The 64195-nt window shown below is 34.5% G+C and overlaps 8 protein-coding genes and 4 pseudogenes across 8 annotated transcripts in view; 1 reads left to right on the top strand and 11 right to left on the bottom strand.

Moving 5' to 3' along the window:
- Window positions 1-7521: 7521 nt before the first annotated feature.
- Window positions 7522-8110, bottom strand: LOC139882664 (cold shock protein 2-like). Its single transcript, XM_071866942.1, is given in 2 exon segments — window positions 7522-7560; window positions 7562-8110. Coding segments are annotated over 2 exon segments (588 nt in total).
- A 1549-nt stretch (window positions 8111-9659) lies between these two features.
- LOC139882652 (uncharacterized) lies at window positions 9660-11586 on the bottom strand (annotated as a pseudogene).
- A 2058-nt stretch (window positions 11587-13644) lies between these two features.
- On the top strand, window positions 13645-15858 carry LOC139882663 (uncharacterized; annotated as a pseudogene).
- Window positions 15859-17355: 1497 nt separating this feature from the next.
- On the bottom strand, window positions 17356-18313 carry LOC139882653 (uncharacterized; annotated as a pseudogene).
- A 10076-nt stretch (window positions 18314-28389) lies between these two features.
- On the bottom strand, window positions 28390-28854 carry LOC139882662 (probable amidase At4g34880). Its single transcript, XM_071866941.1, has 2 exons — window positions 28705-28854; window positions 28390-28623 (listed from the first exon to the last, which is right to left on the bottom strand). The coding sequence occupies exons 1-2, from the start codon at window positions 28852-28854 to the stop codon at window positions 28390-28392; spliced, it is 384 nt and encodes a 127-aa protein (XP_071723042.1).
- A 424-nt stretch (window positions 28855-29278) lies between these two features.
- On the bottom strand, window positions 29279-29628 carry LOC139882655 (protein ELF4-LIKE 3-like). The gene is given in 2 exon segments (XM_071866934.1): window positions 29279-29298; window positions 29301-29628. Coding segments are annotated over 2 exon segments (348 nt in total).
- Window positions 29629-38947: 9319 nt separating this feature from the next.
- Window positions 38948-41193, bottom strand: LOC139882661 (probable amidase At4g34880). Its single transcript, XM_071866940.1, has 5 exons — window positions 40642-41193; window positions 40149-40363; window positions 39708-39941; window positions 39419-39617; window positions 38948-39337 (listed from the first exon to the last, which is right to left on the bottom strand). The coding sequence occupies exons 1-5, from the start codon at window positions 41191-41193 to the stop codon at window positions 38948-38950; spliced, it is 1590 nt and encodes a 529-aa protein (XP_071723041.1).
- Window positions 41194-41512: 319 nt separating this feature from the next.
- LOC139882660 (probable amidase At4g34880) lies at window positions 41513-44872 on the bottom strand. Its single transcript, XM_071866939.1, has 5 exons — window positions 44817-44872; window positions 42836-43355; window positions 42489-42703; window positions 41968-42394; window positions 41513-41887 (listed from the first exon to the last, which is right to left on the bottom strand). The coding sequence occupies exons 1-5, from the start codon at window positions 44870-44872 to the stop codon at window positions 41513-41515; spliced, it is 1593 nt and encodes a 530-aa protein (XP_071723040.1).
- A 1606-nt stretch (window positions 44873-46478) lies between these two features.
- Window positions 46479-48255, bottom strand: LOC139882656 (uncharacterized). The gene is made up of 3 exons (XM_071866935.1): window positions 48105-48255; window positions 47455-47947; window positions 46479-46833 (listed from the first exon to the last, which is right to left on the bottom strand). Exons 1-3 carry the CDS (start codon window positions 48253-48255, stop codon window positions 46479-46481), a joined length of 999 nt encoding a protein of 332 aa, XP_071723036.1.
- Window positions 48256-50339: 2084 nt separating this feature from the next.
- On the bottom strand, window positions 50340-53628 carry LOC139882659 (uncharacterized; annotated as a pseudogene).
- A 994-nt stretch (window positions 53629-54622) lies between these two features.
- Window positions 54623-57364, bottom strand: LOC139882658 (eukaryotic translation initiation factor 4B3-like). The gene is made up of 4 exons (XM_071866938.1): window positions 56244-57364; window positions 55589-55829; window positions 55460-55513; window positions 54623-54721 (listed from the first exon to the last, which is right to left on the bottom strand). Exons 1-4 carry the CDS (start codon window positions 57362-57364, stop codon window positions 54623-54625), a joined length of 1515 nt encoding a protein of 504 aa, XP_071723039.1.
- Window positions 57365-58835: 1471 nt separating this feature from the next.
- Window positions 58836-64195, bottom strand: part of LOC139882657 (uncharacterized) — a 12102-nt gene continuing 6742 nt past the window's right edge. The window contains exons 23-32 of the mRNA XM_071866936.1: window positions 64037-64147; window positions 63761-63868; window positions 63554-63664; window positions 63209-63387; window positions 62609-63068; window positions 62210-62317; window positions 62015-62073; window positions 59655-61641; window positions 59244-59451; window positions 58836-58867 (exon numbers count right to left, since the gene is read on the bottom strand). Of these exons, the coding sequence (XP_071723037.1) occupies window positions 58836-58867; window positions 59244-59451; window positions 59655-61641; window positions 62015-62073; window positions 62210-62317; window positions 62609-63068; window positions 63209-63387; window positions 63554-63664; window positions 63761-63868; window positions 64037-64147 (3363 nt within the window). The remainder of the gene's footprint in view (window positions 58868-59243; window positions 59452-59654; window positions 61642-62014; window positions 62074-62209; window positions 62318-62608; window positions 63069-63208; window positions 63388-63553; window positions 63665-63760; window positions 63869-64036; window positions 64148-64195) is intronic.

The following is a 64195-nucleotide window of genomic DNA, read 5'->3' as shown; positions in this document are numbered from 1 at the left end:
ATTCCTAATGCTTTGCAGGAAGAAGCATCACATACAATCAATGCCATGGATACACAAGGAGCAGAAATACAAGAGCAGAAATTACTATAGAACAAGTCAACAAAGATTTCCCAATAGGATCTGCAATTTCAAGCACCATTTCTTGACAATTTACCTTACCAGGCTAGTAAGACTAGTTTTCGGCTATTGGGAAATCTTTGTTGTCAATAATACCTGAAACGACCCATCTATCATCTGAATAAACTAACTTCCAAAAAGAATCTTGTCAAATAATATATTGTTTATGAATATAACAATACTTTCTGTTCATGGTTCGTATTCACCTATAAATTCCAACTTACATAGACTAAGGAGCACGTATGTGGTTTTGCATATGCAATTTAGTTAGTGTGACATTATTCTTCGGCTAGTAGAAGGAAGTAGTAGAGCAAAAATTATGCTGCAAACAAGTAAGCCAGTTTGTCTTATTGACACGTACGCTCTAAGGAAAGTGAATCGATATTTTTGCAGCTGGTTTAAAGTTGCATTAGATCACATAGACCCCTTTATGTTACTAATAAGTATGTATATTCTGTCGATAGTTGTTGGAATCTTGTTATGACGGCACGCCAAAAAACTAGAATCCTAAATCACACTTTGTTCAATCACCAGTATCCAAGTTAACAGAAAGATTCCATTGTGAAACATTCTAAAGGGATCTGGTTTGGACTTTCTGATGTTCTCCTCTTCCTTAAGAATCTCTTTCTTAAGTACTTTTAACTGAAGGTAATTATTCTAGACTTTCAACAGAACTGTCTCTTTGATTTACGAGTCGTTTGTTTTCTGTGTTTCAAACTTCCCTCGCATTGCCGCAAAACAACTTCCAACATAATCCTAAAGCAGACAGCCATTGAAATAGAAGAGAGATCTCAAAGATCTCTTCTTGAATTTAAGAAATGTAAGATAGATGAAGAGCTCAGTCTTAGATAATATATGAATGAAGCATTACTCATTCTTATTTTCCAATACAGTGTGATGCATTCTACTCTTTTACCTTCTCTTGACAACTCAAGGCTCATTTTTAAGCATTATGAAAGAAAGATTAATTAATAAATCACAAAATAACTTGAAAACACAACAGTTCTCAATGATACAATTATTTTACAAAAAAAATAATAACATTAGACTCCGAAATTTTACAGGTTGTTTACTCTACTTCAATTGGTCTCTCTTATTTCAATTCTAGTATCCGAATCTTTCTCTAGAGAATCGTTTTCTTCTCCTTTCAGTGTATGGATATGGACATCGTCGCCACCATTGGTCTTCACTCATTACAAGCCCAGCAGCACAGCTCCTCCAAAATCACTAATATTACCAAAAATCAATCCAATTATTCCCACTGCTGAAATCCAAAATGAAACCCGAAACAAGCACCAACATTTCCAGGAATTGCCGCTGCTACGGAAAATCCTAGGCAAGCTCCGGCTGCTCTTATCCATGAGAACCAAGCGCTGAATGCTCCTTCTCTTCCTGGAGGAGTCGAGTCTAACAATAAAACCCCTCATAAGCATACAACATTCCACTCGATGTCCCCTGAATCGCCGCAAACACCAATACGTGTGACCTGTCCCCAGTTTTCTTGCTTGAAATAGAATCCTAGACCTGACGTCAGCAGCGACAAGAGAAATCCTAGGATTTTCATCTTCACCGCACTTGCCCTGATAAAGTGCTGGAAAGGTTGTAGGAGTGGCAGGGAGAAAATAGGAAAGATAAAGTAAATTAACCAGAAATAAAGTAGGAAAAGCCGGTTTAAGGCAAAGATGGCCAATTAGAAAAAGGAGAGCTCCGGTGAAAATACACATTGTCGTGAATGACGAAAGGAAAGTTGCAATCAGGCTTCCGATTGCGTGAGGATACCGTAAAATGGATAGGAAATGTTGTAATTTGGATGGAGGGAGATCCGTCGACTGTCCAGATCTTATGGTTTGTGCTTGTAACAATCCAACTAACCAAATAAGTCCACTGTAAATGGCAACAATCCATAGACTGTCATAGACGTCTCCGTGTCGAAGCATACGGTAAGTGAAAGCTGAGATTATGGCAGATCCTAAGTACCCAGAAGCGGATCCATACAATGAGAAGAAACCGGAAACGTCTCTTCTGACCATAAACTGGTCTTTTCGAGTACTTGTTATCATGCCACGTATCATCTGGCCTAAATGGCGTGTGTGGGAAGCAATGGCGACGGATTCAGCTATTACAATGGCGGCGATGTACGGAGGGAACATCTTGGTGGTTTCAAAGAATCCTATTGGTAAACAGAATAGGCCTCCGACAGCTGTTGCTATGGCGGCGATTGTCAGCTGGTTATGGCCATAATCGAGGTGTCTAGAAATGAAGACTAGTAAAGGGAAAGATATAATCAAGCCTACAGCCCAGGAAATGGAAGTCCACTTCAATGGAGATATTGTTGAACCGCCAATGTTGATAGCACCATGAACCAGCCTTTCATACCTGCAAATGCAATGTATTTGTACATATATTTAGTCACAAATATAATATTTTTAAAAACCTTGAATAGAAAAAAGACGGAGAGCTTGACTTACTTGCAGTTCCTTATCGTATCTTACATGTCTTTCCGTGCTTAGTCAAAAATACAACCATTTAAAGCACGAAATGACAAGCACGGAATGACACATAAGATACGTAAGGAACTGCGCGCAACTAAGTTTTTTTCTGAAAAGATGAGATGATGTAATTAAAACTTACTGTTCCATTTCATTGTGGTTACAAGTTGTGTTTCTATAGCTATTAGTCCATCCATGAGGAGGCTCTTGGGGGATTTTGACAATTTGTGCTATGACTAGAGGGAAAACAACTGGGATTAAAGCTGTATTAACTAAATACGAACATAATCCGTACAAATACCATAACCATACTTCCCCTCTTTCTGGCCTTTCCTCATCCATTACATACTGCTCGTCGTAATAATCCTCCTCTTTATCCTTTCCAATCTTCTTCTCTGCATTATTTTTCTCGTCGGGAAATAAGTTCGACATTGATCGATCATTAGTGGTTTCAGTTTCTTCTGTGATCAATTCTGCCATTAGGAGTAGTCTCTTCCAAAGTTGAAAGATGTTTCAAAGGACGGAAGAAATGATTATAAGGATGAATGAATGGCGAACATTGCAATAAGCTTAGGAAAACAATTAACAGCTGTTCTGTTTCGTATATATCGAGGGTGCGATCAACTTAGAAATGTTGAAGTTGTTACTTGAAGGAATCATATTGAATGATTCTTTTTCTTGGTATCTACATTTTCTTGGTCTCACCTTATTCATCTTGATTTTTTTTCTCTTTTTTATAATTAATTTATTTTGATTCAAATATTCAATAAATTATATCATATACTTTTTAATGTCATATCACACAATTTACAAATAAATTATTGGTAGTATAATATATATTTTTATTATATATTTAACCATATATTCATCTATTTATCTAACTAAAAAGAATCATCTATTTATCTTACTACATTTATAATTTTTTAATATTATTATAATATATATTTCACTACACCTAGCTCATCCAATCATCAATTAAACTTACATTCAAAAATACATTTAAATGCAATCGAGATGAGGGACCCTTATCAAACCAAATCAGTAAAAAATTTATAAAAACTGGTAAAATTAGAGCATTCCTTAATCTCCCATAAATTTAGGTTTATTATTTAATTAGGATTTTTTCATTTTTATTTAATAATAATATAATTATTGAATAAACAATTTTATTTTCTAAGAAAATACGCCCCCTCGTTTGGGAAACGGTGCCTCCGTTTCAAACCGTTGTGATCTGTTGAAATTATGGTGAGGAAGGTAATAGGAAGAAAGGAGACGAAGCTAAGAAAGAAGAATGATGAAGGAGTACAGCGTAAAGGAGTCTTGGACAAAGGTGCTTTTTCAATTGTAACACCTGTTTACTCCTTTCCGGTGACATATTCCGAGAAGAAAGACAGAGTACTGCTTCAGCCTGGGCTCTAGTTTCACTGGTCCAAACGAAAGCCTTCAGCACAAATGGGCTGGGACACAACTCTCGGCCCATTCGTCTATGACAAACCCAAACCGAAACTCACTCAACTGAATCAGTTGTTGCAGCTGTTGTTGCTTGTGCTAGAAGGCAATGTCTTCCATCACAATTCAAAGTCTTCCATCACAATCCTACAACACTTCCTTTCATTCTAAAGCATGGTGAGACCATGCTAAAACATGTCTTTGATTGTAATCCAAAGTATGGGTGTAGATTAGACTTTAGTACTCGTTTTTCTTTTAATAATCTTCCATTCACATTGTAAATTGTAGTATATATATGACACACAATGTAATGTACAATTTAATTGAATTGAAATCAATGATAAGAAAATAGTTTTTTTCAATTTTGTGTCTTCCATCTCTAAATTTCAACATGATCTTTCATATATACACTGTATATATAGATGATCAAATCAGGGTTCTTTTTGGTCAAAAAATCAGTGTTCTCTTAAAAAATTCGTGCTGTATATAGTATTGCTTATTTTTTGTTGGAACATTATAATTTTTTTTTGGAATAACATGAATTCAGTTAATCACTTTGTTAAGGCGATTACGTTGAATGTTTTAATAATCAAAATCTTATTGCGTAAGTCTTCAAAAAAAAATTGACTGGAGGAGACATTGACTATAAAGCAACTGGATGGAGAGAAAAGATTATGATAATTAATCTATTCATTCATTTTTCATTCCGGTATTTTGCTATTTTAAATCAAAATCATCGTCTTATAATGACCAATTTAAGAGATATAATTTTGTAATACTATTCTCGTATTGTATAAAGTTTGTATTTTTTTAAAAAGCCAGATAATTAGATAAATTAATTTTGAGAGACACTTTTAGGCTCCATTGAATCAAAAATTCCCATATTCGAGCATCGTTTTTATCCGATTCACTGCATATTCTACATTAATTACATTCGTAATTGTCTACCCCGAATTAATTAGAACTATTGGACAATCTTGATTTCTATTGAATTTTTTACGAACTCGAAATTAAAATTTTCCATTCTACACCAATAAATTAAGAGTATAATATTGTCGAATATACCATACTTTCTTCTCATCTCCTATTTACATTTTTCCTAAATATATTATTTGTTTATTGAATAGTTTTTCTATGTGATTTTATTTTTGTATTATAATTTTTCAATATATTGTATAAAAATATTGGGACGGTAACTAGCCTAGCAGACATGTTGAAATTAGTAGTCATGATTTATATTATTAAAACGATGATAATAATAAGATTGATTTGAAATTGCTTACATCACTTCCACATTCACTAACGTATGGAATTCTTCTTATAAAAAGCTCAAAATTGATGTATTTTATTAAATGAAAGGTATAATTTGCTTTTAATAAAATAAAGTGAGAGTTAGATTTTTAAACTCGAGCCAACGTCCGGATACTACACTAATTAGAGGCTTAAATCGTATTATCACAAAAAATATCTCTACTATAACTTCTTTTTTTTTAAAAAAAAAAAGAAACCTACTATTACTTGGTTGTCTTAGTAAAACTTATTTAATTAAAATTATATTGTCTAATAATTATCGAGAACAATTATCCTAAAAGTCATGAGTTCAACTAATAAATATCGGGAGAGACCACGATCGTGCTAGGTCCATTACAGAAGCAAATACTGTAACTTGAGAATCTTGATATCAACATATCATTTTGATTGACGCTTGTCATGTGTATTTTTCATACCATTCTGTTCTCATCTCTCGTAAGTGGTAAAAGTAGGTCAGACACCGAACCATAATTGACAGAGGTGATCGATCGATTAACCATATGGACAATTTACGCCAATAATTCATCGGAGAGAACCCTAAATTGATATGTTCAACTTGAATCGTGAGAATTTAAATGCGTTTTTAATTACTTATCGCTTTTTCTTATTATAGTGCTAAGTGTAGGACACACGAGATACGGTATAAGGTAGAATATCTAAACCAAATTCCGAGACAGGGAGTCAAACCAAATCAGTTGCATTTTCACGCGACTTTTATGGACCAATGGAAGGTTTTCAGCTTTTCCAAAAAGTGTGAAAGGCACAGAAAATATAACCATATTTTACTAGATACAGTTTATGATAATCGTCAAAGGTACATTCTTTTTATACCTTAAATAGGAGTATTTGTTTTAATTCATTTAAAATTTGATGAATATTGTTAGATACATTAATGTATTTAGACAATCCTCCTTTCATTCACAAGTAAACGATTCGTTTATTTTTTTTTATTCATTGATATGAATTGTCAGATACATTAATGTATTAGACAATACTCCACAAACGACACGTTTATCTTTTGTTCGTCGATATGAGTCATTTAGACGGAGAGAGTAACATTTAGACAATAATTCTAAATTAATATCGTTTTAATTTATTAGATTCAATATTTAATGTACTTAAATAATAATAATGATTAAATAAATTTATTTTTAATGTATTTAAAAAAACGATTTGAAGACAGAAGTAAAATATTTTATTTTAAAACATAGAGAATAATATTCCATGAATGCATTTTAGGGTAGGCAATAACAAAAATTAGATACGATTCATTTTAAATAAATATAAAAAGTAAAAAAAAAAATCAGAGGTAGTAACTTAAAGCTGCATTTCTACACTAGTACAAAAAGTTTTGCTTACTTTGCTTACAGAGAACGCGAATTTTATCTAAAAAATCTAAATAGGATAATATTGAGAGGCCATGTATTTTCAGACATATCCAATTCACTAGGAAAGATTCGTACAATGGAGGAAGGATGACCAAAATGAGAAAATCAATTGCTCAGAATCACATTCGATTTCAATATTAACCCACAATTGATAATTGTCCCAGCTTTGAATCAGTCTCAGTAATCTTAACAAATGCAAACGATTTTTACTCTAGGATTTAGATATCGGACAGATCAAGACGAAAAGGGAATTGTTCTATAATAACTTGAAATAAATAGATTTTCAAATTTATAAACCTCCTGGATCAGAGCACGATATCTGGGTTTATATTATAAATCTTAATTAAGGGGTTCATAATTACAACTAGTAACATTTAATGAACGATATAATGATTTTCAAGCTTATAGTAGCAATCAAAGATCGGAATCAATTCAACCATCATCGGAAAATTAAAACAGTGAGAGGCACTTCTTCTATTCAACAAATTGTTCAGAGACAATATTTTTGATTATCGATTTCATCATCATACTTCTTCTTCTCTCTACTGTAAAATCCTAAGAAAACCCAGAAAGACCAGACCCATCACCGATGATGCATCAACAAAAGGTGATCACAACTTGAACCCAGAAAATTTAAAATGAAAACGACAGACAGACACTACTATAGAGACCATAATCGAAAGACCCAGATCCATAAAAACCCTAATTGAAAAGAGAAACCAGCCAAACAGACGATAGTAAAACGAACAAGCAAACCCTAGAGACAATTAAGCCCTGCTCTGAGAGCAATCCCTTGCAAAATGCCCCAGCACCACCACAGTTATAGCAGCTTCCACCGCCGCCACCTCCTCCGTACCTTCCACCACCACCACCTCCATGTCCACCGCCTCCTCCACCATATCCACCACCGCCTCCTCCATAGCCGCCACCACCACCTTGTGAGCAATCCCTCGCCATATGTCCTTCCTCACCACACTTGAAACATCCAGAACCGCCGCCGCCGCCTCCTCCATATCCACCACCACCACTACCTCCGTAGCCTCCACCTCCATACCCTCCTCCACCATAACCACCACCACCCCTTCCTCTTCCACGGCCTCCGCCGCCTCCTCCACCACTGGAACGGCCTTGAATGGATTCGCCGTTAGGTCCAGAAACATCAACAGCCTTAGCACGGCCGCCATCAGTTCCAACGACGTACTCGACCTCTTCGTTCTCAGAAAGGCAACGGAATCCGTCGGATCGGATAGCACTCTGGTGGACGAAGATGTCCTCACCGCCATCTTTGGGGGTAATGAAACCAAACCCCTTTTGGTCACTGAACCACTTAACGGTGCCTGAAACTCTCTCTCCCATCTCTCTCTTTGTGTTCTCTCTCTCTAGAAATCACCCCTTTCTCTCTCTAAACTGATAGTTTGATTGTGAGCAGATCTGAGTGAGTGAGTGAGACTCTGTTGAGTGTGTGTGTGGATATATGTATATAGAGAAGGAGAAGGGCAAATGCAATTGATGTGACTGCCACGTCACAGTTTTTTTCCTTGTGGTGGGGTCCACTAAAATAAAAATATATTTTTTTTGGAAATCAAAGAGACGAGTTTAATTTTATGTGATCGGACGGCCTGGGAATTTTGTGAAGAGTAATCTCAAACCGTCCATTTGTTGATGTACGTACATTTTTGATTTTGATTTTACAGGTTTGGTCAAATGTGTACTCTTTTTTTTGTTGACTTGACTCTGTAGTCTGGATATGGCTCGGGTAACATCGCATGTACCTGTGTACAATTAATTTATAGATAAATACATTTCCATCCTCGAATTATATAAGTTTTGCCTTCTTGTAGACTGTTGTTTTGAAACTACGATTTACTACTCCCTTTGAGAATGAAACTTTTTTTTTCTTTTATAAATGCAAATTGCAGTATTCATTCCAATAAAATATCCAAATGAATAATATCTGCTATATTTAATGGTAGCTCATAAAAAAAAAAAAATTCACGAATGAGAAAGAATTAGAATAAAACCTAGTTTATCAACTATTTAGGAAAAGCTCGAAGAAAAAAAAGTTTCTCTTACCTTCTTATTATTGAATTTTAGAGTGGGGAAACAAAATACGAGTACTATTTTCTTATATATTAATTGATTATGAATTTCTACTCTCTTTGAAAAATAATAATTTTTTCGTGTCAAAATACTTATCGATTTACATTTTCATTTCATTAAAACCAATGAATGTAGATAAAATCATGTCCGTCTTTCTTTCTTTATAAATATATAATGGACAAATATTTTGAGATGGAGATATAAAATAGAAATGAATAAATATAAGCTTTCTAATAGATTATTTTTCATCTAAAATGTTGTACTCGGTATATGACAAAATGTGACAAATCGTCGTTCCAAAAATAAAATTACATTACAAAAGAATTGTACCAAGGAAATCAAACTCTGAAATGTTATGTAGGAGAGGCAGCAAGCAAGAAAAAGAACACGAATGCAGAGTAATACTATTTCTACGAAATTTTTATATACAAAATTTTATATAATGATATAATTTTATCTATGTATAATTTTATTATTAATCATATAAATTGTAAAAAAATTATGTGTTTAATGTAATCATTTATAATTATAATGTCACATAAAATTTTATATCAATAATTTTATAAGAATAGCATTACACCATCAACGTGAAATGTAATTTAGGAAAATGAGAAGTTTTACTAAACTATGTTATCAAGAGTTTTGATGTGGTCAAACTCCAAAAAAAAAAAAAAAAAAGTTTCACAGCAGTAAAATGCTACTACTCTATAAACATTTTGGGAAAAACAAAATTCGTTAACTTACAGATATTCTGTGTCATTAAAAATCAAGAAAATGTCATACAAAAATTTCATTGATGAATGAGTTAGTGGAAACCTCTGGATCCTCTAGATTGATAGAGTTCCAATCTACTCTTGGCTTCTGGTGTTAGAGATTTGATCATGGGATCATCGATCAAATGTGCTTGCTTGGTAGACCATTCTAGGACTGTAAGAACCTCTTCTCGTGCAAGAGCTTCGCTATCCGGAACATGTAATGCAATATAATTCAAGAGTAGTAATGCCGGAAGTTGCACCATTCGTTCGCCGAAATAAACGAGTTGGATCAAATGCTTGGTTCCTCCGGCAGCAATAATAGCCTTGGCGTGGGTCACATGAAGGAAATTGTCGGTGCAGGCGAATTTGTTCAAAGTGATTGCTGCTTCATATGAAATGTCCGGTTCATTTTCATCTAGTAGTTTTACCAATGGGCCGATGAACCTCATCTCCGTCGCACGAAAAGTCCTAGCCAAGTTCCCAATCGTCCTGATTGCTGGTACGAGAAGATCCGAGTCTGCCTTTTCGATAATTTTTAGGAGCCGATCAGCTACAGCTTTGGCAGATGGTGAAGTTGGCTTGAACGCGTTACGCCTCAAGTCAGAATTTTGTTCAGCCACGGCAGTGATTTCCATCAACGCCATGGCTGAATAAGATTGAACTTCTTCAGGCCCTTTTTCTAACAAAACAGCAAAACAAAGTAAAGCCTTCGATTCCGTTATGCTTCGACAAATCGTGACATTCCCCTTTACATAGAAGCCATAGAGCTCTAGCAGCCATTGCCTTCATATGGTTTCTCGTAGCAGGTCGACATGTTCTTTTCCCTTTATGCTAGTCCCGGCTAATTGGATATTGTTCGTCTGATTCTGCTGAATCGGCGGCTTACCGTTCAATAGTTGCTTAGCATTAGATGTTGTATTCTGTCCTTTAATGGCTAGAGTTATTGGTAACAACATTGTGCATTTGGTTTGGACTTTCATTCCCCATAGGATGTGAAATCGTATTGGTTTCGTCATTCGTAACGCTTTGATTTCCAGCTTTGTTAGAATTATTGTTGCCCAAGACGACTGAATGAATCGACATTTGTTGCTTGTTAGCAATTGCATACTTGCTGTGTTCTTGAACGGTGCCTTGAGCCAAATGGCTGACGAGAAACCGAATTATATTGTTCTGAGCGAAATGATCTTGACATTTCGGATAATTCGCAGCCAGTTCCGATACAGACCAAGCAACCTCAGCCTGAACTTTCATATTTCCGTCTTTGAGGATTTTCGCAAACACATTGCAAACTCCAGCATTCACAATCTGTTCGACACATTCCGGGTCACGGCCTAACAACCCGATTGCCCTGGCAACATTCTCTTGACCTTCCATCTTCCTTCTTTAGCCAATTTCAACAATGGAGGAATCCCACCTTCCTCGATAATCAACTTTCCATAACGGTCATTGTCACGCGCCAACGATACAAGCGAAGCAGCTGCGTCCGATCGTTCCTCTAAAGACCCTGTACAGAGAATGGCGATCTGTTCCCAATAAGGCATAGAATCGGCTCATTCGCCGCGATCGGAGGCAAGCCGAGGTATTCATCGTCCCGATCATCAGCCGGAGCTGAAACCCGCAACAACCACGTGACATCACCTATTGAATTCTCTAGCTGCATTGTAGTTTTCCGAAAAGCAGCAGCAGGGATGATGGTAAACACACCGCTTCATCAGATTGTTGGCACGACATTTTTATAACGAGCGCTAAAGCTTTGTCTAGGACTTGTTCCGTATCTTCAATGATTCTACGAGTTGGCCGCTCGTAAAGGTCGTTACCTGCACGCGCCGCCTGACGGAGGAGGGCGGCCAGCTTCTCTGTTTTGGCTTTAAGCTCAATGCATTCTTGTTTGAAATTGCATGCCTCGTCGGCTGTTTTTGTGATCTGGTCAGCCAATTGTATTGGCCTAGCTAGGATTTGCTTCACAATGTCCGCCATGGAATTAGCGGACTCTGCTCGCAAAGTAAATCTTTTTTCAGCTACCACCTTGTAAATTTATTTATTTTTTCATGCCAAAAGAACAAGGGTTTTCGTTAGATTTTTCAGATCCTTGACTCCAAATAACGTGGAAAGTTAGTTTTTTTTTTTACCAAGAAGATATGGTGATGAGGGAGGAGATGGTGGTGCCGCCGCCGGTGAGAGACAGCGGAGATCAGGGAGAGTACTTTGTAATGGTCAAACGATGTTTTCTCATCAAACTTAGTTGTAGGAAAAAGCTATTTTCATGGCCCATATATAGAAAAAGCAAATTTCCTATTCTTTTCCTGAATAAAGCTGAGCCGTAAAAATGGAGTTTTATACCTACTAATTATTTACTTAATAATTAATGACGAATCTTTTGGATGTTTGAGACTAGCTAGTCTTATGTAATGGTTCGGTAGCTATAGCGTAATAAAGAAAATAAGCTTCGAAAATATATTTCATGTTTATTTTTTAGTGGTGGAAAACGAACACGAACAAATACAAATAAAAAAAAATTATTTAGTCATGATCATTTTTTATATTTTTATTCATATTTATATTAATTAAAATTTGGAACCAATTAAATTATGTCATAATTTTCTTAAATACCGTAAATAAAGTTTTAAAAAATCAATTGCATTAAATAAATAGAAAATGAACCTAATAGCAAGATGAGTTTGAGATCAAATGATTTTAAAAATAAGTCAAATTAACTGTCATGTACGAACGAAAGCGAACACAATTTATCCGTTCGTAAACAATCGTATTTAAAAGAGTACTAATATTCATGAGCGAAAACGAGCGATCAATGAATATAATTACATAAACACATATTGTCATCCCTACATTTTGATGTATATATTACTATCCTGTCTTTGATGTATATTTATCCTTACTTTACGATTTAATCATTTATCTTTTTATATTAAAATAATGATTAAGAGTTGAGTATTAGTGGGAGAGATTTAGTGGATGGGTAAATATGTAAAAAATCCATTGAAAATGCTAAAAACGATAATTATTTAAAAACAATTTTTTTTTTTTTCAAAAACGAATACGGAGGGAGTACAATAACCTAGTAACATTATTTTCCTGGTCCTACAAATTTGAATTTTTCTGTTAATTTGTAATTTTTGGATACATACAAGTAAATTCATCCATGCGAATTCGTGCATTAAGCAAAGGTACTACGGATTGCATGCATAATTTAGAAATTCGTTCAGGTACTAATTGTGTGGTGGCAAAAGCCTGTAAAATCACGTACTATTAATTAAGTTGGTCAGGTCACGAGTCCTTAAAAAGAGACATGCAAATTTAATTTATGTCCTCTGAAAAAATAAATTTTGATCGATGTCTTCTAGTTACCATAACTAGAGAAATTATGAAGAAAACGGAATGAAAATTCCTAAACAAGCAACGACAAAGCTATACTACTTGTAGGTTCCCATCTCTGGACTCTTAACTATATATATATAAAAATAAATGAAAATTTAATTTCAATGTATTTTTTAACCTAGTGTTTTCAAATCTTTTGTTTCTAGTTTAGATTTTTTTTTCACAAATTTATAATACAAACTGTCCACACAAAATCTGTCCTTAAATCGAATTTAGACTATAACCTTTAAGTGAAAGAAATATTAAACCATTAAATGAACTCTTAATTTTTAATTTTCTGTAGTTTAGGCTTTAGATTTATCCTGCAGAGTGCATAGATTAAAAAAAATTCACTTTCAGGTATGGATTGTAATTAAATAGAGCAAGAGTCAAATCGATTCCAATAAATATTAAATATTGGTTTCATTCCTATGTGTTTTCCACCTGAAGAAAGGGCAAATAAACTTGGTTGTAACTTTGAGGAGCTACATGAAAATAAAATAAAAGTTTAAGGCCTCGTAATGCTATCATCCCCAAATAAGTTAACAAGCGGAGTTCTTCCCGCCACCTCCTGAATTAGGGTTCATGCTAATCGGAAATTGAATTCATCATATATTATTACTTGAATCTTTCAAAAATCGATTTTTTTTCCCTGCCGAAATGCCAAGTAATAATAAGAAAGGAAGAGACCGACAATTCCACCCAAAGAACAAATATGCAGAGCTGCCACCAGATTTCAATCAATTAGCTTCGTTGTACCCTTCTTTTCAAACCTTTCGTCTTCCACTCTCGTGACGTTCGACCCAGAATGATTGGACCGATTTCAACGCTACCCGGGAGCTTACACGTGTCCTACTCCTTCATGGTCGTGGCCTCAACTGGTATTTCTCCTTCCTTTTAGCTTGTTTATTTCTGACTTTGAAAGTTTGTTAATTTCGAGTTCAGATGGAATTTAATGAGCTACTTAAGCTCAACTAGAACTTCTCTAGGTTTATAAGCCTGGGTTACTAATCGAGCAACGTTTGAAAATCTCGTATTCGTAGAACAAAGCTTAGACATCACTGTGCAGCTCAACTAGCAGGCAATGAGCTAGTCATGAACGATTGCATTCGTTCCTTTCATCCTTACTTTCATATTTTTTCTTACAATTTTTGTCTAGATCAGTAAATCAGAATCTCAGATACTCCGAGGGAGAGTGCATTTTTTTTTAGTTCTGGTGGGTTGCATTTCAAAGTTGGTATATTTTAGGAGCTCAACAGTGTAATCTATTTGAAGTAATTTCACTAGCTTAGAAATAAAAGGAGATATCAAATTAGTGTTGGAACTTTAAAATGCTGTTAGGAACGCTTAGAGGTTGTTGCCAATCTATTCTGATGTGTTTTCTTCCCCCTTCATATTACAGGTGGATTCCTGACGGTCAGCTCTGCCCGACAGTGCCCAACCAATCAAATTATATACACTGGATTGAAGATCTTCTGTCATCAGATGTCATTCTGAAGATGAATACCAACGAGGATAAAGTACGAGGCTTTGACATAGGGACATGGGCAATTGTATTTACCCGCTTCTTGGAGCTTCTCTTCTAGGGTGGAGTTTTGTTGGGTCAGGTAGGCAAATGTAGTATTATGCCTATTGCCTTAGCTGAGTCGAAATTCAAGTTTCCTATTTGCCTTAGGGTAGCATGTGACATCAACTGACCATTGTTTATGTTTCGGACTATGTTTTAATACTCCAAACGTCGCAGATATGACTGATGTTGCACTAGAATGGGCTGAGAAAAAATGTTAAGAGTAATCCACATATATCTGAACTCATTGAAATTAGAAAGGCCATGTGTTGAAAAATGGTTTAAAAGAGTACTCTAGAGGAGGTAGAGCATTTGCCTTCTTCATCTCTATCTGGTCAGCCCTACTGATTCCAATAATGTTCGCTATAGAGACCAGATGCTCGTTGATGTGGTCAGAGATGGAGAGAAGTTTGTCTTCAGCATGTGTAATCCTCCATTTTTGAGTCTATGGAAGAAGCGGGATTGAACCCGAAAACTGGCTTGTGGTGGGACCCCTGAAGAGATGGTTTGCTCAGGTGGAGAAAAGGGTTTCATTACCTCGTATTATTGAAGACAGTGTCATATTGAAACAATCCTTTCGGTAATGTCATCATCTATAATTCTATCATTGTACTATGCACTTTGGTGAAAGTTCATTCACTTAAAAAAAAGAGCTTTTTTACTTTTTTGTATCTAGGTGGTACACTTCAATGGTTGGGAGGAAATCAAACCTTAAATTCTTGACATCAAAGCTTTGGGAGGTTGAGTCACCATAGTTCAGACAACTGAATTTGTACAGGGACAAACCTGTCGATGGGGCCTTGCTTGGTCTTTTGTGTCTCCTTCCGTGAAAAAGTTGGCACCTCCAGTGATTGAGAAGAGAACCCTCTCTTCATGCTTCAGGTTTGAATTCCATTTTTCGTTTAAGTATAATATCTGTAATTCTCTAATACTTTTATACATAGTCTACTATACCTGTTCATGCTCACTTCTAATGGTGATGGTCTCCTTTACAGGTCATTCATCGTCAATTCAGCGCGATTCATGTTTTGCAAGCAGTTGAATCTTTTTTCCTGCTCCAGTGGTGCATATTTGTAAATGAATGCTCGTCCTTCACGGTTGATGTAAGTAATTTCTGTTTGGTTTTTCCTTGTTGCTGATCTATCACATGCTTAATAATGATGTATGCTTACATCCAATAGGATATTTTTTTAATAGATCATGGCATCGGTGGACAATTTGATGCAATCCTGAAGGATGAGGTTGAATGTCTCGATGCGTCGCAAACCATAGTCATGTCAAAAGACGTCCAACAATTTCAAGTTTGAGTTACTCCTTCAAATGATTTATGTTTTTAGCATATCGGTATGTTTATTACTTTTGTGGAGCATGAGTACAACAAATGTTCTACTATTAGAGCTTATCATGATAGAATTATCTATTCTTGTAGGCCTTTCAGCAAATCCCAGGCACACTACTGATGAAGGGATCATTACAACATAAACACAACCCTCTCCCAGGTCTTTACTCTTTACCTTTCAAATCTCTCTTAAACAGATTCTATCTGTAATTACACAAGTCATCTTCTCTACCAAATCACGTAGGCTTATATATTCTTTCTGTCAGTTGTTTTCATGACCAAGTTATCTCATAGTTAATGGATCCCATACTCAAGTGTTCATCATCCATCCAGTATAAATCTTGAGTTTGAAAGTTCCTTAATTAAATCATCACCTGTAACTCTGTCTTGAGTTTGCCAATTACGTGATGTTATCGAACAGAAGTTTAGATACTCAGCCAATCAAGGGGTTTACTATTGACAAGTTACAATGGAAGAATTCTGAAGTGTGTATGAGGTCCCAATCATTACGCAATAGCTGGCTTTTATCTTTGCAGGAGTATTCACCCCAGTAATCCAGCGACTAGAAGAAGTTTTGAAGCACAAATTTTCTAGATAACTGCCCATTGTAATTCGAGCAAGTTATATATTTTGCCTCTCATTCGGTGTGGTAACATCGAGATTTTCGTATTCTTGGAGAGGGGAAGAGATAGATGATCAGTTTTACGACACACCCAGTTCAAAGACTGTAATTTCTGTTCAAAATTCTTTTAGTGCAAATCTGGTTCCACGTTGCCTTCTGACCCACCCTAATCAATTTCCAACGTCAATTCTTGCTTGTCCACTATGTGTAGAGATGTGATTTTCAGATCACTGTCTGTCTTGCTGTTAGGAACTTGATAAATGCATAAATTAGGTTTTACTCACCTTTCAACATTGCAATTAGGTATATCCATTAAGTACGTATCAATCTACACGTTACATCGAGAAAATAAACAAAATCTACACGTACCTCATTTGGCACACCCGACCGGATAGTGACTAGGATAAAATTATTTATCTTCGTTTGGATTCAAGCGGATAAGAGAATTGGATAAAGTTCGGGAGATCAGTCACATAATTGATTCGGTCAAATGGAAAACATTTACGGAATAATCGAATGTGTATTTTTGGAGCCTTGGCTCCAAAAATACCTTTTAAAGTGTGTTATTTTTACTAAAAATGGAAAGAAAGAAAAAAACACAGCTTTCTTAGAGCAAACACAAAACGAACACACATTCGATTCATTTTTAGAAGCTCAATTCCATCATCACGAAGCTTTTTCGAGCAACTCTGCCATATTTATTCATATTTATAACCAATATACACAAAACTCTTGTACACAACAAATTTCTGTACGTACATCACATTCACAAATAACAAGATATAAATAATTCAGACGAACGTTGATTCAGACGAACGTTGAAACAATATTATAGATAATCAATCAAGCCTTCCCTTCAATCCTGGCGTGTGTAACTCCAGCACAAGCGTCGACAAAATCCCCATCAATGAAATCGGACGAATAAATCTGTAACCGATCAGCAATCCCTTTGGCGAAGCATTGAGTGATAAACAGCCTAGCATATCCATGGATCCTGTCAGTCACAGGCTTAACACACACAACAGGATTATCAGCTTGTGGGGTCACTGTATTCTCCACCCTGTAAAAATATTTCCGACTTGAACATGGCGGTTGGTGGCTCAAATTCTTAAGATTATCCTCGAATTTTGTCGATGGCAAATCGGTGTTCACCCAATTATCCTTCAAATATCCAGCACTCCACAATGGACTTCCTGGTTTCGGAGCAGGAGACTCTCTGGGCTTCCAAACACAAATAACTCTCTTCGGCAATAACTCCGCTATCGTCTTTCCAAAGACATGATCGTCCTGATGGATCAGATATTCGCCGAGTTTCTCTTCCAAGTACTTGTCGAAATCGGGTGGATCCTTGTGCCCGAATTCTGTCCTGATCTCTAGGATTATCAACTCTGACTGTGTTTCTGATAGGAATTTCTTGACATCATTTAGGACTACATCCACACTATACGTTTTTAGGGGTCCGTGGCAGATATGACGAGTCTCCTCTATACGAATATCGAGGACCCTCGTGCCTACAATGAGCTGTTTGTAGATCGACAGGGATTGGCATTGAGCGAAAGGGCGCGAAACGAAGGGAATCCCAATTTTGTTTGTAGCCGAGTCATGGGTTCCAGGAAAATACAATCTTGTTAACATGAAGCTTTTCAGGATTTAGCTCTTCCATCCATTTCTTTCTATCGGACGGATGATAATCACATCCCGGAAAATCGCAGCCGCAGCTTTCATCTAGACCGATAAGAATTTTCTTCTGCGCTTTGATCTGTTTACGCCTATCTACTTGTTTGGAAACCTGAGCTCCCATGATCTTCTTCTATAGCTTTTCTTGTTGTGTATTATGATAAGAGTAAGAATTTGGTGGGTTTTAATTAATGAATATGCAACATTGTGATATACAATTATTGATTTGTTGATAAAATTTCAACAAATAAATGACTAGCTTTCATTTGTCTTTAACTATGGTGGCCAAATAATTGGTGGAGAGTCTCCATTTCTTAATGTCGCTTTCTGCAAGCCAAAACGTGACTCACCAGGCGTTTTTTCCTTCGATAAATCATACGTTCGATTTTTTTAGGAGCAGATTTTGGATGTGTAAATTATTATATTAGGTATGTCGAAAAAAAAAGTCGCTTTCTTAAAATTACTTGGCCAATTGCATGCCTACACAAAAAAATAATCTAATGTAGTAGCTGGTTAGGATATTCTGCTTCCAACTTTCCCAATGTTATGCTTATAAAGCAACTTTAATAAATTGTATTTTAACCTTGATTATGTATTATTCACATGGCACCATTAACAAAGATTCCAACATGAATTAGAATTGTAGGCTCTTTTCAATACGATAGGATTAACATCTTTTTATATATAAAAAAAGAAGTCAGAAATCAGAACACACCATAAGTTGATATATGACAAAAAATTTATAATTAAAATATTAATATCAATAAGTGATATGTGTCACAACATTAATTACGATCTTTATATAATAATCTATCACGTGTATACAAAATAAAAGTACTATATTTTAATATAATTTGAAATTTAATGATTAAATTATATTTTTATGAAACAATGAGGATAAAATTTAAATTATATATATCATGTATATATAATTAAACTTTTATATTTTATTTTCTTACAACATAAACCAAACCAAACCAACTAGCCTCAATTTCACCGGGTAGAGTCGGCTATATGAATCATCGCATTTAAGTCCAAGGATAATATGTGAGTCACATGACATATCATAAATCATATAAATATAACATCATGTATAACATACGATAGTAAAATAGATATAATAAATCATGCTATATAATATAGAGACATACTACCTATTTTTATAAATAGTCTTCTATTCTAGACCAATGATATATCCTATCCTATATATAGTTTTTCTGATTCTACGAAACTATCTATAAAAAATCGTCTACATGGATACTACGACGTCACTTTCCTCTCTCAGCTACTAAGTCTTCTGTAATACTTAAAATTTTTAAATCCTTCATAACCACCATCTCCTACGTAAATCTAGGTCTCCCTCTCCTCTCTACACCTATGTCTATGTCCTCACATTTTCGAACGGGAGCTTCTCTAGATCTACGCCTCGCATGTCAAATATTAACCACCGGTATATTTTAAAGTCAAATATTAATAAAAAATAATCATTTTATTAAATTAAAATACAAATTTTTTATGAAACTATTTATCTGAAATATGAATTTCTTTATCTTTATTTGTTCATCAAATAAATTATATTAGGTGTTGATATATCAAGAATAAATATAAATACAAATAATAATTAGAATAATTTTATGATAGTCCACCTCTATAATAAATTATATATTTGATATAAATAATATAGAATCGGAGAATTTAAAAGCATAATAAATGAGAATTATGCTCAAATTAATTCAAGAGAGAGAGAATTGTGTCCAAATAATATTTAAAGAAATAGTGATTTTCTTTGAAGTAATATTGTTCGTAATCAGGGTAGAAAATTTAACAATTTGAATATGGTAACATTCAAAGACAATCTCCTACCGATAATTGTTCAATTGAATTAATTTATGAGTCAACGGTGGTAAGTTAACGAAATTTCCTTTGACTTCGTAAAATCATGCACCGATAATATTATCAACATTATAAAATTAATCGTTATTTTAAAATTCACTACTATTTCCTTAGATGATTAGTTGTTATAATATCCGTGTTTGAAATTAAAATAAAATTAAAAATATGAGTTTCCATCTTTAATGTCCAATTTAATTTAGATTTAACATAATTTGAAATTAAAATGAGTTGAAAATGAATTGACATTGATTTATAATTATCGAGTTAATGGATCAAATTCAAATAATATTTAATGATATTTTTTTATGTTTATTTTTAAAGTAAGAAAACATCGGAATGGCAATAAAATAAAATATTTCATTAATCATAAATACTATTTTGATTACATCATAATTGCCTACACAATGAATGATAAAACAAAATGTTTCGATGAGATGTAAGATGTAAGTATTGCTATCCATTATTTAATACATATTAATTCTCAATTTTAATCAATTACGATATTATTGTATTTGATTTATGTCATTAATTAATTATCGAGTTATTGGATCAAATTCAAATAATATTTTAATGATGTTTTATCTATGTTTATTGTTTAAAGTATGAAAACTTCGAAATGGTAATAAAATTAATATTTCACTAATCATAAAAAATATTTGATTACATCATAATTGCCCACATAAAGAATGATAAAAAAAAAAATTCGATAAGATGTAAGTATTACTATCCATTAATTAATATTATAATCTTCTAATATACTTAAAAATCTATTCACGAAACCTCTTACCAAATCTATATCCTAACCTATTACCTTGGAACTCAGCAACTAACCACGATTTTAGCTTCAGATTGATCAAAATTGGGTCTTGATTCACTCTATTACCTAAAAAACAGGCTTATAAACCGGATTGTTTTATAATACATGGATTTGGGTCGTAATAATCATGGTTTGTATCTGAAAATATCTCATTTCCTTAATTATCATGAATAGTTTGAATTTAAAATCATGATTTTAATCAAATAATTTGGCCGAAATTATAGAGCAATAAATTAAAATATGAATTTAATTCCTTTAATTATGCAATTTATTTTGTCTATATAAATATGTATCTTTTTTTAAAGTCTCACACTTCACTTGCTCCATTTTATTTTTTCTCTACCTTTTCTTTCTGTTTATTTTTAATTGCTTTTGAATTTTTGTTTATATTGATTTGTATGTTTTAATTTTTTGCAGCTAATTCAAGATAAATAATCCAAATTCAATGAAGATACATATTTACAGATTTACTTTTAATTATAGTGTTTAATCTTCTATGTATAAAATAGACTAGATTTTCATTTTATGAATATTTTTTACGTTTATTATTCTTTTTTTTTCATGTATTGAAAAGACTAACGACATACTATACTTATTTTATTTGTATATCTTACTTTTTTTTGCAGGATAGTATTCTACTTTTATTAGAGTAATATTGATTCAATGAGCCTCTAGAAATGAAGGAAATCAAGAGAAAAAGATGCACAACTACTTTTCAACATTTTTAACCATCAAATTTATACAATGATAATCTCTTTTTTTTTTAAAAAAAAAAAATTGAATATATTCTTTCGTTTCTAGCTTCCTACATTTTTTACTTTTCAGTTTATAAATTCTCCATTGATTGTTGTTTATAAAAATAAAGTATTGTATATATTTCTTTTTTTTCCTTTTTAAAAAATAAATTTAAGTATGTATTAATTGATTGCCATCGGAAAAAAAAAAAAGAAAGAAAGAAAGAAAAGAATTCATCCATAAATTAAGAAAAAATTGAATTCACTCAGTGACGATACCTGAATTGGAGTTGACTTTGATGGTACATAATATTTCTAAATAATAATGTACATTATCTACAGTTAATTTGATATTTACTATCTATGTTGCATGGAAACAGATATGAATACCGGTACCGGTACGGAAACGGTACACGAAACGTCGGAGTCTAAAAATGTATGGTACGGGTATGTTATTAATATTATATTATTTTATTTTATTTTTTAAAAAGATAAAAAATATTTTTTATCCTTAAAATACTTGAGTCAATTTGACACGGAGTGGTTCAATCCTACATCTCTACCATCCGTTCTAATTCATTTAAAAGTTTTTTTCTGCACTTCCTCTCCGCTGTTCCTTAAAACCTCACCTAAATAATTCTCACCATCTTTCGTATGGGGTCGGGTCTTCAATTAGAACCGACGAATCTTCAAATTGTGGTGGCTCTCCATATCCCAGATCTTGACTTATTATGAGTTTATGACCAAGAATTTAGAGCCATTGAATTAAAAAAACAATCTCGCATAGTGCAGTGACGATTCAATCACAATAGGATATAAACCAACAATCTGCGAATTGAAATTATCTTATTTGCAAGTACTGAAACCTTGTGATCATAGGTTTTTCCTCCCGTTTCTCAGTAATTGAAGTGATTTTATTTTTATTTTTTGTGGGTTTGGCCCAAATTGGTGTGAATTGAACCAGAAATTAATGGGTTGGGCCGAAATTGAATTGATTTTATAGTAAAAACTTTGTTTCTGAGCAATGGAAAACGTTTCCTTCAACGTTTCATCAAAGTCAAAATCGTTTCCCATGAGTTGCCTGTTTCCGATACGCTTGGCATGGTTACGGGACGTTTCTACCACGTATCGTACCCGAACCCGTTTCCTAGACGTTTTCGGTAGTATGACGTTTCCGTGCTACATAGTTTACTACGACTATAAATAATCACTTTTCATTAGCTCTTATCCTTATTTTTTTGCAATTAAATGCAGTAGGATGATTCAATATCATATTATCTTTCCATGTTATATGTATAATTTATTTCCATTGTAAATTTGTAACGACACTGATATCATAATTTTATGTTACATCTTTTACAGTTTATTTTCTAATTTATATATTGTTAAAATGTTAATCATTGACATAAATATATGAAAATCAGTGAAATTTTCATGGGTGGATTATTACAATTCCGGCCATAATATTATATAAGTCACTAAAAACATTATATATTCTGTCAATATTATCTTTTAATTAGCATTAATTTTACTTTTACTTTTTTTGAAACTAATTTTCCTTTATATTTATATTCTCAAATAATTATCATTCAATTTACAAATTAAGATTAGATATTTTGACTTTGACTATAAAAATTTATCATTATATTTTTAATGGATGTCATCAAGATTAAGATTAGGAAAAATCTTTAAATTAATAAATCATCATTAATATTAGCATGAAATTGAATATATAGATTCTAAAACTTCAATTTCATTGAATTTTGTAATTTATTCAAAAAAAAAAGTTTAAAACTATCTAATTTTTTGTATACATCAAAAAGTTTATATCAATATGGAACTATCTCTGTATCAAAATAAATGATGTTTTAATTATATTGATCATATAATACGAATAAAAAATATTATATATTGTCATATCCATATGCAATCGTATATCGACCAGTAGAGTACCATGTCCACACAATATAGTATCTTGGCGAATATATATGGACCTTCTCAATCATGTTCCAAACGGAAAAAATCAAAGTTGTAATCGGATCCGGCAACTTGCACTTCCCATATCTTTAATAATCTTTTAATGAAAATAAAAGTTTATGATTGTTTTCTTTTTTTTGTGTGTGAATGTTGACGATATTACATATTCATAAATTCTATGATTTTGGGAAGTTAAAGACAATTTTCAATATGAACAATTTTTTACAAGCATTGTCTCTTAATGATTAGGAATTCAAATTAGTTTTGTACGAGAATGCAATCTATAATGATTTTAGGAATCATGTCCCCTTAAAAAAGTGTTTGTAGAATCACTTATTAGTTTAGTATACGTGAATGATTTTTATTTCCAAAAAATCAATATTTTTATGCAAAAGGAAATAATTAAAGCCAAAATTACATTACAACTAGCATAAAATTTGGTATATGGACAATTTAAGCTATTACGTAAATAATTTTTATTTAGTACGAATCACCCATTAATTATTAGAGTGTGAATGCAAAGCAAATAATTTTTTGATGCAATAAGAAAAAGCTAAAGCTGAAATTATAATTGGAGTAGATTTCGGTGTATGTACCGTTAAACCTATGTAAATAAATAAATCATTATATTAATTTGAAAAAAATATATGATTAGGAAATAATATTTGCCGACAACTTATTGTTGCTATCTCATCATTCTTAAATCAGTACTTCATCATTATTCATGTAATTTTGAAATTTTTCACACATATCAATATAATTAATCACAATATATATTATTATTATTTTATAATTTTTTTTTATTAAATTATTAATTGTATATGGTGTAAAGTTAGTGGAAAGATAAAAATAAAAAAAAAATATAGTGAAAAAAATGTATTTTAAACTCTTATCTTGAAAGTCAACCTAAATTATGAAATTCAATTTTTAATAATAGAACATTGTATATGTCATCTTAAATTTGGGAGAAAAATAGCATTCATTCAAACCATCTAGCACATTAGTTTAAGTATAAGAAGAAAAAGACCATTCAAACCATCTAGCACATTAGTTTAAAATACAAGAAAAAAAAAGACTATATGAGATTGTACCAATTAAAATCGTGCCCTATAAAATTGTTGTACTTTGTATCACCAAATTTCATATTAAACAATAAAAAGTAAAATTATTTTTTTCCTTTCATCATTCTTCAATGAATATAAATTTATAAATTATAGTCTCTTATGAATCGAATATAGATGAATATGTATAGAATATTTGGTTAATTGGTTCTCATGCTGATAACCCAAATATTAGTAGAGAAAAAATTACATGTTTTCGTTTTTCATATCATATTTTTATTACGTCACATAAGTGATTGATTTCCATTTTACCACACACTTTTTTATAAATAAAAGCATTGATTTTCATTTTAGTAGTTACATCTTCTTACCTCTACTTATGGTTTCATTATTTTATTTTTTATTTTTTATTGATGTAACCTACTACTACTCTTATATAATATTATTGTAATCTTACCATCATATTGACCAATCTTCACATTTAATATTTTTAAATATTAGTCTATTAAAATTTAAAAGAGGCTAACTTTTAGTAATGGACAATTACATGTTGCTATATAGAATAACTAATTGGGTTGGTCTAAATATTTTGATTTTTGATAAAGATGGATCGGTGAAAATATATAAGCAGCAGGTGTGCAACGAAGTTAGATAATCCAGGTACCATGATCATGAGAAAAACATGTCGCTTCTTTGATATTTCATTAACTCTGATAATATGTATCGGTAATTAATTAATCTAAAACATTTACGTGATCGACATTAGAAACCAAAAAGTTTTTATCCATTTCTTTTAACAACAATATGTTTAATAATTATTTTATCTACAGGCCCAACTAAAATTTTACTTTTTTTTTTTTTAAATTTAACTTCATATATTTTTTTACGACTCACATTTGAATTTAATAAGAAAATAAAATTAATTGAACACTATGCAACTCTCTCAAACTTTTCTAATCATAACATCTTATCCATATAATTTACTATCAAACATATAAATCAAAAAACTATATCAAAATAAAGTTGATATCCGGAATAGTATAAACAACCTACAACTCGGAATAAGCCTACAATACGGGATAGTTTAAACAAGCCTATAATTAGGGATAGTTTAAAGCCTACATTCGGAACTTTATAAACAAGCCTTTAACATGAGTAGTCTAAACAAGCCTACAACTAGGAATAGTATAAACAACCTATAACTAGGTATTGTTTATAAAGCCTACAACACGGATACTTATAACAAACCTATAGCTCATGATAGTTTAAACAAGCCTACAACTCTGAACTTTATCAACAAGCCTACAACTCGAGATGATATAAACTAGCCTACAACTTGGAATACTTTTAACAAGCTTACAACTCAATATAGTTTGTACAAGCCTTCAACTTGTGATTATTTAAACAAGCCTATAACCGGGAGAGTTTAAACAAGCCTACAACTCGGAACAATTTAAACAAGCCTTAAAAATAGGATAGTTTAAACAAGCATATAGTTCGAGATAGTGTAAACAAGCGTACAACTCGAAATTTTATAAAGAACCTACAACTAGAGATGATATAAACAAACCTACAAAATCGGAATAGATCAAACAAGCCTACAACGCGGAATAGTTTAAACAAGCCTTCAAAATAGGATACTTTAAACAAGCTTAGAGCTCGGGATAGTTTAACAAACCTACAGCTAGAAACTTTATTATCAAGCCTACGAATCGAGACGATATGAACAAGCCTAGAACTCTGAATAGTTTTAACAAACCTACGATTCGGAATAGTCAAACAAGCCTTCAAAATAGGTAAGATTAAACAAGCCTGTATCTCGGGATATTTTAAACAAGCCAGTAGCTCGGGATAGTTAAACAAGCCTACAGCTCGAAACTGTACAAACAAGCCTATAGCTAGGGATGATATACAAAGCTTACAACTCGGAATAGTTTAAACAAGGTACAACTAAGTCTAGTTAAACGAGCCTTTAAGATAGGATAGTTTAAACAAGCCTATAACTCGGGATAATTTAAACAAGTGTGCAACTCGAAAATTTATAAACAAGTTTACATCTCGAGATGATATAAATAAGCCTAAAATCGAAATAGATCAAACAAGCCTACAACTCGGAATAGTTTAAACAAGCCTTCAAAATAGGGTAGTTTATTCAAACGTATAGCTCGGGATAGTTTAACAAAGCCTCCGACTAGAAACTTTATAAACAAGCATAAAACTCGAGATGATATAAACAAGCCGACAACTCGGAATACTTTCAACAAGCCTACGACTCGGAATACTTTTAACAAACCTACAACTCGGAAGAGTTCAACAAGCCTTCAAAATAGGATAGTTTAAACAAGCCTATAACTCGGGATAGTTTAAACAAACCTACAACTTGAAACTTTATGAACAAGCCTACAACTCAAGATGATATAAACATTCCTTCAACTCGGAATAATTCAAACAATCTTACAACTCTGAATAATTTAAACAAGCCTTTAATATCGGATAGTTTAAACAAGCCTACAAACTCGAGATGATTTAACGATTATTTGGGAGACGGGAGCCGCTAAATTTTTGTTCTTATTTTAATTTCATCCCTTCTTTTATAGCTTTTATGCAAATTTTGTAAGAAAATCCAGCATATTTGACGCTATGCAACTTTCTCAAACCTTTTATTTTCCAAATAATTTTTTAAAGTAATTAATCAAAAAATTACATTTAAATTTATTATACGGTCACAAATTCTAGTACAGTTCATAATCGGAAAAAGTCAATAAATTACAGATATAGAGTTGGGTAGGTTCTGACTGAAACTAAAATAGAATTTGTTCGAGTCAAGCTTTAATAGGGAATATTACTTTGAAAACACGTTTAGGGAACAATTTTATTACTAATAAAATGGCCTAATCATATTGTATCGATTTTCGGATTACAATACAACCATCATACGTATTATTTAAAAATCATTGAAATTATCGGAAAACATCATTCACAATACAACTATCGGGGTAAATTACAACGGAAGTCACAATATATGGGAAAGTCGCGGCCTGAAACAGCATCCAAGGCAAGACGATATCCACAAAACTACGAAGAAACAAAAGCAAAACAAACAAAATAAAGGAGGAGCCTCAAGTAGACAAACGATAATAGCTCTCTTCCTCTTATTCAACCACATCTGACTTCCGGCTGCTGATTTGACCACATCTGACTTCCAGCTGGTGATGCAATTTCTCTTATTCGCGGTCTTAAGTTGATTAAGAGGGTTCTGAATCTGAACTATTACTATCAGAGATAATTTGGAAAAGGGGGTGTTTAGTTACGGGATAGCAGGGGGGTGGGATAGCACCAAAATAGTGCCATGTTGGATTGACAAGTGGCATAACAAAATCAAAAGACGTGCAATGCACACAATATTTAACGGTTTTTAGCCAAACGGACCAAATATCAATCATCTGTCATCATGATAAACACAAGGGCGAACGCCTATTTAACGGTTCATTTCTTACAAGCTACCAAGTATAACTAACTACTTCTATAACACTTGAAGCCGGTTGGAACTTGGAAGTCCATATGTCAGATGATAAATAAACATAAAGAGTTAATCTAGATCATCACCCTGAATTGAAACAGGTTAGAGGGAGGCATTGAAATCATTCATGCATTGAAACTAGTTAGAAGGAGGCCTTCTTATCATGGTGGCTTGCTCGAAAGCATAAGCAATCTCGATTTACTTTGGCTCGAAACCTCTTAATCCACCAAACATAATTCCAAAAGCCAGGACACCGATTCCACGAGTACCTGGCATTACTATTGCATCCAATTCATTTTCTGTCATCAATTTCTCGAATCCATCTCGTGTCAGCTTTTCCATCAACTCAATCGCTTTCTTCTCTTTTTCTCCGAAACCATTAGTCTTCTCAGATGCTATAAAAGTATATTGCCCATACTCTTTAGTCTTTTCCTGTATTAACAAATAGTGAGATCATTTATTTCCTTTACAAAGAAATGGGATTACTAGATGATGGTCGTATCATATACTTACCAGATCAGGGTTACTTTCAATGAAGGCAATGACGTCAGCAAGTGACCTAACCGGAGACGTGACAAGCTTTTCCAGATACTCCTTAACAGCAATCTTAAAACCGGCAAGCATTGCTGTCATCTCCCCATTTTTACCAGAATTCAAGATCATTTACAATGGTTGCACCTTTCTGTCTGACAAAGTTCAGATTTCAATGCATTACTTTCTTTGCGGTCATGAGATCAAAATTAAAACACGCAGTAATTAAGCACACTTTACCTTATGATCTCTAAGTGATGCTCGAAAACAGTGTGAATGCAAGATCCATTCAGTACAAATGAAAATGACAATAATTTTGTAATATCGTTAGATCCACAGTTACAGATAGTTACAACGGAAATGCAATCTCCAATAAGTAAATGTGAGGATTAGCGAGTAGCTGCTGGAGAGAAACTACACAGAATTTTCTAGTTATGCTCTTCTAATTGGCTGCCTTCCATCACACAAGTTATGGAAAATCATTCTTTGTGTAAAAGAATAATTATATGAAGAAAAAAAAAAACCTTTCTATTAATTTCTCCAAAGCTAAGCTAAGCTACGCAGGTCTATTTCTTTATGCCCGGCTTTGCCATCTGATGATTTCAGAGCAACAATAGAATCGCCCTCGGAAGAAGCATCCACGGATTTGGAGAAGTTACTCGAAAGATCTGCATAGAGGTCGACGACTCTCCTAATGTTGTTGTTAAGCTCTCTAATAAGAGCCACGTTCCTGCTGAGTTTCTCGGGGATCTTAGATTCATGGTTCTGGTTTATTTCGTTGATTAGTAGTCTATTCTGATCTAAAATGTTCTGGACCTGAACGAAACTCTTTTGAAATGAGTGCACAATCTTGCTATCTACTTGTGTATTGCCATTGCCAAGTCCTGAAAATGTGTCACCCTCCATTTGTTTTCTCGAGACTACCAAATCAGATTCCAATTCTGCATCAAGAAAACCAACAAACAATGAGATTAAGGAATGTAAATATATCTCTTTGTCTTTGTTAAAATTACTATATGTACAGATATCATTCAAAGAAGGTCATATTAATCATAACTTAGTAATATGCACATGGTTACAGAAAAACCAGCAGACAAGAACATGAGAAGCTGTGGAATGAATTTTCCTTTAGAGCAAATGAGACAAGTTCTGTAACAGAAAATCATGACAACTCCTCTCCATAAGGCTTCTTTTTCTTCAAAAGAAATGGGTCATTACAGTAGTAATAATTAGTACAAAATGTTTTTTCCGATGAGATGTGAGAAAAAGCATATCCCAATTTTTTTTCCATAAAAAGGAAATCTTTTTCAATAGTACAGAGAGAACGGCCACCTTAAAAGCAAAGCAGAGAGTTTACAATGAAAGAATCTCAAAAGGCCAAAAATAACCAGTCGATGATGCTCAAGTACAAAAAGATGAAATACAGTAGGTATGGTATGGACCCTTTGGCTGCAACAACAGAATTTATAAGCAGTAATTTTTCTCCAAAACAGAAATCAAAATAAAATGTTTGATTATCAATAAATCATATCAAGGAAAATTCATTCTTACTGCTTCAAATGTATTTTTTAGATTATTTTGGACCCAATTGACTATGAGAGCATCATACTATTACTCACACCCTTTTGTTAATCCCAGCTAACAGAGGATAATCTAAAATGACTAAACATAAATTTCATCAACACTAGATCAAAATTAAGAATCCATAGTTACATTCAAACACCTACTTTTGCAGAAGCATTCTGATGGCGTGTGGAACGGCGACGGATCGCAGACGGAAGACGGCTAATCGCCGTCGTGGACAAAAATGCAATTTTAGTGTTTCGTTCAACTGTGAGAGAGGGGTTTCGGTCAAAAGGGGTCGCGGACGCTAGGGTGAAGAGAAGAGAAGCGGCGACAAAGAGGGTGGTGACCGGCGATTGGAGCTGAGCGATGGTGAAGGGCCGAGAGAGAGATAGACGATGGAAGGGGGTGTGATACGTGAAAGAAGAATGAGATAATAGGGTTTTGTTGTTAAGTTTAACTTAGAATCTGGGATCCGTGCGAGATGGAAGGATTGCAATTAATATTTGGAAAATATATATTTGGTATATAATTAATGAGTATTCCGTATGTAAATAGGTTATATTTTTAAAATTTTTTTATTTTTAAAATGGATGACGTTTGAAAATATCAATATAATTTTTTATTTTTTATTTTTCATTAATTTTATATATACAATTAATATTTTAATAAAAAATATAAATTATAAAATAAAAATAATTTTTATATTAAAGTTAATAATATTAATATATGTAAAGGTGTAAAAATATCATCTATTTAAATATATAAATAATAATATATAGCAATAATTATTAATAATTATGATGATAAAGAATAAAAATATTAAATTGGAAACTTTTTTGTAGTGTTTAAAGAGAAAAAATCCTTGTTTTTTCATTTTCAAAATCGTTCATCAAATATTTGATGTCGGATATTCAAATTCAATAATATTTATTTGTGTTGATAATATAGTACGAAATTAATTAAATATATATATATATATATTTTAAGAAAATATTAATATACATCATATATATAAATATATGTGACCGTATCCAACTTACACATTAAATTTGAACTGTAATAAATTTTTTATCACTAAATTCTTCCCCATCATATAATCATTTATCTCTCCTACCACATCCGATGTTGGTGGGAGTATGGCTCTCTCTTGAATGTAGGTTGGATCGTTGAGGTGGTCGTGAAAGGAAGGTTATGTTTCAACGACATTAAATTAGATTTTAGAAAAATGCATTTGTACAAATCCTGATTGAAAGGGAACATATACTACGAATTTGTTTAGCATGGTCACTTGCATATTTCATGTCTATTTCCATATTAGGAACTAATTAATAACCTTGTAAATCTATAATGGGCCAATAAATCCTGATTTATTAACATTGGAAAAGAAAAATAGACAATAGAAGTAAGTTAGTAAAATAATCGTGAAATTAGTCTTAGATCATCTTTGAGTTTAAGTATTTTTGGGTTCAAACTTAAATCTCAATTTATAGTGGAAAAAAAAAATTGGATTGATAATAAGGTTTGTGAAATTTCAATTTTTTTTTAACTCTCTTTTCAAGACATCCCGCCTTTTTTTTCTCATTAATTCTCACTAATCACAATCAATTTTTTCAAAACTCATTATAGTTGGGATTTAATAATTTGGTGTTATATAATGGAGAAAAAACCCAAATTTTTATGAATGTCAACTTTTTTATCTTTCTACTTATATATCATTCATGTAATATAATTTGGGATGTAAAGTTGGGATTAGCCATCGAGTTATTGTTAGTTGGCATTTGAAATTAATTGTGAAGTGGTTGAAATCAAGAGTCATGTCCAAAAAATTTAACATTGTTATCTCTGACAGCACGGTTAGTGGTGACATCAAAATTGATTAATAGATTTTAGTTTTTGATTGGTTTGAATGCTGCTTTTTTTTAATCTAAGATTGTATGAATATCCCAATATAAGGAGGTTGTATATGTATTAGTCACGAAAAGATGAATATAAAGGAGGTTATATACTCTTCTACTCCACTCAGTCAGCCCGGTCCACACCACACAAACACCAACCAAACCCAGTCGATCAATCCAGATAAACAAAGACCTTGACAGTGATATCTTATTTATTTGCGAGCCTTGACGGAAGACGCAAGAAGCTTAGGGAAAGGATCTTCATTGGAGGCTTCGATGCGTGACGACCATGACTCGTAGCCTTTGTAGCTTTTGTCAATTGTCGATTTGCTTCATTAATCTCTAATTTTTGTTGTGCTTTGTAAGTAATGAAAGATTTCCTCAATTTGCCTTCATCTATTATGGGTTGTGATTTGGTATATTCAAAAAGAATGTGTTGTGATTTGGTTGCCGAGTGGTAGATGAAGCTGTGAAAGATGAGAGTGAAAAAGTTTTTTTTCCTAGTCCTTTTTATCATCAAAATCGTTCCCTTCTATATAGATATTAGTCATTAGATTTTTTATTTTTATTTTTATTTTGTAAAAATTTAAATTCAATTCTCAATAATTTTGAAATGTGCAAAAAGACCGAACCGAACCGAATATAGTCGGTTTGGTTCGGTTATTTTATAAATTTCAGACCGATTAAAATCAAACGGATAAAACCGAATGTAATCGGTTCGATTTTATTGAATGTCTAAACTCGAACCGAATCGGACATGGGATACCCCTACTAATAGTATTAGAACAATGTTTGATGTTGCTAAATTTAATAGTTCAAATTAGCAAACCTTGTAATAATCTATGAAATCAATGCACAGAGAGAAAAATTAAGAGTAATTCTGAACATGCTACCTGATTATATGATCGTTTATCAAACTTCCATTCTCCAATCTTTTCATGAGTTAATTTATCTTGAAAATTAAGAGCAATTCAAGACGTGCTTTTTTATTTATTTACGATAAAGTGAAATGATGTGTATTGTCAACAATGGTGATATATATCTTCAAATTATAGTCACATCCATAAATATAATGAACTATAAACATCTTGCCATCTTCTATATTACAAGGAGACTGATTGATGTATATGATTAAAAGGATGGTTATAGTAATGTCTATATATCTATCAAATTTGAAAGATTAATATATTAAAAAACAGAAAATGAAAATCTTTTTGTATGATGCCCTTATGCTTTTTATGTGGTTCTGAAAGCCAAAATAAATATATGCAAGATAAAGTGTTATTCATTTATGATTATAAAAAATATGAAGGTGATCACCTTTAGCATTCTAGCCTTCTCATATTTTTCTTTATCATTTTATTCTTTTAAAAAGCTGTCAAGAATACATATTTAAACTATTTTGGATTGATTGGACCATTCCAGAATGCTAATCATGTAACAGTATCGTCATGTTTTACTTCTTTCTATCTGTCCACGTGAAAGGATAATGACAGATAAAACCTTTCATCAGGTATAGGATATTCAAGAATTGGTGTCTTTTTCTCAATGTTTATGGTTCTGTCACTTGGATAAATGCATTTTTTTAGCTTACCCATCTAATCAAGATAAAAACAGAGGGGAAAAGAAGATTTTTCAGCATATATTTTTTTAGACAGCTCGAAACTCTCAAGTGATGGAGGGAAGATGTCATTAAAAAACTTTGAATGCTCGCCCCGACCATGGAACAACCTAGGTGGTTCAACTCTGAAATTCCCAACCTAATATAATTCTTGAAATCAGTTACTACAACATTAAAGTTTATGGTGAAAAGAACCAACCAAATGACGAAGAGCCAGCACAAATTCAAAAGGCAACATGATCATTAAGCAGTGGTTCAACATAATAAGATGTTTTAAACATAAAGAAAGATGAAAATATCGAGAAAAAAAATAACTAGAACGATAGATAAATCAAATAGAGAAGAGAATAGTTGTCGAAAAGATCATGCGAAAATCATACATCATGGAAAGAGTTTAACTTCTCTTTTTTACCATCTACAGTAGCCCACATGTACTTCTCTTTCTGTTTCATTTTTTCTTCTCTTGAAGTTAGGGTTGGCAATAGAGTGGAGCGGATCGGATATTCTCTTAATTTTTTCGATCCGATCCAAAAAAAAATCCGGACGCTATTATCCTATCCGATTCGTGGATATTCACAACTAGTATCCGAATTCGATCCGCACAAAAATAAAATAAAAATCCGATCTGAATTTCAAAAAGAATAAATTTAATCATTATAAAATATCAAATATACACAAATATTTTTTTAAGACTTTTTAATTATTTTTTACTTTACTTTTAATTAAATTCACTAAAAAATAAATTTTATTTAATGAATTATGTCTATTTTGTTCAGTATTTATTGATAAAATAATAATATTAATGCTATTATATTTATATTTATATTAATATAATAATATATCGGATCAGATCAGATTTTTCGGATAATAATTTTTCATATCCGATCCGATCTGCAGACGATATCCACGGATCAGATCAAAATTGTCAACCCTATTTGAAGCCTTCTTCTCCCATATGAGCACATGAGAAATTAGTTAATTCCGGGTAGAAAAATGAAATGAACACTGATGCATATTGCGACAATAAGTTTCGAGAGTCGAAACCATATGAAACCAAACTAAGTAACCAGCAAAAAACAATAATTTCTAACACGCTTAATGGCAAAAAAGAAAAAAAAAAAGGCTAATTCAAAAGTGTTTCATCAGTTTTTTTACCGCGACACTGGTGTCTAACCTTGCAATCGAAACCTCCTTCAATTCATCAACCCATTATTAACAACAATTTTACCATTATTCACGCAGTGGAACAACTACAGATATCCGATTTCAACGACCTCAAAAAGCACTCAGGCAATGCCGTCCCGTCTTCAATGTTGTCGAAGTCCTGTACTCCACGACACCGTCGAAGTCCACTCTCCATGGCGTCGTTGATGACGTCCCGTCTTCAACTACATATATGTTTCAGGATTTAGATTGTTTGTCAGAAATCGCTGCTACGAAAAAGGATTCAAAATTCAAGAATTCACCCACTCTCATAGAGTCTGATTTCTCTCGACACAGATCTCCATGGCTTGCGGCGACGTTAAGAGGTTTTTTATTTTTATTTGAGAGAGAGATGTGAGTTACAGCAAGGTAGAAAAAAATGTGACGCATGTCATTCAATTAGCATGGTTATTTTGCCACACGTCAACTTTTGAGGCATTGTTTTCTTTTTTCAATTTTTGTCGCATGGCTGGCTGTGGTTAACTTATGTGTATAGCTCTATACTTTAAAAGATATATAGATATAGATTGTTATTAATTAAACATTAAGATAATAAATTAGATTAGAATAGGAAGAAATTAGAGGTGGGTAGAAAAAATATTAATGGAGGTATAGATTTTGGAAAGGAAGAAGATAGTTGGCACAAAGCCCTAGGGTTTCCACTCCAAACACAAAACTAATTTAATTGTCAAATTATCATTATCAAAGTCTCGGTAATAAAATGTCATTCCAAACTTATATATAGATAACGAGGACAATCCCTCGTAATACACAAATGAAAGTTTAAGGATTGTTATAACACAAACAATAAATATAGGATAAATATACGAAATCTAAAAACAGACAAAACTTTGGGCAAATTTGTTATTTGGTCCTTGGACTTAGAAGCTGACTGGCGCGTGTCCTTGTGTGCAGCCCATCATTGACCAGTTCTGATTTCTGTTGACCAGGATTGACCAATAATGATTTTCGCGAAAAGTTGACCCTATGGCTCCGCCATCACATTCATGGACTTGCACAGTAGATCTTGACAAATGGAAAAAAAAACAAAGAGCCTAAATAATGGACAAACGTGTTCTCCATGAAAACCCCTTAACAAAAACTACTGAGCATAAAAAATACAAGATCCAAATTCAAGCAAAACACCTTAAAAGAATTCTTTTTAAAAAATAAATCATATAACTCAGTAGATTATATATATGTGTATTAAAATTCTAGGACAAAGTCGTACCTAGAAAAATATGGAATAGTGCACTTGAGAGAGAGACAAAAATATGAAACCAAGATCGACGATTGAATCGAATCTCCAATTATAAAAAAGAAATAAATATTTAGAGAAAGAATATGTGGATTTGATAGTCACGCTCTCGAGAGAGGATCCTCTCATCTCTATTGTTGTCAAAAATTCTTTTAGCTCTATTCTCATTAACAGAGAATTTATAATCTAAAAAAAAAAAAAAAAATTGCCTCCTGCAGTTTCACTACTGCCCATCAATCAATATATGACATCTATCTCATTAATTAATCTATCATCTATGTCGTGTGTAATAAGTAGATTCTGAATATAAACATACTATAAGGATCTATTTTGACATTTAATAAAATACGTATTCGACTTTTGATTAGAGCAAACTACCATCAGTTACATATACTTTCAATTTAAAATATTATTGCAAGAGATGAGAAACTTGTTATTTGTGATTTCTAATGTTGATGAATTCCCTACAATTATTGATTAAAAGTAATAAGACTGAAAGTAGTATCTTTTTTTGTATCAATTTTGTAACTTGGATCGAAACACAACCATACCAAAGTTTTATTTATGAGTTATGATTAAATGAGATCTGAGACTGTTGATTGTCTTTTTGAAGTATATAAAACAGGTCATCGGTCTAAAATATTTAACAGACGAATGATGGTATAACAGAAAGGCTTCTTCTGCTCGGCGTGCTACGTGTACAAACATTTCATGTACAAATTGTACAAACCAACATTAAATTACTATAGTGCCCTTTGCTTAATTTTTTTTTGTCTTTTTATTTGCATCGGCAAAAGAATAAGATATTACTCTTTTGTCCTTAAGTCTCAAAAAGCTTCCTCGAGAATGAAAAACCCAGTTCGTCCATCTTCATCTTCATCTTGAATTTGAAAAATCCAGTTTGTAAAAATTCCTAATTTGATCGGAATAATTTAATTTCCATGAAGTTATTCCCAAATCTTCACGATGATATTGACCGTGAGTGTCTAATTTCTCATACACAATAACACCAAACCAAACTGTCAATTGACCTAAAATTCAACAGTTTTTTTCTAAAAGAAATTAAGTAGGCCAGTGTTCTAACATCAATCGAGTGTTTATCCCCAAGGACTCGATCAGGATTGGCGGGATCTGAAAAGACAACAAACCCGAAGTCTGTGGGTCTGCCAGTGAGCTTGTCTCTCAAAACAGAGGTCTGCATAACATCGTCATACTGGCCAAAATACTCTTCGAGTCTATCCTCGTTTGTTTCCTAAGAAATCCCTCCAATAAATAGCTTGCCTTGATCTGAATCCATGGAAGAGACTTCCTCACTCAATAAATTAATGTTAAATTTGAAGTTTTTTATTTTTATTTTTGCAATTGGAATCCCTTTTACCGAGAAGGATTTCTAGGGTTTGTTTCTGAGATTTGAGTGAAAATTCCGACAGCTGAATATAGTGCTTCCATTCTTTGCAAACAGTTGAAATCTTGAAGAATTGGTTGTATCGGAGACGAACGTCTTCGTCTTAGATTTCTTGTCTGCCACATTCGTCATCTGTAGTTAGGTATCAATTTTTAGTTTGCTATTAGTTTGAAGCTCCTTAGTTTTGGCTTGGGTTTTGCTCAGATACAACAAATCATTAACGGGGTTAACGAAAATGTTAGAATTTTCAACGTGAGATTGGTTCGATTTCAATCAAAAGGGTTAGTTTCGTAAATGAACATCATACATAAAATAATAACAAAATGGAAAGAAAATGGGAAAAAGGGTAAAAACTGTCCAAAATCTTAGTTTGTACGCGACTTGTGCATGTAGACTATGTAGTTTACTGCTTTATTTAAGTATCAAAACTGGTCCTTAAAGTATCTTTTGACAAGAGAACTTCTTATTAAACACGTGAGGAAGTCAGGATTAATTAATTGAGACAAGTGTCGTCTATTGATTGATGGCAATAGTGAAGCTTGTCTCATCCTACTGCACGAGTCTAAGTTTTTTCCTTTTAAAAATCATTGATATTATCGAAAAACATCATAAAAAATACAACTATCGGCACAAAATACAACAGAAGTTCACAATACATAAGAAAGTCGCAGCTGACACAACATCCAAGGCAAGACGATAGAGGCTAAAATATGAAGAAACAAAAGAAAAGCAGACAAACAAAATACAAAAGGAACCTCAAGTAGACAAATGATAATAGCTTCTCTCCCTCTTAATCGAACCACATCTGACTCTCGGCCGGTGATGCAATTTCTCTTATTCGTGGGACTTAAATTGACTTTAAGAAGGTATTGAATTTTAACTATTACTGTCAGAGATGACTCGGAGAAGGGAGTTTGGTTACAGGATAGCAAGAGTGGGAATAGCACCAAAATAGAAGTGCCATGTACACAATATTTAACGTTTTTTAGCCAAACGGACCAAATATCAATCATCTGTCATCGTGATAAACACAAGGGCGAACGCCTAAGTAGGAAAATATAAAGGTTTGTAAAGTTAAACAAGTGAAACGTGAGGGACCAAATATATAGTTTAGCGGAAAAGGAAATACTGTAAAATTGTTCATTTCTTACAAGCTACGAAGCATAACTAACTACTTCTATTACACTTGAAAGCCGGTTGGAACTTGGAAGTCCATAAGTCAGATGATAAATGAACATAAAGAGTTAATCATGGCCATCACTCTGAATTGAAACAGGTTAGAGGGAGGTCTTGAAATCATTTATGCATTGAAACGAGTTAGAAGGAGGCCTTCTTATCATGGTGGCTTGCTCGAAAGCATAAGCAATCTCGATTAACTTTGGCTCGAAACCTCTTAATCCACCAAACATAATTCCAAAGGGCATTCCATCGTCGTCGTTATATCCAGCTGGGACAGTTATACCAGGGAAACCTCCAACTGCCAGCACACTGATTCCACGAGTACCTGGCACTACTATTGCATCCAATTCATTTGCTGTCATCAATTTCTCGAATCCATCTCGTGTCAGCTTTTGCATTAACTCAACTGCTTTCTTTTCTTTCTCTCCAAAACCATTCGTCTTCTCAGATGCTATAAAAGTATATTGCCCATACTCTTTAGTCTTTTCCTGTATTAACAAATAGTGAGATCATTTCTTTCCTTGACAAAGAAATGGGATTACTAGATGATGGTCGTATCATATACTTACCAGATCAGGGTTATTTTCAATGAAGGCAATGACGTCAGCGAGTGACCTCACTGGAGAAGTAACAAGCTCTTCCAGATACTCATTAACAGCTATCTTGAACCCGGCAAGCATTGCTGTCACCTCCCCATTTTTACCAGAATTCAAGATTGTACTGATATTTGCTATTTCTAGATCATATACAATGGTTGCACCTTTTTGTCTGACAATTTTGAGATTTCAATGCATTACTTCATTTGTTGTCAAGAGATCAACAATACAACACACAGTAGATTAATTAAGCATATTTTACCTTAGAATCTCTAAGTGATGCTCGAAAACAGTGTGAATGCGAGATCCATTCACAAAAAGTTCTCGAACTACACCTAATCTCTTCCCTTTGAGCCCACCTTTATTAAGAAATTGCATATAGCCACCCGGAGGTATGAATTTTGCAGCTTCTCGAGTTGCTTCCTCGTCTCTGGGGTCGAACCCCACAATTGCATCAAGCACATACACTGAATCGGACACAGTCCTCGAAATTACTCTGCGCATTTGAGAAAAATAGCACTTTTGTGATATGAGTCCGAACAAAAGCTAAGTTATATATACTACTCCATCCGTCATCTACAAATAGATAACATTCGGCCTTTTAAATTCATTCAAAGGTGGATATATATAGTCATTATTGCTTTCTAGGAATCTAAAAGGGTAAAACGTCATCTATTTGAAGACAGATGGATGTATGATATACCCAATAGTGTCATGGGGAGGATAAACTGGAATGACGCCAGCTCGGCTTGTAAGTCCAACGGAAGGTTTGAAACCAACTACGGAATTGTGATCAGAAGGACAGAGAATAGAGCCATGAGTTTCACTCCCAAGTGAGACTGTCACCATGTTTGCAGCTACTGAAATTGCTGATCCACTGCTTGACCCGCAAGGATCTCCAGATTGAACATAAGGATTCTGCATAAAATCCAAATTCATTTACAAAAAACGAGAGCTTCCTAGTATCCCAGAATCCTAATGTTAAACATATCAAGACTTTCAGATGCGTTCGTCGTGTCTCTGGAGCATGCTCCGCCTTGCCTTGTTCCAGCCAACTTCAAGAGTCGTGCTTTTTTACTAAAAACGACAAATAACACACTTTTTGAAGTAGTCTGGAGCAAGACTTCCAGACACATAACGAACGCAAACAGTAAAAACTCAAAAAGATATCTTTTTAAGCAAGAGAAAGAGTTGACCTGGCCTTGACCACCTCTAGCACACCAGCCATTAGGAGCTTTTCCCATAGCTCGAAAATTATACCACTCAGTCATACTAGCTTTCCCCAATATCACAGCACCAGCAGCTCTCAATTTCTCCACCACACCCGCATCACGCGCCACCGTCGAGCCCAAAAGCGCGTACGACCCCGCCGTTGTGTTCAGCTTATCTTTAGTCGCTATACTGTCTTTCAACAACACTGGGATCCCGTGTAATGGACCCAGATTCCTAATACCCTGATTCGACTCCCTCTCCTCATCCGCCACGTCAGCTTGATCTCGGGCATCTGGGTTGACTTCCAGTACGCCACGAAGCACAGGATTTAAAGTCTGGATTCGGTCCAAGTAGAAGTCAACCAATTCGCGTGAAGTCATCTTGTTTCTAGTGAATGCTCTTTGGATCTCATCTATGGTGGCTTCCTCTACCGGAAAATCTCGACCGTCGGTTGCTCTGATGGTGATGATTAAGATGAGACTGATTAGTAGGGTTGATAGTGATGGGACTGGAGCGTTGACTTTGATCATCGCCATGGATTTTGTGCATCTAAAAGCTTATCAAGGTTTGAATTTGACTATCTGGGTGTTCGAATGTCATGATTTAAACAGAGAGGATAACCATAAAAATATTATTTTTATTGTAAATTGGTTTATGAATTACTAGTTTGTATCATCTTCGGTTGAGTGTCTGTTAAGGTATTGACCTATGAAACTAAATTGGTTCATGTATTTTGTTATGACTAATACTAAAACAATCGCTTATTATAAAAACTTACACATTATTTAGATAAAATGTTACTACATCCGTTCCTAATTAATTATCGTTTTTCTTATACAGAGGGACTATAAAACTCTACATTGGCTTAAGATGAGGTCCATGAGGAGGAGGAGGTCTCCTAATCTTTGTAGCCTGTTCGAAGGCATATGCAATCTCAATCAATTTAGGTTCTGTACCCTTTAATCCTCCGAAACAAATGCCAAAGGGCACTCCCTTATCGTTGTATCCTGCTGGAACAGTAATTCCTGGATGTTGCCCTATTGCAAGAATAGACGATGCCGTTGAATCAGGAGTCACCAATGCATCCAGCTTGTTTTCCCTCATCAACTTCTCGAATCCATCCCTCGAACATTTATTTAGCCTTTCAAGGGCTGCCTTAACTTTCCTGTCAATCCCATTTGTACGTTGAGCTTGCAGAAACAATTCTTGCCCATATTCCTTTGTCATTTCCTACATAGCCCTCAACTCGCTTAGTCGAACATATAATAGTAAAACCTACTACATTATATATTTAATTTTGTTTTACTCACCAGTTTTGAGAATTTTATGTTGAATTTTATGAGATCAGCTAAGGATCTAACAGGAGACACGATAAGTTCCTTCAAGTATGCATTTATAGCTACTTTGAACTCTGCGTTTAACGCTTTATTTTCATCATCCCCTGTGCATCGGGAAATGTCGATCTTAAGATGGTCCAGCAGAATAGCACCCTTTTGCCTTAATAGTTTGAAGTGGTGTTCGAAAACTCGTGCCTCGGTGGATCCACTTTCAAAACTGAAGAATTGATCCCTCGCTATACCCAATCTCTTCCCTTTTATGCCATTGGAATTAAGGAATTGATTGTAGCCTCCGTGGGGTATGAATTTTGAAGCTTCTTTTGTGCCTTCATCTCTTTGATCATAGCCTGCAATCGCATCGAGAACATAGACAGCATCTGCCACTGTCCTGCAAATTGGCCTGTTCCATCCAATCCAATGCAACAAAATCAACAGGTTTGAAGTTAAATCAATTCAATAGGGCGGGCTAATATAGTACTGTAAGAGTTATATACCCTATAGTGTCCTGCCTAGGAGAAATTGGGACGACGCCAGCTCTGCTAGTAAGACCGACAGTTGGCTTGATTCCGACGACAGAGTTAGCACTAGATGGGCATAGAATGGAGCCATCAGTCTCAGAGCCTAATGTAACTGTCACCAAGTTAGCTGCTACTGATATCGCTGATCCACTACTTGATCCACAAGGATCTGCTGATAAGTTATAAGGATTCTGCACCAAATTCTCATAGCATAATAATCAAACTCTATGCTAATTATTTATTACTCCCTCCGTCGTCTTCGAATAGATTACTAAATTCACACAGAGGGAGTATTTTTTTTACAGACTATATAATGAGGTTACCTTTCCTTGGCCGGTTCTAGCACACCAACCACTAGGAATACTATTTGATCTAAAATGAGCCCATTCAGACAAGCTAGCTTTCCCTAGAATAATAGCTCCAGCTTTCCTAAGCTTCGAAACTACACAAGCATCGCGTGGGACCACTGAATCGAGTAGCGCGTATGAACCTGCCGTAGTGTTCATCTTATCCTTGGTTGCTATATTATCCTTGACCAGAATAGGAATACCATGTAGAGGAGATAGTAATGCAATACTTGGATTAGTTTTTCGGTTGGAATCAGCGATATCAGCTAAATGAAGAGCGTCTGGATTAACTTCAATCACCCCTTCAAGGATTGGGTTTAGTCTGTCGATTTGTTTAAGATAAAACTCCACAAGCGGTCTTGAAGTGAGATTTCTTTGCTTGAAAGCAACTTGGATTTCATCAATGGTGGCTTCTTCAAATCGGAAGACAGAATTATCAAGACACATGATTGGGTTGTATACTGATGATAGAATGATTATCAGGCATGATCGATAACTTCATCTTCAACTTTGTGAGGAATGATAGGTAATATATACTTAAAAAAAAAAGTTACAAGTAATTAATTACGGAACTGACGGAGGCAGGGAGTATGAGATAAATGATCAGATTTTTTCAAAAAAAAAAAAAGGAATCTTCTTTTTTCTTTCATAAAAGGAATCTAATGTAGTGCAAGTGGCAAGCATTATCACTCATATGTAGGCTCAAATTTATTTTTATTTTATTATTTTTATACTACTAGGCTCATGTGGGCCCAAATTATGTTTTCCTATCCTTCTGGGCTCATCTAGGCGGGGCTCGAGTTTAATGTTTTTAAAATTCTTTTATATTACTGGGTTTATGTAGGTCCAATGTATTTTTTATCCTACTGGGCTTATGTAAGTCCAAATTAATACTCCTTTTTAATTATCCTACTGGGCCTCGTGTGGGCCGGACAACAATTTCATTATTCCTTCTGGTGGTGTGTAGGGATGACAATTTAGATCCACCACGGATACCCTGTTCTGAAGTTTGGATATATTAAAAGGCGGATAATTGACGTGTCCGCATATCAGATCAGATACGGATGATATTATTCAGTCCGATCTGTAATAATTAAATAATATATTATATAATAGTTAATATCAGTAATAATAATAAAATATATTAAAACAGGGTTTAAAACAGGATTTTTTCTTTTTACATTTTTGAATACAAAAATATTAAAATCAAAATAAAAAAAAATAGTAGAATTTTTTTTTAGGAGAGTAGGCTAATGATTAAACTAAAAAGACCTCTTTAGATTTTTATATGTTTTGTTTAAAAAAAAAAAGTAAGCAACTGCCTATAAAATATCAAAAGGAAAAAAAAAATCTCTTCTTTTTCACTTTCATCGTGAACTATTCTCTTTTTTTTTTCCTATATTCATTTTATCCCTACATGTCTTTCAATAATCATTGCATAAAGAATATCAAAAATAAAATATTGCTTCAAGAAAGTTCATCGGATAGGCAGCAATATGAGTTGATCAATATTGCCGTTGAGTGAAGAGACGTATGAAATGGGCAATACGCTAATTTTTTATTTTTTTTTTGACATTCAAATGGCAGTAATATTATATTAAGTCATTGTTTGCTACATCAACTAAAGATTGCAATAATTCTCTTTTGTCCATTGTTTTTTAAGTTTGCAATATTATGGACAAGATATTTATTGGATCTTGAAGTAAAGGAGAAAACACAATATACAAAAATGGTAGCTAATATCTTAATTTTACCAATGACATCCCTACACGACAAAAAATTGAGGCCGGTGCTATTTACATCGTTAACCATCAGTAGTGTATCGGATTCAAATACTACTATGTGTTAAACCTAAAGACTTTGCTAATAAAACTCCCATGAGGAGAGATTCAGCAAAAATGATGTCTAACAGGCCTGCTTCAAATTTCGATTGATAGATTATAGTATTACCTCTGACATTTCGAATGACTGCTCCAAGCCCCACGTGTCTGATATTACGAAAAAGAGCGGCATCACAGTTGATTTTAAATTGGCCTGGGAGAGGAGTCGACCATCTGGTAGCTTATGGCATAAGAAAACAACTTCTGCTTGACTTTAAGGAGGCCGAGAGCTGATATATGTGATTGGCAGATAAAGAAGCAGAAATAGGTTGGGCACAAGCTCCATTAGCCCAACAGTTGTTTCGATTCTTCCAAATTATCATATTCATCGGATTGGGCACAAGGATATATAAATCAAATTGGTTTAATATATACTTTTTGTTTTGGCAACATTCACTTGATCATTTTTTTCCAAAATTAACATTACGGGATGACTATGATTTACAATGCTGTTCAAACTCTTTTGATGGATCTATGAGCAGCGAAAAAAAATTAGGATGGGAAAGTCTCTTAACGAGTCCGATCTCTCATAGTGGCTAACATCATTATTTTGATCAAGAAAATGTTTTTATATTCATCGGAACAATTTGCCCTAATATATAACATGAAAATAGATACATTTTAATATAGTGCTTCAAAAAATATCGCTGGTTTCGTAAAATAATGCATTCTATGATTATTTTATTATATCTTTATTTCGGAATAATGAGTCACTAACTTAAATACTCCATATTATGTGACGACATATTATCGATTTTGTGACCACAGAAAACTCTTGAGTTTTTTTCCCCATTAGAGTGGGCGTTGTTTTATTGTAAATTTAATTTTGAGCCAATATATTCTAATTATAAATAATTTACACATATTTTTTATTATCTTATTTGTATTTATTCATTCATATATATAATTAAATATGCTCAAAATATTCGGGACAACGTCCAAATGCTACTCTAGTAAATATATTAAAATACATAAAAATATTTTTTTATAAATGTAAATTAATTAATTAAATTGTTTTATGTTAAATTTTTTGGAAATTTAAAGTTTAGGATCTGATTGGAGAGAAAAAGTTTCTTTATGCGGATCAGATAGTCTGCGTGAGTATTCATGGATTGGATCGAATAATAATTTTCAAAAATAAAATCTGATCGGATTCGGATCAAACAATTATCCGGTCCATTGCATCCCTACTTATGAACGAATGTTGCCGCCGTAGATGATCATTCTCAAAAGTCAAAATGTTTTCGTTCAGTCTCATAAGTCATAACATAACTTCATCACAATGAAAGGCACTCATGACTCAACTAACAACCTTTGACATTCGTAATGAGTCATGCAAAATCTGGAAATTGTAAGTAGGATTAATGAGGCTACGAGTCAATTACGACATGTCTCGTCCTAAAATCATCTTCATATAATTTAGAGATACGCACGTCGTAAATTCGTAAAGGCGAAAATTTGCTCCCACGCAAGAGGCAAATTTTTTCCATTCGTAAAAGGCTAATAGTTCAATTGAAACTTGAACACAGCTACTATCTGCGGTTTGTAGTAAACAACAAATCCAAATGCAATGAAATTAAGGCAACATACTGTATATATATTTCTTACTATGATATTATAAATAGAAAAATATAATTGTACACCGATAGTAAGTCAATCATAGTCCTCGTAATAACAATATCGGCCATTAAATCAAAGCAACCAAACTAATTAATCGTGTCGAATAATTGACGATCACTTCACTTACAAGCAGTGAGCCTGCAAGAAACACGACCAGAAGAACCAGAATTAGCTCTCATGAACCTAAGAGCTGTAAGCATGACACTACGATTGGATCCCATGAGAGCATAATTCATGTGAGTAAGGACGCTGATGGAGTTAAATGGGAATTGGAGGGTATTATAGGAATTTAATAAGGAAGTAGTGGCTTCTCTTAGGAGAGTCCTATAAGGATCTCCTCTCCCTTGAAGTCCTTGCCAAAGAGTCATGTCATTTCCATATCTTCTCGCTGCTAATGGCCCGAAAATGACGGATACTTTTGTATCAGGACTTACTGCTCTCCAATAGCATTGGTACTCTTCCATTGTCCAATTCCTGCCGACAAAACCAATTGCATAAGGTAAATTATACCTACCTCCATCCGAAATTTTAAATAAGAAAAATGGTAAGTATTTTCGAACGGGGGAATAATTTTCCCCCGTAAGGTTTAACGTTATCTAACATTTGCACCTATCCCTAAGCACAATTCTATTGTTTTTGGGAAAAATGTCATAAAAGACAAGAATACCCTCAATGAGACATTTTTTTTTTCAATTAGGATATTGGCAAGGGTAAGTTTTGGATCAAATTCAAGTACAGTAAAAGTGAGTGAAATGTGTGGTAAAAGATAAACTCGATCATGTCAAAATCTTAATACTGTAAAATAGGTTAAACTACAGTTTTCCCCTAAGGTTTAACATATTCTAAGATTTGCTCCCTCATGTTTGGAATTGGGGTTTCATATCCCTAAGCACAATTCTATTGTTTTCTGTAAAAATGATAAAAGACGAGAATACCCTTGATGAGACCTTTTTTACAACAATTTCTATCACTTGTAATCAGGATTTTTGCAAGGGTAAGTTTCAGATCAAATTCAAAAGTACAGTGAAATGTGAGTGGTAAAAGATAAACTCATGTCAAAATGTTAATATAGTAAAATAGGCTAAAAACACTTACTGATATGGACAAGCTGAGGCCTCAACAAATGGCATTGGGGGCATTGGAGGCAATGGCGACAATGGGGGTAATTTCGGCATTGGCGGAAGCCTAAAAACTGGAGGAGGAGAAGGAGACCGAACAGGCGCGTGATCTGAAGGCGGTGTAGTAGGCGTAACAGGCTCGTGATAAGGCGGGCTAGGATTAGTAACAGGGTTACTAGGAGAAGACCTTGGACAGAAAGACATTGGCTGAAGTGGCTGAGTAAGCAAAGAGTTGACTGCATAAATCTCCATACCAAACATACTAAAAGTACGTGTTAGTTTCTGAGGAGGACCAACGGCAACACCACAAGAACTTGAGGAACCTTGTTGCACATTTCCGGAAACTTGGGCCTGGCAATTGCTCAAATCCGGTGTCCCATCAAACCTCATTATATAACTTCCTAACATGTTTGTGCTCTCTTCTCTTGACATTTCAGTTTGGCCATTGCAAGTCAGTGTAACTTTAACCCCTACATTATATTATAAAGCAGCAAAGCATAATTAGACTTCATGTAAAAATCAAAGAGTCTAGTAAATTACGTGTATTTTCCTATTTTAAAAATAAAAAACCTAAACAAAACCCTATAATTCCTAATCATATACAAACATAAGCAAGAATGTTAGTACCAGAGACGGGATAATCGAAGATGGAGAGCTGGCCATCTTTGCATCGGTCACAGAAGACATAACCTGAGACCATTGCATCTGCTTGAGTTCCATCAATGGAAGCTGCTACAATGAGAAAAGCTACGGAAAGAAGCTTGTGTGACCAATCCATGGAACTTGGGAATTAGCTGTAAAGAATACTACAAAGCAGAAAGTGAAAGGAGCAATGAGAAAGAGAAAGAGAGAGTGTGTGTTTAATGTGATCAGAGACAGTGGCAGAGTTTAAAAGGGAAGAGAAGATAGTAGTAGTAATTAATAAAAAGATTGTTAAGATGTTTGTACTTTTTTTTTTTTTCCTTTTTTTTCAACCCCTCAACTGCCTTATTTATTAGGATCTTGAAAAAATTTCACTTCTGAATTTTGTTTAATCTGAATCTGTACACACATCCTCATTTAATGCAGTATCATCATTTTTTTCCCTATTCCCCAACTAGAAAAACATATTAATCTTTGTTTTGGTTTTTAATTATCATCCAGTTAAAAGGGGTTTTATAGTTCCAGGTTTGTGAAAAAAAGACTTTTATTGGTCATCCATGATCTTTAGAGAGTCGCATAATAAAATTCCTAGTCTATTTTAAATGTCCTTTCATGAAATTAATGTATATTTTACCTCATTTTACCGGTCATATCCACCATTTCACTCCATTAACATAAGAAATTGTATAATATAATAAATCATATAACTAATAAAGGCATACAAGTCATCGTTATGTTTTTCTTTGAATATCAAGTCATTATTATGGTTAATTAATCATTTTCATAATATTTGTAACTTTTATTATGCGATATTTAAAATGAATCAGATGAAGTATTTGAAAATATCAGTTTCTCTCTTTGTGTGTCACTGATCAACAGTAAATGTAATCGAAGAAGCTCCGGTAAAGTATTTCACTTGTTTTCTTGAATTTGCACACTAACAGCTTTTAAGATGGTTGATTTTGACGTTTTTAAATTGGTAATTTTATGGTACTAAACACATTTTATGAAGCCAAAAGGAAAAAAACTGTTTGTGGATATGAGGACGATTGAGACCTGAAGCTGCCTTTAGGGGTGCAATTAATTCTTCTATATTCCTAAAATAAGTATACTACTGTCAAAGCTTTCATACTTGAAGTACTACGTAATTAAAGAATCGAATCAACAAGCAATTCCTAACAATGTATACAACTTTCTAAATTCTAAGTCATTGATCCTAAGAATGTGGGTATTATCGCCCCCGAGCAGAACAAACATGCCTATTTAATGAGCCATGTCTAAAATTACTACTATCTTCGTCTCTAAATACATGTCTATTTTTATGTACTCAGAGACGGAAGGAATATTATATTTACTATTAGAAGTATATCAAATTCAACACTTTCACACCTACCAATTATCAATGCTTCAATTAAATTCAAATGTTTTGAGACGTGGAGAAATGTTTGGTTGACGTATGTATGTATGTACATTCATTCATTTCATTAATTAAACTGCATTTCACATAATTCAACAAAATCTCTAGAAAAAAAAATTGTTTTTGCCTTAGTAGTATAAAATGGCCGAGATTGACAGATGAGAAATTAAATAATGGAGCCGTCCAAGTAGAGGGCAGGGCGCCTGGCATTGATAGAAAGTAGTGGTATGAACAATCTGTTCATGTGTTCAACAAAAGAATAAAGCACACCTTTTTTTAATCAGATTTTGGTCAAACAAAAAGAAAAGTCACAACTGGCTCGTGATATTAATCTCACTTGCTCTTTCCGTTTCACAATAGATGATATTTTAAATTCAAATGATATCATGATTGATGATATTTTTATCAAAAAAAATATCTCTTAATCTATACATAATATTTTAATCAATTTGAAGAAGTTTAAGAAAATTTATTTCCATAAAAAATATCTTCAATGCTCTTGATTAAAAACACCATGCAATCATGAAACGAGATAGTATAAAATTGGGAGAATAAAATTTAAGTATCATGAAACGAGATAGTATAAAATTGGGAGAATATAAATGTGTAAACTAAGATTGACAAACCAAACACCAAAAGGGAGAAGCCACTTTCTTGGTAAATTCAATAGGAAACAAACAACTACTTGCTGGAAATCCCAAAATTGGTTTAACTTATAGAAGTATCTCAGAACAAAAAACATAAGGTGAGACACAGAAAGGTTACAAATAAAACAACAAGACTATGGGAAGAATTCTGATAATTTAAGCTGTTGCATGACATTAAACAGCTTTTTTCAAAAAAAAAAAAAAAAGTCTCTTTTACCAACGATTATAGTACCCCCTGTTGTCATTACCATAGTAGTTTCCATTTCCAAACCTGGATGCGGAATATCTATGATTAGAATATCCATTGTGAGACGATGCCGAACTTGAAAAACGGGTATCTGGACCAAAATTGTCATGGAACCAGTAATTATGCCTTGAATTTCTATCAGAATATTGTCCAGGATCATCCATAATCCAGCCACCTCTTCTTCTTGTATTTTGAGGTGTTGTATGTTCATCTTCTTCAAATTGCCAGTTGTTCTTTTTCCTAGCCTTGCCGTGATCATGAGGCGCAGAAATTGATCCCATGTGGTGTCTGTTTTCTTTCCGGGATTTCTTTGCCGGGGATGGAAACTCGTGGCTTCTTTTCTCAACCTGGAAACAATTACTTGACGTGATCAATATTTACAATATAACAGAACCCTCTCTGGAAGCAGGCGTAATTTTTGGCACTTACTCTGGCAGTACTTGAGCAATCCCGCGCCCAATGACCTTCTTTACCACACCTGTGGCATGAACTAGGCGATGCTGTATTAGATGTTTCCCCACGAAACTTCTTTGACATTTTCTCTTTACTTTCTCCACGCTGCCGCTTTGACTATTTTAAGCACAAATAAATAGAGTTATCAGTCATCAGTGCAGTTGGATGAGAATGAAAGATAAACTAATCTCCTGAAGAAAATCTGCAAAAACAAGCAACCCAGATTCACCGCTTTGAGAAGCTCGATAACATCTTACCTTGGTATTAGTCTGGCATTCACGTGCAAAATGCCCATCTTCACCACACTTATAGCATGAGCTCGGTGATGTCAAACCTGTATCTTCCATTCGAAACCTATTAGAAGCCTGCACCAATGGATTACAAGAAAACTTTGGTCAGAAACAGCAGTTGGAAACAATATGCTCAAGAGAAAATCTGAAATAAAAATTAAAATAAATAAAGATTCAGCAATTTGAGAAACTCGATCGCCTCTTACCTTGGCAGAACTCTGACATTCACGTGCAAAATGCCCGTCTTCACCACATTTGTAGCATGAACTCGGGGATGCCAAGCCCGTATCTTCCACTATCAACCTATTAGATGGCTGCACCAATTGATTACAACAAAACTTAGGTCAGAAACAAGAGGTGGGAAAACAATATATTTCCTGAAGAAAAAATGAAATTAAACAATATAGAAGACCCAGTTTGGGAACTTCAACGCGTCTCACCTTCGCAGAACTCTGGCATTCACGTGCAAAATGACCACCTTCACCACACTTGTAGCATAAACTCGGTGTTGTCGAACCTGTATCTTCCTTTCGCAGCCTACTACACGCCTGAACCAAATGATTCCAATAAAATTTAGGTTATAAACATGTGTAAGACAACAAAAACGTTGGAATTTATGAGGTTGATTGGATGGTTGGAGCAAGAGTATGATAACAGAGTAAAAAAGAAAAGAAAAATTTATAATTTGGATGGGACTTACCAAACCAGTATGCCCCAGCTTTCCACATCTGTAGCAAGAAGGTTCTCTCGGATTGGTATCAACAAAATTAGCACAACATAGATGACCAGAGCTCTTACAAACATAACATTGTATTTCCTGCGTTCAAAAATAAATAATGAAGTAAGCATTAAACAAGGATGAAATGCAGTTAGTTCATGGGCATGAAACAATAAAAGAAAATAATACTTCAATATGAAGTGATAATAAATATGAATAGAAGGAAAAAAATACCTTCAGATCATCTGAAGAATAGTCTTCAATGCATGAATACATATCATGCCCAGGACCTAAACACTTTAAACACATTTTATCATTTTGACCTCGACTTTTGTGTTTATCAGGACAGTCTTTGGCGCGATGCCCACTTTTTTTGCAAATAAAGCAGTCCTGTGCCTGCATAAATGATGTAGAAATAAGCAGCTTATAGATTACAATTAGGTTGGTAGAATAATGTAACTGTAGACAATACCTTCTGACATCCCCTGATACCATGATACATTTCCCAAACTCCCACAAACAAAGCACGGTTTCTTACGCTTCTCCGAAGTACAGTTCACTGCCATATGCCCTCCCTCGCCACAGTTAAAGCACGTTTCCCAATTACCGCTATCTGGAGGATCGAAGTACCTTGGCCCCCGCTGATAGTTATCAAAAATACCCAGCAAATAAAGTCTCGATATCAACATCACAAAATAGAAACATTCTTAGCACTCACCAGAAGCTTTCGCATCACAAGGTTGTCAGGTATCTGAGCAGCAGTTGAATCCTTATCCACAGATTGAACAGTCTCAGCTATCTCTTCTTTTTCCTCTTCATAAACAGCTTCTACCACCTAAGCCAAATAACAAAGTCAACTTTCTCACAAATTTCTTGATGAAATAAGATAAGGCAGCATAACTAAAACCGAAATAGAATATGAAGGTTACTTTATGAAACTCACAGGTAGTGTTGGCTCCATATAATCCAAGTTATCAGTAACTGGGCTCTTTTTCTTGACCTTCTTTATTTTCTTCACTTTCTTATTTGAATCACCTAAAATACAGACATCTGTTTCGGAAGAAAGCTCTCCATTCACAATTATACACTCATTGTTCCCTTTCAAACTGTCACCCGCTAGTTCGATTTGGCTTTGAAAATTTTTCTCCGTGGCAGCCTGCGACTGTAGGGATTTTTCAGCAACTTCCAGTCTCAGATCCTCATTTTCATTGTCAGAGATCTGAACAGCATTCAAATCCCGATCTGCAGATGGAACAATGTCAACAGTCTTTTTCTTTCTCTCTTCCTGTGAAATTCCTGCCACCTGAGCCAAATTACGAAATCTAGATTTTCACATTGGAAAAAAGAATATAACAATAGGCAAACGAAGCCGAAGTCAAAAGATAATACAATAAAACTTACAGGCTGATTATGTTCTCCATTGTCCAAGTCGCTGGCTGACTTTTTCTTCTTTTTTGTCTTCTTCTTTTTCGAATCTAGTTCTACATGTAGCAAACCACTCACATTGTTGCCCTCCAAAACGCCACTGCCTTTTTCGATTTCGCCCCCAGAAGATTTTACTCCATTAGCACGCAACTTTAAGGACTTCTCAACAATTTTTAGGCTCAGATCCTCGTTTGCCTCTTCATCATCATCATCACTGATGACGACAACACTAGCTTCCTTTTTATCTTCCTCTTTTTGGTCTTCTTCGTCGGAATGTAGTATTTTGGCACTTCGCCTCTCCCTCTTGGTCATTGTGTAGTGAAACCCCAAGTTCAACTTCCACAACCCCAAGCTCAAGTATATGCTAACAAACAATCCTGAATACAAAAGTAATAAATAAGAAAATTCAGAAAAAACAACAACAGAGTTTTAGTAAGTATAAGCATTATGCACGATCATGATCTTACATTATGTATTCATACTAATACTATTTCTGAAAAAAAAAAAAAAATTGACAGGACAATTTCCTGCTCCTATCATTGCGCAGTCAATAAAAATAATGAGAATTCCTCAGACCAACTCAGAACACAATAAAACATCGATTTATCAGACGCCGAAGACAGATTTACACACTAATTAAGCCAATCATATTAGGGAATACCTAATTTCCGACGAGTTGAACCTTAAGAGAGAGTGAAGGATTGGTTTCCAGACTTCAAGTTGAAAGGGGCGGAAAAAAAAATCTTTTATTTAGGGTTTGGTAGTTCAAAGTTCAAACTTGTAGCAGACAATAGTGTTTTGTTTATGGTGTTAGCAATCTGGTCATTCGCAGGCGCCGGTTCGGATTGGACCGAACAGGTTGGGTTGATAAAAATATGAACCGACATTAAATCGATTTTTATGCAGTCTATGACATTATTACTACTGAGTCGAAACGGTATGCTCATTCGTAGTTCTTCCCCAATCCCAATTAGATACTAATAAAATTAAATACAAATTTTGATAAATTTAAGAAATATTAATTATATTTTTTTATTATATTTTTATCATCTTCATCTTCATGTCTTTCATATATTCTTCCTCACCAATTTCATCATCTTCACCCATATATTTTCATGAAGATTTTTTAGTCAATACAATCATAATTATGTTGAAAAATTAATTAAAAATTATATTGTATTGATTTGTGTGAAATCTCTTAGATTAAGATCTAATTTGGGACGGATGGAATATTTATTAAGAGGCACGGGTTCAAGATTAGGCCGATTTAGTCAAATTTACGTATAGAGTTTAGGTTCAGCCCATCTCATGAGCATGAATCGAACCGGTCAAACTTAAACCGATTATCAACTTTGACATGTTCTGAAAACGGGTCATTGTTCGTTTCATATTCCTCAATAGCTAACTTCAGAAAAAAAAAAAAAAAAAAGAAAAAAAAAAAAAATCCTCAACAGTTAAATCAGTCGATTTATAAAGGCTGAATCAACCAACCCGGAGTTTATTTAAAATTACATTACACTATAATTGTACGGACTGTACGACTCGAACCTTTCCCTCACCTCACGAATGAAGAAAGAGACGCTTACCAATTAAGTCATGCCCTGATGTGCACCAACCAACCCGATTTTAAAGCTATGCATCGTGGCAACATAATATTCCTACTACAAAAATACTCCCATTTTAGGAAATTTGACGAAAGAAAGATTTTTTTTTTTGACTGATTAAATATTTTCTTAACCAAATTAATTAAAAAATAATTTTGATAGTGAACATGATAGAGCCAGAAGGGTAAAATTCGCTCTGAAGGGTAAAATAATTTTAGGAAACTGGCCTAAAGTTGGATTCTTAAGCTGGCCGGTTTATGTGCCTTTCCGTCCCAAAACAGACGGACCAAGTTTGTATGAAATGGAAGTTTGCGTGAGACGGAAGAAACATGTTATACAGGTATACACATGTACTAGTCGAAAATGCTACAAGGATATATTCATCAATAAGTGTGGTTACTGGTTAGTCACAAACAAGATCCAAAAAATAATACGAATCAATCTACTCTACCAAATTGCACCAGCACGTATAGAAAAATATTTCAGGGTAACAACAATTAATAATTCTTAAAACTCCGACAAACCGACTACAGAAAAACCAAGAACCTATTGTAATCTTGTTCAACACCCCATCCAAAATTGTCTAAATAACTCTGTTTTCACAAATAACATATATAAATTTAAATAAAGAACAGGCTTAATTTAAACCCCCATCACAGACGACTAACAAAAATCCTGTTTTTCCTCCTCTTCTTCTTCAGCACTCTATCAAGGCCCGGCTTACATGTGTCTAATACTATCTTCAGGTTCAGTTTCAGTTTTTTCTTCGGCATGGCCGTTGTTCTCTTTCTCAATTTTTTCAGCACTGAAACCAAAAAACACAAAAGTGGATATGAGGCAGACGGTAATCTCAGATGCAAGTAAACTATGAAAACACACAAGTATCTAGCTTCCACTCTTGAGTAAACACTGACAAACATGAACACACAAGATCAAGAAAAAAAAAAATCACTCAGCACATCTGTTCCCAACTCCTATATGTAACTTATAAACAAACAAATCAAGTACTATCCAAAGAAACAAAGCACTGTCAGTCTAGATCAAGTGTATTCCATCAAGTTTAAAGCTTCATTCAAGAAGATCAACATTTCTTCAAGGGCAGATATCACTACCTCGCTTTCCACTTGTTGGCATCATAGTGATAGCAAACAATACATACAGATCAGTAATTGAGCTTATTTCTTACAGATTCCAGGCATCATAGTAAGGATTTGGCCTCACACCAAACAAATTCACAAACATTCACCTAATTGTTACCTAGCCACACCATAAGAAATAATAATAAAAAAAATAGTCTATATATAAATGGGATGTTGCACAAACCTCTGAGGGGCTGAAGGAGACAGAGGCTTCCTCCAAGCACCCTTGTCCGAGGACCAGCCATTGCCGAAGCCACCCTTCTTCACTTCTGGTTTGTCGTCCTCCTTGGAAACCTTAGCAGATTCAAACTTCTTCTCAATCTCGTTTAAATCCACACCCTTCTCCTTCAGAACCTCTTCTCTCGGCCTGGCAGCTCCAAAAGGATTATTCGTCACCTTGGGGGAAACCTTGGGGACTGCTTCCTTAGCCTCTATAGGCACTGTCCTTGGCTGCAAAACCAGTTTAGGTCTCCCCCCACCACCACTTCCACCATTGGTCTCCTCGACAGTAGTCTTCCTCCTACCCCAACTATCTGAATCAGCACCACTTCCATTCGATAACGAATCAAAGCTGCCTCTCCTACTATCACCATTAGACAACGAATCAAAACTGCTTCTTTTCTCAAACCCTCCTCTGCCAGTACCAAATTTCCTTCCTTCTGATGGTGTAAATGTTTTATTAGACACCCAGCTATCGACTTCATCAGCTTTAGACTGCGAATCGGAGAAAAACCCGCCTCTCTCTCTTCTCTCAAATCCATTACCAGAGCCAATTGGCTTCTTTGCAGCCGCCCAATTGTCGATCTCATCAGCACGTGATGGTGCCATTTCCCTATCCCTGTTCGAATCGCGATTTCTCCTTGGCTCATCGGAACCCCTAGATGAGCCCCATCTAGATGAATTATCCTCTCTCGAATCTCCATAACGGCCGCCGCCGCCGTTCATAGAGCCATAGTTCTTAAATCCACCACCAAGTCGGCTCCTATCAAGCTCCTCCGCCGAGCGCTCCCTCGGTCCGGTGGGCAAAACCAACAGATCTTCGTGCGTACGGCCAATTGAGGCTTGTGGGGTCGGCTTAGCGAAGCCAGAATTAGTGAACTCAGCCAAAGATAGGGATTGTTTCTTCTTCTTCTTCTGTTTGGTTGCGGCGGCGGCAGCTAGTGAAGGGAAGTCGCCGACGGTTTCAGCAGCGACGGCTGGTGGGGGATTCGCCGCGTCCTTAAGAAGTTCAGCTTCGTTTTCCTCAGAGTCTAGAGCCCACGCGCCAGGCTTAGACCAAGCAGACACTGTTGTCGTTGCCGCCATGTTTGCGTTTCGATTCTCTGTTTCTCTCTCTCTTTCCTGTTAATGTTTATCTCTCTCTAGAATGCTTTTGTGTGCGTTTTTCTGTATTGAGGTTTGCCTTTTATTGATGAGGAACCGACGTGTTAAGATGGGCCTGATTCGAATCCTACGGTGCAGAATTGATCAGACAGATTGCGTTACTGATGACGTGGACGGTTTGGATTTGATGTTGTGTTTTTAAGAGGGAGTTTTCCCATATCAATCTGGTTTGGGTTTGGGAGTTTCATAGAATTACACTGAGTGACTACCTTAAACCTAACGAACAAAGGATTCATGTTTCCTTAACCATCTCAAACATATCAAGTACATGATGCTTCAAGGTTATTTCAGTTACAAAGAGATTGTAACTCACTATTCAACAAACGTATCGAATTCATTATGCATGAGATATGAATAAACGATAAAATTACAATTTATTTAAAGTTCGTAAAATAATAAGTTCGTTTATTATTCATAATGATATTGTTTGCATGTGGATTATAGCTACATTTGTAATAAAAATCACATATGAATAATCATAATACTTATATACCATCCTTAGAAATCACATTAAGATATAACATAACTTTTCCACAAATAGAGTTACTGTTATATCTAGTAAAATTCTGTTATGCGAAACGAAGTGAGCTAAAAATTTCATCTGGCGGCAGATCGGATAACTCACGTTAATGGACTCAATCATATTAAATTTTTCATTAAACAAAATTTAAATCTTTAAAAAAAAAAAAAAAAAAACTATAATTTCATTATCATTTCAGCGTACTTGTGCAGCAACGTAGCCAAATAGAGACTTTCAAAAAGCTAGTGACATCAAATTCCATAGAAAAACTTGGACTGATTTCACTGACGAAAATAAAAAAGGTATGTAAAAAGGAAGATTCTGAAATCACAATTCTAGCAACACTATTTCCTTTTCAAGCAAATAATGGATCCTAAGCAGTAAGCATAAAGCAATACAAAAACTTGCAGAAAAGAGGATACAAATTAAGCAACAAATATGATCTCATAAATTTAATATTTTAATTATTTTTACATTAAATTTAAAAAAATAAAATTAAAATTTAAAATTTTTATAACACATATTATCGTCTAATGAATTCACTACATTAATCACTATACATTACATGTAATTGTTTAAAACAGCATCGTCATCATCAACTTATTTTTGATACATAGCTTAATCGACAAATCAGGGCCTGACGCGTGCTAGTTGATTTTTATTTGTTGGTAGCGTTAGTTGAATTATCAGGGAATGTTTTGACAACAGGAAAAAAAAATGTGACATTCATCCAATCCGAGAGGAACAAACAAGCAAAAAAAAAAAAAAAGTTGGATTCTCAAAACAGAAAAAGAACAGTAGGACGGAGTGGCACGCGGCAGCTCCATCTTGAGTAAACGACACTTCTAGTTAGGGTATGATGAAAGATTAGTATTACCTCCATCCCAAATTAATTGTCGATTTTCCTATACAAGATGCATATAAAAATTAACAGTGTTTTGAGACGGAAATATATGTTGATGTCCCTTTCTTTCATACGTTAAACTCGGAAAATTCATTAAGCATGATAAACAATTTTAAAAATAATACATTCCAGTGCACAACAAATATGTCATCTTCTCTGAACCATCTACGCTATCTACATAGTATGATTCGCGAAAAGGACCGCTGGTTTAAAGCATACCAGGGTAGACATAGGAAATTATCTGTTTTAAGGACTTCACCTGTGTTTTTAGAAAACCATGCCCTTCCGTAGCTGCCAAGTCAACAGTAAAAAGGTTTATTCGTCGGAATACTTTCTTTTTTTAATAATAATAGTGATAGGAAGGAAAGAAGCTTTACCTTTCATCAATAGTTTGGCTTCCTTCGAAAAATCCTCCACACGGCTTAACGCAGGTCTTATTCCACACATCTGTAAAACGCATAACTCCAAGTATAGTGCCATTTCCATGATCTGAAGCAACAAGAGACAAACATCTTGGACTTCAGCATCCATTTGCTTCGATTTGTTTGCCTCGCAGAGTTCAGCGACTATAACAGCTGATTGATCCTGTAAGGCATAAAAAAGCACACGTCACAACCATAAACTTTAAACAGGAAAGGGTTGTTCCATCAAAGGAAATCTTCGATACTAGTTGGGATTTCATAGCAACACTATACTCGGCGTAGTTAAAGAATCTCAATTCTTTTTAGAAGTTAAATAATGTGAATCCCTACTAACTGAATCAAACTTATGAGATTGTGTCATCGCACCTGTAAGCCGTGTAAAATCTCAGGCATTGGAAGCTCAGGAAAATGAGCAAGGTCAACAAATCCCACCTCCTCTGCCCTTTTAGCAGCACCAGCAGCTTGAAGACACAGAAATTTTAAAAGAAGAAGCGCGATTCTGTAGATCTGAATCGCGACTAAATCCGAAAAGTATGTTTGAGAAATGGAATCACAGGTTCTGGAAGCTTGTTCCTTGAGTACAAGAGCTTTGGAAGGTGCTGCAGTTGAGAATTTGTATTTTGAGATGCAACAGTGTGGTGAAAGAGCAAACCAGCCATTTTTGCTGTTGACAAATGAAGATTCCTTATCATGATCAAACTCCTCCTTCGATATCGGAGGACAGGAGAGAGGGGCAGTTTTACTGGAGAATTCTCCTGGTCGATGACTTCCTCGGCTGATGAAGGATAATAGATGGATACTTTTCTCCCTCAGCTGTGAATCTACATCTTTCATGGCTTTAATCCATGAACTCCAGTATTTTGCTAAGGAACACATAAGCACAAGCGTATTCTCTGTTTCTTTGAGAGCAGTCAGAGAAGTCTGCGTCCTTTGTGCACGAGGTCTCTTTTTGTCATGAACATCAGATGGAAAATCCGGTGCGTTAAGATAGTGAGAAATCAAGTAAGCTTTGTCTGAAAAGAAGTAAAGTATCGCATTGTCAACAATATATTGATATGAAGAAGAATCTCCAAGGGAATGAACCACAGCTGATACCACAGCCAGCCCAAGTCCCCAAATCTGCTGAGGCTTCTCAGATTTGACCGATTGAATGGGGAAACTCTTGTCATTGTCCATCAATGGACCATCCAATAAGTCCGCGAACAAAACTTTCAAAGACGAAAAAAATCCAGCATTAACAAGCATCGCTGCTCCTCCTTTTACACTTGCAAGGGTTAACAAGAACTTTAATACTACTGGTATGGAAGAAGGGGAGTTTTTATCTTGAAGCTTTAGAAGTACAGGCTGTAAACTTAGATGACTCTGAATTATAGGGAAGCTAGTGTTTGGTGTAAAAATATTCCTCAGTATAAAATCCACAGCAGTCAGAGAGAGCGTGGAACACTCAGATACAGTAATGCACTTGCATAGTACAGGCAATAGGCTGAGACTCACATTAGAAAGTTCAGAAACATCTTCAGTGAATCCCATATCTCTCACTCCACTGTCAACGCTAGTACTAAACTCCAATGCTAAGAGAATCAGCAGGAGCAGAAGTCTAACTGTGGATTTCACCCCCACCAATGATGATCCTAAGTCACTGAGCACTTTAAGAATGGAACCCGAGGTTTTCAAAACAAGCACGCAAGCAGGAACTGACAAGCTTTTACTCACACACCTCATAAGGTGTAGGAGCAACTCTGATTGCACCGAGAGAAATTTAAGATCTTCTTTGGAGGCATCTGAAACTACTGTTAACGATCCCACTATGGATTGCAAGGATTCACATAAGTCATCTACGCAGGGAAGAATAGTTTGGTGTGGAATCTTCCTTCCATTGGTTTTTATATCTCCCATCTGCAACCAGAAACAAATATGAGTAGCAGAAGCAGGGTAACGGAAAAATCGAGGAGATAGCAGAATACTCACTCCATTTCCATACACAGTCAATGCATCCATTAATGCCTTCAGAGAAGAAAGCTTTCCATTTGAAAGCAATGAGATCGCATTTACATTCTGCATGTACTGCAACATTGTCTCTGCGGTCGCTTTAGATCCCTTCCAATCTGAATAATCCCACAAATCTAGTTGCAAATCTTCTTGGACATGTTTGATGTCATACACACATGCATCTTTGGCAATTGCAAAGGGGTCTTGGTCAAACTTATGCTCGAGGGTCCGTAATAGTTTCGACTCTACCAAATACTGGCAGAGTTCTTTAAATGGACCGCGACCAATTACACGACCATTAAGTTCTCCTTCTAAATGATAGTAAAGATCATCGAGTATTAGTGCTTTTAGCTCCTTGCCTTCACTGAAACACAAACCAAAAGTGAGATGGCAGCATAAAAAACTATCTACACAGAGAACAGGAGCAAACAACTGAGAAGAAGAATGTTCGAAAAAGCTTGTCAACCCCAGAAAGCACATTATTGATTATTCGGAATTATCACTCATCTCTAACTTATAACAATAATCCTCCCATGTCTCATTTCTGTTGTATTATGGACAGCTTATATTCAATTTTTGAATGTCCTCATCACGAGACTCTTTATGATTCCCCGTTCGGCCACAAGCACTCTTAAAGTCCCAAGGGATTCACTTTTCAGCTATTGGTAATCATAATTATATAATATGTACATGAAAATCAAAATAAATGAGAACAGTGATAGATTTAAACACCTCACCTATAGCCACGCTGAGAGTACTGAGCAAACAATTCAGAAAATGCTGACTGATTGCACAGCTGCCAAGATTAGCACATGAAATAAATTAAGTAGTCAGCACAAATAATACAAGTGAATATCACATTGAAAAAAACTTTGGACCTCTTGTGACTATGTTCAAGAAAATAATTCTACATTTAAGGGAAAGGATCTTACCGCTTTATACAAGACCTGGATGTTCTGAACTAACGATACAGACAAACTTCCAGCCTTGCCACATTCTAGCTTCCTCATTGCAAGCACCGCAAACAAACTGGCCGCAACCTGCAAAAGGTGCATAAATATTAGCTTTAACAATCAATAAAAGGAATTGTCAACATCACTTATCAATAATATATATATATATATTACAACCGAGAGAGAAACTAGCCACATGCATTCAAAGAGTATTATAGATATCTTGTTTCAATTCTATGATCAGGCACAAAAGATAGATTGAAAATGTTAGAAGCGACTGTTCAGAGCCACATCCCCAGGAGTTAATAAGAAGAAAAAACCAGAGAAATTCACACAAATTAATACTGCACATCTCATTCATTAATGAAAATAGAGCACCTTAGCTTGCGAGATGGTTTTATTGTCATGTCCACTAGAAATGTAGGACTCGATAAGGGTGGTCAAAACAGAGCCCTCACACCAATTGGACAATGTATCCTCAGCATCATAATTCTCGGCAATTTTCAATTTGCCAGTATTTTCAGCACCTTGTATCTTCTCCTTCGGTTCAGAGCCTTGTTTAACAACTGATTCGGAATGTAATAACTTTTTCTTGAGAAACATGTCATATGCCATGATTTCCAGTACAACAGATTGGCACTGATATTTGTTTGCAAGGTGTAGAGTTTCCTTCTGAGTCATATTTGGAGGCAGACCATCTTCCAGTGAAATTGTTTTGGACAAATATTTCCAGAAATTTTCAGAACTTTTCAGCCACCTCAAGATATCAGCATACTGGCCTGCCCCTTGCCACAATGATTTGAGGAAGTTCAGAACATGAAACAGTGTGCTGGGATTGCTGTGAAAGAAGTCATAAAGAAACGAACATGATGAGAACAATGTGACCATATTGACTATAGTGGGGAAGGAAAAGGCTGCGAATCACACTGTGCATTGTCATGAGGAGCTACTCAAAGTACCAATAATTCTGAGGGATACCTATTAATAAGTTCATTTGATTTTTTGATGTGGTCCAGAACTGCATCAACTAGTTTTGGTTTCTTGGACATGGATGATTCCAAGGATGCCCCGATTTCTGGTTGATTTTCACTAGCACCATTAATCTGCTGGGTTTCTGCACTCTCTTTTGAAGCAAATAGGGCAAAAACGAAAGCAGGCTGCATAAAGAAAATGCTAGTAAATCATATATGATAGCCTCTCGGGAAAACCAACAGAACGATTGCACCAAATGCACTAGCAATCATTTCAACAACAAACACAAAAACTCTAATGAATAGTTCTTCCTCCCTTAACAGTTAGCACAGTAAGCACAATGGAACTAACCTGATAGCTGGCAGCTGAAGTAAGCAGATGAAATACTGCAACAAGTAGAGATTCATTCCATACTGACCGCTCAAGTAGAATGCAGTTAATAGAACGGCCTAAATCTGCAATCTACGCGCGCGCGCACAAGAAAAAAAAAAGATTTAAATCTACAAATTCTACTCAACCTTTTTTCTTTGACTTCAAAGCAAATAAGAAGTGTCAAACCTGCTTATCGTCCAAACCAAAGCATCCATTGCCAAAGGAATAAGGTTGAGAAAAATCAGCTATAGTCAACAACATTGACAGTACCTTTGCAGCAGCAACCTGAATTGCCTGCACAGAAATTTTGAAATTAATTATGGAGATCTGCATAGAGGTTAAAAGAAAAAAGAAAAAAAAGAAGGGGCAGGCAAGAAAAAAGAATACAAATATTTTAACTAAACATGGACTCATCGAAAATACATACAGCAGAAGACACAAATAAGAGAAGAAAGTCCATACAGAGTCGCGGAAATATGAAACGAAGGATGCGACCGCTACAAAAACCGGAACTGGTTTGGTCGTAGATGAAAGTACAGCTTGGTGCAAGATGGGAAGACCAGAGGACACATCCTGGATTACAGACACAAAAAAATGTGAAGAGTATAACCAAAAAACCCA

This window comes from Rutidosis leptorrhynchoides, unplaced genomic scaffold, assembly GCF_046630445.1.
Source record: "Rutidosis leptorrhynchoides isolate AG116_Rl617_1_P2 unplaced genomic scaffold, CSIRO_AGI_Rlap_v1 contig297, whole genome shotgun sequence".
In the NCBI taxonomy this organism is placed as follows: Eukaryota; Viridiplantae; Streptophyta; class Magnoliopsida; order Asterales; family Asteraceae; genus Rutidosis; species Rutidosis leptorrhynchoides.
This window is presented reverse-complemented; position numbering and strand designations above follow the sequence as displayed.

Excerpts from the sequence above, each read along its gene's own strand:
- LOC139882662 (XM_071866941.1), bottom strand. The coding sequence starts at position 28,854 with ATGATCTTGAATTCTGGTAAAAATGGGGAGATGACAGCAATGCTTGCC. Across the intron at positions 28,624-28,704 it reads TTGAAAGTAACCCTGATCTG|GAAAAGACTAAAGAGTATGG; the intron begins GTAAGTATATGA and ends TTGTTAATACAG.
- LOC139882661 (XM_071866940.1), bottom strand. The coding sequence starts at position 41,193 with ATGGCGATGATCAAAGTCAACGCTCCAGTCCCATCACTATCAACCCTA. Across the intron at positions 39,942-40,148 it reads CCTCCCCATGACACTATTGG|AGTAATTTCGAGGACTGTGT; the intron begins GTATATCATACA and ends TCAAATGCGCAG. Across the intron at positions 39,618-39,707 it reads CATCACTTAGAGATTCTAAG|ACAAAAAGGTGCAACCATTG; the intron begins GTAAAATATGCT and ends CAAAATTGTCAG.
- LOC139882660 (XM_071866939.1), bottom strand. The coding sequence starts at position 44,872 with ATGCCGCTCTTTTTCGTAATATCAGACACGTGGGGCTTGGAGCAGTCA. Across the intron at positions 42,395-42,488 it reads CCTAGGCAGGACACTATAGG|GCCAATTTGCAGGACAGTGG; the intron begins GTATATAACTCT and ends TGGATGGAACAG. Across the intron at positions 41,888-41,967 it reads ACATAAAATTCTCAAAACTG|GAAATGACAAAGGAATATGG; the intron begins GTGAGTAAAACA and ends AGGGCTATGTAG.
- LOC139882656 (XM_071866935.1), bottom strand. The coding sequence starts at position 48,255 with ATGGATTGGTCACACAAGCTTCTTTCCGTAGCTTTTCTCATTGTAGCA. Across the intron at positions 47,948-48,104 it reads CTTCGATTATCCCGTCTCTG|GGGTTAAAGTTACACTGACT; the intron begins GTACTAACATTC and ends AATATAATGTAG. Across the intron at positions 46,834-47,454 it reads GCCTCAGCTTGTCCATATCA|GAATTGGACAATGGAAGAGT; the intron begins GTAAGTGTTTTT and ends TTTTGTCGGCAG.
- LOC139882658 (XM_071866938.1), bottom strand. The coding sequence starts at position 57,364 with ATGGCGGCAACGACAACAGTGTCTGCTTGGTCTAAGCCTGGCGCGTGG. Across the intron at positions 55,514-55,588 it reads GGAGGAAAAACAGGATTTTT|AGTTATTTAGACAATTTTGG; the intron begins GTTAGTCGTCTG and ends TTGTGAAAACAG. Across the intron at positions 54,722-55,459 it reads AAGATTACAATAGGTTCTTG|TTAGCTATTGAGGAATATGA; the intron begins GTTTTTCTGTAG and ends TTTTTTCTGAAG.